Consider the following 60,948-nt stretch of genomic DNA (forward strand, 5'->3'; position numbering starts at 1 on the left):
ATCATACCTGAAACAGATAAACATTGCAAATATATTTAAGAGAGCAGGGAAGAGCTGGCATTGGCTATGGCAATTAAGTGGTATAGTCACTCCTGACACTAGCATCCCATATGAAAGTACCAGATCAAATTCTGCCTGCTCAGTTTCAGATCCAGTTTCCAGCTAAAACACCCATGAAAGCTATGGATTATGGCCCTGCCACACATGTGAGAGACCAGGGTGGAATTCTTACGTCCTAACTTCACTCTTAGCCATACACAGAAGTTCATGCTTACTATTGCTTTTTTCCTCTTTCTATTGTTCTCCCTTTTAAATACATGAATATTTTTTAAGAGAGAGAGAAAAAGGAAGGAGGGAAGCTTTCCCTCTTCCAAAGTTTTCAGATCTTGAGATTAGATAAATTCTTCAATAATCTTTTCAGTAAATACATGTTGAGTGTTGACTAAACCCTACACTGTGCTAGCAACAGCAGTATTAGAAATTAACACAATACATGGAATAGGTTGTAGAAAATCAGATCAAATAAGGTGTCATGGATTTGTCAAGACTGTCAAGATAATCAATAGATCTTGGAGCTTATAGATAAGGATATGATTGTACTACTTCCTTCAGGCCAATTAGTTGTCAGGTTGCTCTCTTGAAATTAAAAAATTAAGCTCAATATTTGTTAAGAGATATTATTATGTCATGTATCAACAAGGTAATCGCCTTCAAAAATCACTTTTAAATTTAAAATTTTAATGGCCTCTCCATTCCCCCATTCCTTATCCTCAATTTATATAATGAATATTAATTGCTATTATTTACCATCAGACTAAATGCTCAGAATACAACCATAAAGAAAACCTTCCATCTGTTGCTACAGTATGACTTTTTTCCCCTCAATGCTCTCCAAATGAGACCCCTGTCATTCCTGTATCAATTCCACTGACCCAGCCACCTGCTTCAACAGTTTCTAACAGTCATCAAGGTGCCAGGTTGTTCCAGCATTATGTGAAACTCAAGATCCCCAAGAGGGCATCACCCTCCCTGAAGAGAAAGCACAAATTCTTTCCTTGATTTGGAGCTTCTTAACCCAAAAGACATTTTGTGGGAGAGAAAAAAAAAAAACATGACAGGAAAGTAAAGAAAGTTCCCCCTCACAATTGGCTCTCTCGGTGTCCTCTCCCATTGATGAGTCTCACGTGCCTAAACCAAAGAGTGTGTCTGTCTTTTCCCTGGATACCATGACCTGCACCCTCAATACTCTAGCACATATAATAAATGTTTACCCTAGTTCTGCAAGCTTTTGAAATTTGGGAAACTCTTTTTTGGGGGAATGACTAGCTCTTGCAACTGAAAAACTGGATTTCAATACTTCTGTCTCAATAAGATTTAACAAATTCAAAACTAATCAGTGACAGCATAATTCTATCCAGTTTTCTCCTTCCTCAACAATAAATGAATTTAAAAGAACTCAAGAGACAAGAATAATTTTAGTAAAGGAAAAGGGAAAGGTTTAAAATCACAAAACAAAATTTTGCTTATACTAGTTGTGTGATTACTTTTAAAATGCCAGTTTCTGTCACCATGGTGCAAGTGTGTTTATGAGAAGGACTATATCTGTATCCCTTCGCAGTGTGCCCATTAATGAAGTCATTGTCATTGCCCTCACAGTACACAACACCCAGATAATTAAACAAATAATCATAATGCAATGTTATTTGTTCTATAACAAGAAACCACAAATAGCCTTAGGAGCAGTTTTGAGGGTGACTGAATGCAGAATTGGGTGCCAGAGAAGAATCCCGAGGGGAAGTGCCAGATGAGAAAGAATTTAAGGGGCAAAGAGGAGTTAGCCAAAGAAGACACTTGAACAGGACTGCATAAGCTGGATTCCAGAGTTTGTATGTATTACCAAAGGCAAGAGAAGCCATGAAAGGGTGTTGTTAGTGGACTGAGGCTATTTTCAAAAGTCATACAATTGGTTAGATTGAGCAAAAAAAAAAAAAAAATGTCTGGCTGTGTGGGGAGTTGTTGGGAAATGGTGGCTTGCAGCATTGTAGATGTCCTGGAGCAGCAGACAACAGCATCCTTTTTCAAGATGAAGGAAAGAGCAAGATGAGCTTAGGACATAAATTGGGTTTCTGACTTAAGTGGCTTGGTACCACTGACAGATACAAAAAACAGGAACAAAGATGGTTTTGTGAACAATTTACAAATTTCCTGTAGAACTTTTGTCTACTTAATGTCTCACGCTTATTATTCCTCAGACTTATTATTTCTCAACAAATATTTTGGTTACAGAGTACATTTTCATTGATTTCTGCTCACTAGCAATAATCACTAACTTTCTGAGATATTTATGGAAGGCTGAAAACATTTCTCTTTGTCCCTAATCCTTTATCTCATTTAAGGAGCAGCTGTACAAACCAGCAATTATGGCATAGCAGGTTAAACTACTCCCAGCAACACCAGCATCCCATATGGTCCATTTCCCAATGAACTCTCTACAAAAATCCCTGGAAAAGGAAAGAAAGATGCCCCAAGTACTTGGACCCCTGCGTCCATGTGGGAAGACATGGAATATGTTCTTCGTTTCTGATTTTTATGCTGGTCAACTTAGCTTTTGCGGTCATTTGGGAAAGTGAGCAAAGTACATTTGAAATGGCTTTCAAATAAAATAAGTGAATTGGAAGGAAGGAAGGAAGAAAAAGGAAGGAGGGAAGAAAAAGGAAGGGAGGAGCCTGGGCAACTTCTCTGGTAGGACATAGTGCCTGCAGGTAAGCACAAGAAGCACAATAGAGAACAACCCAGGACAGGCTATGGAAATTATCCCACTGTCATTCACTTGGCATGGGTTGGGGGCAGACCAGGCTGAACCTGTTCACATCACCCACTGGCGAATCTGAGCACCAGAACAGAGTGTGGGTTGGGCCAGGTTTGGTTGTGACACATACCAGTATGCATTAAGGAATGCCAAGGACAGATGAGCCATACCAGATGTGGTTGCAGCAGCCAAACAGCACACGTAAATCTTGGGGGAGGAAGCAAAGCTGGTAGGGAGAATGTGGGCTCCCCTGCTGGTCAACTACTTCCATTGGAAAGCGTGAGTCAGATGGGGGCAGAACAGACTAGGCAGGGCTATTCTGGGGCCTCATGTGAGCTAGATAAAGGAAGGGCCACGGTGGGCTGACTGTTCCGACTGGTGCAAGCAAAAAGTAGAGTGGGTGAGGGTTGGTTGGGCTTTACCACAGCATCAGCTGGCAGAGGCTGGCACTGGGAGCTAATTCTGTCAAGTCAAATGCCAGAACCACCTGGAAAGTACATAATCTGGGAGTGGGAGTGGCCTAGTAGGGAGAAGAGTGGGCACCTCCCTTGGGGTTACCACTCTCACTGGTCAGCACAAAAACTAGGATAGGGGCAGAGACAGAAAGGCACAGGCCAGTAAGTGTGTGGGCTGGATAGTAGCTTGGTTGGGTTGAACTAGGCATCAATGCCCACTGATATGTATGAGAGTTAATTGGGATGTGAGACAGACTGGACAAGCCTGTGGTACATACTGGCATGCATGAAACCAGGTTAGGGAGCAGGCCTGGTGGGGGTTATGGGGAGTCGCCCAACTAGGCTGCAGTTCCCACTGGTTTGCATGAGGAACGAGTATGAAGTGGGTAGGATCGAGCTGGACTACAACACCCATTGGCTCACAAGGAAGACAGGGCTGGAAACAGAACTGACCCAACAATAGCAACGACCAGCATATGCATAAGTTGATTGACGCAACGGACAGTATTGGACCCAGTACTAGCAAACTCATGCAAGAATCAAATCTGCCATCATCTCAGATGAAGTTTCTTTGGAAATCCCTCCAACTGAACTGCTGATCTCAGAACCCCAACCATGAAGAGACTATGTCAGCCAGTGGACTCTGAATAGGTTTCATTGCGATTAGAATGGCAAGACTGGCAGCAATCCAGAACTGTTGAACTATCAAAACTGCTTGACCAGGACCTTCGGAGCTCGCCTCACGTTGGAGATCTGGGATGGGTGGGAGGCTGGGTGGGGCTTTTCCCTTTGTTTCTCCCCTGACCCCAGATACAAGGAAAAATGATAATATTCGTGTGGAAACAATGGTATTACCTACTTTCACCCTGTAGCCCTTGACCCTAATCAACTAAGTAAGATTATTTAAAAAAAAAGAAAGAAAGAGAAAGAAAGAAAGAAAGAAAGAAAGAAAGAAAGAAAGAAAGAAAGAAAGAAAGAAAGAAAGAAAAGAAAACAAAGGCACAATAAACCTTCTTATTAAAGGACCAGATAGTAAATGTGGATTTGGGAGCATACAATCTCTGCTAATGTTACTGAACTCCACCACTATGGGAAAAAAGTAGTCAGAGAAAATACGAAAAAAGTTATTACTGGCATGTTCTAATTAATTAACTTCTGGTTATAAAATAAAATGGTGAGAAGAATTTTGCCCATGTGTCTAAGTTTTTCAAATCCTAATCTTGAGTTGTGTTTGCTAACTCATTTCAACATTGTTTAATCTTTCAAAGGGGGACATATATTTTTAGGTTATACTATTTTTTATTATTGCTTTATGATATAGTTCCATAGGCTCTGGGATTCCTCTTCCCCTTCTCTAAGTCCCCTCCCCCACCCTGATTGATTTCCCCTCTAGTATTAAAATGGGTGGGGTTTCATGAACAGTCATAAGTCCATCATTCCATTATTAGTGTTTCCCAACATGTAGGCATGGACAATGCAAGAGTCCAGCATCCCACCATCAGTATATATTCAACTGTTTCACTAGGAGTCCATCTTTGGCCTGGATGCCAAGAGACATACTGTACTAGGCTGGACATAATTTTTACTTGGGAATTTTAAAAATATTTTTTTCATTGGGAGTAATATGGTTAAGAGCCAATTTCAGGTATTATTTAAAAATTGTATGCTGACTTTTAAATGTGGCATTATTATTTAAAATACTGATGGATAAAGAAAATGTGGTATATATGCCAAAAGAGGCACCACTCAACCATAAAAAGAATCATACCTTGTCACTTCTAACGGAATTAAAGTCAAAATTTTAACAGAGTATCTACATTCTCTTGTTCACTGAAACATTAGTCACAGTATCCAAGATGTGGAAACATGTTAATTAACATATAAGTGGGTAAAGAATATTATGGGTCAAGGTAAGTCTGAGCAGTGGCAGGGCATGGGTGTCTGGGTTCACATGGTACCCCGACATGGTTGGGTGTACTGCTGGCCCATTTTTCCTGCTGGGGATTCTAGGTGGGGGAGGGTCCTGGGCTTTGGATGGTCAGTGTGCCAACTGGTGCCAGCTTCTGCCCATTCACCACTTGGCAACGAGCTCTGGAATCTTGAGAGTATGGAGCTACTGCCTGGGGACATGCATGGACAAGGCCATAGTACATGTAGATGAGGAATGAATCCTAAGGGACACTCAATGACAGGACCACAGTACTTGCAGGTAAGCAAGGGGACTGAGACCAGGTGCTTTTGAGGGGAGAAACCCAAAGATACTTTTGGGTCAGACTGATGCACCAGCCCACATGGAAGTCCCAGGTTGGGCTTGTTAGCATGGAACATGGCTGACCACCACATGCCAGTGCACACATAAGCTATGGCTGGGGGCCTGTCTGGAAGGGCTAGATCCCAGTATCTGACAGTGAGTTGTCAGATCATGGAATGGGCCACATTAGACTGGGACATGACACCAATGAGCGCACACAACAGAACCAGGTCTAGGGGGTGGATTCTGTGGGGCATATGTGGGCTCAACCCTCTGGAACTACAAGTTCCAGTGGTTAGCTTGAGAGTTGGGATGGTAATGGCCTGAGCTAGGTATGACCATGGAACTCACCAATGCTCACCAGTACTGGGGCTGGGAACAAGCACACAGGTACAGGCTGCAGCACCCATATGAGCACCCTAAAACAGGGTGTGGGGTGGGCTGGGCCACGTCAGCTTATACAAAGGCTGAGATGGATGGGGCAGGCCATGTTGGGTAAGGGCCAAGCACCCACTGGCATGCGTGAAATCTGGATCTGGGAGTGGCCTGAGCAGGGAACCTGGGAAACTCTCCTAGCGGGTCATAGCTCCTGCTGATGAGTGAGTGTTGGGCAAGCCTGGGTGTTGAGCAGGCTACAGAGGGCAGCTCCATCTGTTGGTAAGTGTGTGAATTGGTTTTGGAATAGGACAGACTGGGCAGGGATGAGCAAACAATAGCTCACTGGTAAGTGCAGAAAACAGGATGGAGTGCAAGTCATGCTGGGCTAGGCTACCATGCCTACTGGTTTTCATGAGTCAGGGATGAGAGCAAACTGAGGAGCGCCAGGTTCCAGCACCCACGAGTGAGAGTTGGGCCTGAGGGCTGGCTGGACCAGGCCAGGCTGCAGCATCCGAAGGCAAAGGCCAAGACAGGAGAGGAGCTATGCCAAGGTGGGTCAGAGCAACCACTGGCATGTGTGAGGTCAGTACCTAAGATCAGCTCTGGTTGGGGAGCTGAGGAGATGCCTTCGCTGGGTTGTGGTTCCCACTGGTGAGCGCGGGGCCAGAGTGGGGGATGCAGTCTGGTCAGGATATAATGCAGTCTCCCTCAGCATGGGTGTGGACTGGGTCTGGAGCATGCAAGACTGGGATAGATTCCAGCAACCACACAGGATGGGTCTAGGATGGGCTGGTCTAGGTCTCTGTCCCTGATGAACCATCTGTGAGCTGTGTCTGGGTTTGGACCAGGCTAGGTTGGGCTGTAGCATCCAACAATAAAAACTGGAATGGGTGAGGGTCAGACAGGAAAAGTCACTGTTCCTGCTAAGACAGGAGGTGGACTAAGTAGGGCCTGCCCATGGACCCACTGATGTGTGCGAGATGTGGTATGGGAAAAGGTTCTGATGAATGAGCTTGGCAACTCCTCCATCAGGACACAGTCCCTACAGGTGAGTGCGAGAACCACAACAGGCAGCAACCCAGACCAGGCCAGGTTATGGCACCCATGGACTTACCTTTGGCTCAGGTCTGGGGTGAGCTAGGCTGGGCCAGTTCATATCACCTGCTGGCAAATCCGAGAACCAGAATGGTATGTAGTTTATGCCGGATTGGGCCACTTCACACCAGCCAATTCACACTTGGGTCAGGCTTGGGGCTAGCTGGGCTGCCTAGGCTGTAGTTCCCATTAGTGTGAGTTGGAACTGGTGGCCAGCTGGGCTGGGCCCAGTACAGCACCCACTGGCAAATGCAGAGGTGAAGTGGGCCATACATACCAGATTCGGCCACAGCACCAAATCAGCACACCTAAGAGATAGGGGAGAGTGGGCAAACCCAGTAGAGGGGCTGCAGGAATTTCCCATACTGGGTCACTATTCCCACTGGGGAGCATGAGAGCTGGGAACAGGGGCAGACCAGGTCTGGCAGGGCTACAACACCTATTGGCCTGCATGTAAGCTGGATCGGAGACAAGCCAGACTAGGCATAGGCAGACTGTACCTACTGGAACATGCATAAGCAGAGGGGGTGAAGGCTGATTGGGCTTTGCTGCCACATCAGCTAGCAGATGCTGGCGGGGGGGAGGGAGGTAGGCGGACAGGAGAGGGGAAGGAAACCCTGTCAAGATAAACTGCAGTACCAACTGGAGAGTGCAAGATCCTGGAGTGGGAATGGGCCCATTAGGGAAACAGTAGGCACCTCCCTTTTGGGTAGCCTCTCCAACTGATGAAAATGAGAACCAAGACTGGGACAGGCATGGCTAGACAGAGTGGCACCCGCCAGGACATGTGTGAACTGGATAGTAGAGCTAGTTGGGTTGAACCAGGCTTCAAAGCACATTGATATATATGAGAACTGAATGTGATGTGGGACAGACAGGACGAGTATGCTGTACATACTGACAAGCACAGGAACCAGGGCAGGAGGTAGGCCTGATGGGGGTTATTGTGGGTTGTCTCAACTAGGCTACAACTCCCATTGGTTTATTTGGGGGCTAAGTGTGTGGTAAGCAGGATCAGGCTGGACTGCAACACCTAATAGTTTGCATAGAAGACAGAGAGCTAGAGACAATAGACCCAGCAATGTGCTCGTAGGTCAATTTGGGAAATGGACTGTGCCGGACCCTGTATTGGTATGCACACACAAGAATCAGGTTTGGGATCGCCTCAGATGAAGTTTCTTTGAGAATCTCCCAACTGAACCGCTGGACTCAAAATTCCAACCATGGAGGAAATTGCAGGTTCCATGTTCTGACCATAGAATTCATGTGTCAGAGCTGGGCCTCCTCAGTGGCAAAGACAGAGCAGTGGACAGCATATTCAGATGCAAATAGAGGATTTGGCAGTGCGGTGAAGCCTGCAGAGGACACCTGGTACCATAACAGAGGACAGAGGACATAACAAATCAACCAACTACCCCAGCCAAGAGTTGGCACTGAATAATACCTGGGCAAATGGAGACTTTAAGGTGGACTATGTCAGCTGGTGGATTCTGGAGAGAATCCATTGTGATTGGAGTGACAAGTTTGGTAGCAATACAGAACTGTTGAACTATCAAAACCACTTGAGTGGGTCCTTGGAGCATGCCCCCCAGTGGAGACCATCGGATGGTTGGGAGGCTGGGTGTAGCTTCTCCCCTTATCTCTCTCCTTCCCCCAGATACAGGAAGGGAAAAAGCAATGTCAAAACAATGGTCACACCCACTTTCCTCTAGTCCTTGACCCTTTATGTCCTAATCAAATACGTAAAAAGTATCAAAAATAAAATTTAGACAATTTAAAAAAGAATGTTATGGTCACATATACAATAGAATTCTATTCCATCTTTCTTTTCATATGAATCAATCTAGAGGATGTTATGCTGAGTTAAATAATCCAGCCAATGAAAGACAAATACTACTTAGTCTCATTAATATCTCGGAGATGAAGAAAAAGGAAATGTAGAGTTGTTGATCAAAGGGTACAAGATGTTAAAGAGGATGAACAGGTTTTTGAACCTACTACATAACAGGATGATTCTAGTCAATTACAACATATTAAATTACTTTAAAATAACTAGCAGTAAGTTTCAAATGTCTTACCATAAAAAATGATAAGTAAGAAAGATACAGGATATGTCATTTAGCTTGATTTAGTAACTCCACATTGTATACATATATCAAAACATCACACAAATGTATATAATTATGCTTTTTCAATTAAACTATTAATATTTAAAAATAAAACATAATCAAGTTACAACAATTAGGTACACATATTAATATGACTTCAAATAGGAAAACCCTAAGTTACAGAATTTAAAATGCTACCAAACCCACAAACTTCACAAAGCTGGAAAAATATACTTATTAATCAGCTAACTCACATTGCTTTATAATTTTTCTCTAAAGTTTTTAACTACATTTCTTTTGATTATCTCTTCACATGATAAAAATTGGTAATATTTTCAATAGTGAGAATTTAAAGATCCATCCTTTCTCCTAGCATGATTAATAGGAATTTTTCCTTAACTCTTTAGCTTAGAAAAGTATCTGTCTTTCAACTGATTTCAAATGCCTTGTAAAGTTTCATAATTGTCACATTTAGAAATCTATCAAGTTTCTTTCTGTGAAATATTTATAAATTTTTCACACTAACATACTTCCTGATTGATATTTTAATATTTTCTTTTCTACCTACTTTTAGTCATTATTTCTTCTATTCCTGGGCCCATAGGACACATCCACAATACAAAAACAAATTATTCACGTGGCCTAAAGTATTGTGGGAGTAAGTATAGCAGGAAAGTTGGGCAGTAGCCTTCCTGCTCTCCCTTTCTAAGCTCCAAGATAGAAAACTAAAGGAAAAGGCATTTATAGGGACTGAAACGAAAGCAATTAAGTTAGGGAGTGTCACTGGATCCTGACCAAGCTAAATAAGGAATCACATTTATACTGCCACTTGACTGCCACCAAAATAGGGTGTACCCTGGTAGGTTGGGCATAAAGCTTGGTGACATGACAAGGCCAAAATGGGCACACTTGAACATGCCAGTACATAACACTTCCTCACGTTGATAGGATGTTTTAACCCCCATCCTCCTTCTCTAGTCTTTCTGTAGATGCTGATTCATTCTTCTGCATATGGATATCCATTATCCCCAACACCTTCTATTGAGGAGACTATCTTTACCTCATTATGTGTCCCTTGCTCTTTTTTGGCAAGTACTTTGAGATACACTATATATTTGTGGGGGAGGGCCCAAAGACTTTGATTGCCATTGCCTATGAAAAGTGCTTCTCCTACCTTATGGTTCTCACCAGGAGGGCAATAAAGTGATCCAAATGACTCCAGGGAAGCAGCGGCATCCAGCTCATGAGTGACTCTTGGGAATGACACTATCATGCCTGGTAATCAAATATGTACTTTGCACCTTTAATTGACTACCTATATAGACAACATCTGTGATAAACTAACTCTTTTGTGCTAACTTAAGCACCACCTGATAGGGTAATAAACACATACTTACGATAATATAATGAAGCAACCAAAGAGATTAATGTTGGGTTAAAAAAAAAAGTAAAAACTCACAATATAGGTCCTTGGGGAGTCATGAGCAAAAAGGTAGGCAGATTACTTTAAAATCTGCTGCAAGATTTAGCTTTATGGCACAGAGAATTTCAAGTGTGAATAAATCAAATATTTTAGATGAGGGGCTAATGGAATTACTGGGTTTAAGTGGAAAAAAAATATTTTGCTTCCATAGCAAGCTATGTGTATGTTTATCAAATGGGAAGATGCTTAGTAAAGATAGTAGCAGACAAAAATAATATTTAATATTTAATAAATATTTAAATATAAAAAATATATTTAAAAATATAAAAAATATTTACTATTTTGATTCTATACATAGGAGAACCAAAAGATTCAATAAACAAATTATTTAAACTCCTGAGAGAGGTTGGTAAAGTAGCAAGGTCCAAAATCAATGAACATAAATCAATAGCCCTCATATACCCAAATAACTCCATGGCAAAGAAAGTACTTGTAAGAAGAGCACCTTTGAAAAGAGCAGAGAAGAATCTTGAATACCTTGGAATAAACCAAACCAAAAAATCAACAAATTCTGTGACAAAAATTAGAAAAAAATATATTTTAAAAAGAAATAGAAGAAAGCATCTAAAGATGAAAAAGTTACTATGTTCTTGCATTAGCAGAAAAAATCATCAAAGATGTCCATACTGCTGAAAGTGATATACTAATTCAATACAAGCCCAATCAAAACCCCAACAACATTCTTCCCAGAAATAGCAACATGATACAAAAAATCTCTGGAAACAATGAGACATGAATAGCCAAAGCTATCCTAAAGAATAAAAATCAAGCTGTAGGAATAACAATTCCAGACCTCAAGACATTCTACAGGGCAGTGGTCATCAAAACAGTCTGGTACTGGTACAGAAACAGAGATCATTGGAACAATGAAACAACATGGAAACCCCAAAAGTGAGCCCACACATGTACGGCTAATTTTTGACAAGGAACTGAAAATAATCCAGGGAAAAGGTTTGGTATCTTCAACAAATGCTGTGGGGATAACTGGATATACACTTGCAGAATCAAGAAGTAAGACCTTCACCTTATACAAAAGTCAGCTCTAAATGGGACAAGGGCTTAAATCTGCACCCAGAAACCATCAGATTATTAGAGAAAAACACAGGCAGCACTCTACAAGATACAAGCAGGCAAGACTTCTTAGAAAATTCACCAAAAGCATAGGCAGTCAAAGCCAAAGTAAACAATGAGCCTCGTCCAACTAAGCAAAGGAAACAATCAACAAAGCAAACAGACAAGCAATAAAATGGGAGAAAAAAAATTTTACATACTACACAACAGAAATGGGGCTAATACTCAGGATATACAAAGAATTTCTGAAACTGAACAACAGCATAAAAAATACTGTGAAAATGGGCAAAGGAAATGAGCAGGAAGTTTTCAAATAAAAAAAATTTCAAATTACAAAATAATAATATTTTAAATGGTTAGAAGACATATTAAAAAATTCTCAAGTTCCCCAGCTATTAGAAAAATGCAAATAAAAACCACACTGAGGTTCCACATAACTCTAGGCCTACATTCTGAAATCTACCAGCAGCATCTGCTGTCATGGATGTGGAGAAAAAGTACCATACTAAACTGCTCATGGGAGTGTAAGGCTACTATGGAAATCAGTATGGAGGGTACTCAGAAACGGAAAACTGATCTACCATATGACCCAGCTATCCCACTCCTGGAAATATATGCAAAGGAAGTAAAATCACCATACAAGAAAGTGATTTGCAACCCTATATTAATAGCTGCACAATCCACAATAGCAGTGAAATGAAAAAAAAAAACAAAACAAAACAAAGCAAACAAAAAAATCCAGATGCCCATCAAAAGAGGAATATGTAAAGAAACTGTGGTACATCTACTAGTTGGAATATTACACAGCCATTAAAAAGAATGAAACTCTACCATTTGCAACAAAATGATCCTGCTGGAAACCATTGTGCTCAGTGAAATAAGCCAATCACTAAGGGACAAATAACATATGCTCTCTTTGATATAAGGCAAACTTCACATAAAGTGCAAGACAAAGATACATGGGTGAACAAGTATATGTACACATTCTCATAGACGGAGTGGGAAGTAAAAATACATCGCAGATGGCATCTCTACTACCAAATAAAAGGAAGACTCCCCTGAAATTGTTAAATATATCTTAACAATATGAGACTAGATGACTAGTTTACCACTACCTATACCTGCAATACCATAATTTACCTAAATGACAGAACACTAAACTTGAAACTATTGCTGAAAGACTGACTATACTACTATAACAATATTGAGGGAAATGGTGGGAGACGAAAACAGGCAGGGAGGAAAGGGAAGGGACAAACTATACCTTCAAAACTGTGTCACTGAAAATAATAACAAAAAATACAAAAAGGTAAATGTTTCTTCAACAATTCCTGGTCATCATTACTTACCAATAGAACTTTTCTTCCAGTCCTATTTCTGCACAATATGGAAAACAAATTATATCTCTTAACAATCTTACTTATGTACTGGCCAATGTGATCTTTTAATTAGAAAGTACTTACACTTCATCATACACCCCACCTGCCCCTCAGGAATTCTAGTTCTAACAGGTCCCTTATAATATCCTTTTGTGTCCTCAGCATTTACTCAGCACAGTAAGTCCAACTGGTACCTAGTAATCAGTACTAATGATATACCAGGTTTCTTTTACCTAAAGATATGTGACTCAAGTTGAGGCAATATTATTACAAATTCTTAATACCAGTGCTAACTTGGTTGAAATATATTGTCCATGCTATAAGATTTTAAGGATAAGTTAATGATGCATGGAATGATCCAAAAAGTTTCAGATGAGGACTCAGTTAAGCCTGATAGGATTGGTGGTATTTAGCAAAGCTGAAGAGGACTCCGGGGAAATTCTGAACAAGGATGGTATCTTGAGCGAGCACAGGTAAAGAGGTTGAATGGACTTAGGTTGTTGAAAATCTCAAATGAGATGGGCCTATGTAGAGGAGAGGGTTCTCCTGATTTGGATACAGAAATATGAAAATATAAAGTCATATGACAGTATGTAAGTAAGACAGACATTTTTTATTGAGTTTTCTCACTCTGAATGGGTGTTATTTCAGAATTCTTTGGTTGTAGAGACATGGAGAAGCAGTAACATTCTCTATGTAAGGATGTATAAAAATGTTTATCAGCTTCATAGCTACTTCAGCAAATCTTGTGTGCATATTCTGAAAAGCACACTGGGGCAAGGGATGGAACTCTCAATACATTTATTTAACAATGACTAACTAATAAATTTGATTTCTTGTTTAGGTTTGGTTGGTTGGCTTGTTTTGATTTTGGTCCTTGCTTTTATTTTTGTAAGCACCAAAACAAGCCAGATTGTACAAGACCGAGAAATTTCAGTTATTCAAAAGCATAAAACATAATTAAGTTCCAATAGAATATCAATAAAATATCTTCAAAGCAGATTAAATTATCTCAAAATAATTTCAAGGCATTAAGATTCTATCTAATCATTCCAGAAATGTAGAAGCACATTTGGATGTAAAATGAGTTATCTACAAACATCACTAGGGTTGCAGCCTTCTCCGTTTCCAAATAATCAGGGAATGTAATAAGGCTATAGCTTTAGCCCAAGAATAGCAATTTGTGAAATCAAATCCATCTAAAGTATGTGGGTATAGAGCGCCTTATTTTCATACTTTATGACATACATGTTGTTGAGGAACAAATACCTATGCATGAACTGATGGTGTCACCTCAGTTTAAGATAACAAAACTGTCCCTTTTATGGGGAGTATCTTTTAAAGCCAGAAAGGTTATTAAAAAGAGAAATGATTAAATAAATCAAACTGTAGTATTCATACTTTTAGATAATGAATATACTTCTTGTAAAAATGTTTTAAGGACTAGACATATTAACAACCACTTATACATTTTCCATCAGAACCTCAAAGCCATTCGCTTTGTGTAATTGGTTTTAGATTTGTGAGTTTTTAGCTGAAGGGTTTAAGACTTTAACTTAGGTTAAAGCATTTTATTACTAATTAAGCAATTATATTTCTGAAGGGTATCAATAGATTAAAATAGAAAGTCTTTTAAAGGATTTTGTTTCAATTTATAAAAATAGGTATGCATATAAACCAATTATGAAAGAATAACTAAATTGAATTTGTATTACTTTACATACAAGACTTTTTAAAACAAATTATTTATTATTGGAAAGCTAGATATACAGAGAGGAGGAGAGACAGAGAGGAAGCTCTTCCATCCAAAGATTCACTCCCCAAGCAGCCACAATGGCTGGAGCTGAGCCAATCAGAAGCCTGCTTTCCCAAGCCACAAACGGAGTTGAATGGGAAGCAGGGTTGACAAGATTAGAAACAGCATCCATACCGGATCTTGGCACATTCAAGGTGAGGACTTTAGCCGCTATGCTATTGCACTGGGCCCACAAGACTGTCTTTTTTTTTTTTTAAAACAAAATAACATCCCATGCAAGTATTGTTACATCTCTGATTAATTAGAGGAATGTGGTCAATGGAAAAAGTTACAGCCATCTTTACCAAAAGAGGGTGGTTTCAAATTCTCATGGAAAAGGATGTGAATAGGAACTTCAACCTACTGACAATTCAGTGAACATACTCTTTCAGCAGCTGTTTCTAAATTGATTCAGCTTAGCCGATTATCAACAGACTGTAACAGGATTCTAGGACTTTTATCACGTCTTCATAAAAGTGGATTTGTAACCAAAGATTTGATTTTGTTATAGTTGTCTTTACAATATTGTTTTCTTATAATCTTCAATTTCCAGTATATATGAGGTATCACTCTAGATTTGCAAAGCAAATTCAAGAAGCGTATATTTTGTTAACACTTAGGCTGCACCTAAGTAATTAATTAGTTAAATCAAATCAAAACCATTCTAATTTTATATGCATGACTACGGATAAACCTAACTAAAGATGAATATCAGATGGCAAGACTGTACAGCAAAACAGCACATACTTTGAAGTGCGAAAAAGATCAACAACCTAATTGCCATTTGTTCTATCACTGTTTCCGTATTAGTGAAATCAAATGCCAGATCCATGGTCATTTTATATTTGATAAAGAGCACTGGTTTTGACTCTTTCAAATATTACTCCGTGAGAGTCCAGCAATGTGGTATGGCAGGTAAAGCCACTGCAGTGACACCCGTATCCCATATGAATGCTGGTTCCCATTCCAGTTGATATTGCTAATGCACTGGGGAAAGCATCAGGAGATAGTCCAAGCTCTTGGGCCCCTAACACACATGGAAGGCCCGGATGAAATTCCCAGTTGCCAGCCTTCCCCTGGCCCAGTCCTGGCTGTTGTGGTTTTCTAGAGAATGAACTAGCAGATGAAAGATCTGTTACTCTGGTGTTCAAATAAATAAATAGTCAAAATTATTTTAATAACTATTTTTTTAAGAATTATCATTGGGAGCAGGCACTGTGGTACAGCAATTTTAACCATTATCTAGGATACCCACATCATATTTTGGTGTGCTAGTTCAACTTTATACTCTACTTCTGAAACAGTAGTCAGCTAAAGTGCCTGGCAAGCAGCAGATGATGGCTGACAAACGTCAGTTACTAGAATCCATGTGAACAAACCAGATAGTTTCAGGTTCCTGACTATAGCTCAGCCCAGCCTAGTCCTGGGTGTTGAGGACATCTGGGAATTAAACAGCAAATAAAAGATATTTGTTCTCTCTCTCTCTCCATTAATTCATTCATTCTCTCTCTGTGTGTGTCCCCTTCTGTCCTCTTTTTTTCCCTCTCCCTCTACTTCCCTCTAATAAAAACTCAGAAAAAAATAACATGTTACAAATCTTCTATTTCAAACTATATAGAAAAATCTTGAAAAGAGCTAGTCAAAATTGTTTTCCCACTGGAGATATTTTATAGGTAGAAAAAAATGGTTAAATATTCATTTCAGACATGAGACATAAGACAAAGAATCACTGACTGAAAATTATTTAAACCCCCTTATAAAATTAGTTAAACATTGAGAGTTCCCTACATGATAAATGACCAAAGTAGGTTTCTCCAAAGAGGTTCCTAAATCTACCAGGGTAAATTTGTCAAGAATGTCATCAAAAGTAATAACTACTCTGCAGACTGGTAAGTAGAATAATTATAAGAGTTGGGTGTTATTTTTCACAAAAGAAACGTTTAGAAGAAACTAGGATACTCTAGGATGTACATATGTTTAAATGTAACTTATTAGATGTACAAGAGTTAAGTATATAAAAGAATTTTACTTGCTAAAGTGATAGCATGCCTAGTCAGGCATCTCAATGACTTAACAGGCAAATCAAATCTATTAACTTTTTCAATCTGTTAAATTTTTAAAATGCAACTAAAATGCTTCAGAAAATAAAATTAAGTCCATAAATTAAATTTATTATTCAGGGAGTTTAGACTTCTTAGCTGGATTAAATCAGCATAAATCAAAAGCTCCCTAAAAATGGCTATTATTGTTTTACATTTTAAAAATTATGTTTAGAACACTTAAAACTTTAAAAAACAAGAAAACATTCAGAAATGCTTAAATTATTTTAAAATATATAATCCTTTTAATGGTCAAAGATAAGTTTTATGCAATCAAAACTCAAAATAACAGGCACAAAGCTTATAAGCACTATGTAAAAGAAGTTATTTAGAAATAATTGTTTAGAAATGTAGGGAAAATATCAGTGCTTCCCTTGTTGTAAGTTGTATTGTTTTATATGTTTTTGCATAATCATGTGTATGTGTGTTGACCACAACATAAAATTTATTTACAAGTACTACTGAAGACCACAGAGAGTACTGAAGGTCATTGACAAAGATATATGCCATGGTACCCTCGCACAGCTCAAAAGCCAGGCATCAGTCAGTAGACTACATTGCTTTTTGTTTCCCAGTGAACATGGTATAGTGTTCATGCAGTTTTTACTGCTCTCATCAACAATGGGAGTGCCTGGTGGATGTCTCAGGGATCCAGACTGCAAAATTTGCAGTATTCCTCCACCGAGATACAGCACAGGTGGAAAGGGGTTTGCTGAAAGCCATGGGAACAGCACACATAGCTATGGGTTCAAAGCATCCATCAGTTTCTATGAACACCATGATCACTACAGCAGGTCCAGGAAAGCAAGGTACAGCTTTTACAGTGGAGAAGGTAAGCCGTTTAGGTTTCTAGGGTTGCACGCGAGCTGAGCTAAGCTCATAAAGGTTACAGTGCAGCAAGCCTAGTAGTGTGGCTGCGTGCACTGGTGACCCCAGGAAGGGTGCTCACTGGTTTCTGAATTTTGTCTTGAGAGGGGCCTATGGAGCCACCCTGCATGATACAGAATGCTCAGTTGCTTCCCAGGGTAGCATGAGGGTAAATGAGCCTACTGGGCAACTTTCCAGAGGCATGGTAGAGCCATCTGGCTGATCCACAGGACCAGCTGAGCTAAGCTATTTGGAACAACTAACTGGCTGCTCTATTGAACTCCCATGTGACTAGAACCTCAAGGTAACACTGGACAACAGAATCCTGGACAAAGGAGGACACCGTGCGGGACAGGGTTTCTTTAGAGCTAGTGAGGAGCATGGGTTTCTGGCAAACTGAGGTTTCTTCAGCACCAGATATTTCACATATACTGAGTATAGCAGGTACTATTGAGGGTCTCCTCCTTACTCTTTCCACTCTGCATTAAGTCCATCTTTATTCTGGATAGATGTTGACTGCGAGGAGTGAACAGTACATGCCATGTGCTTAATTCCTTTCTTGGTAAGGTCATTTTTCAGCATTTGGTAACATTGCTGTTACATCCTTACTGCAATGATTCTCTGCCTCAATCCAGTGGAATGGCAGTTGCCTTTTTCTTTTATTCTTCTTTGTGGGCAGAAGTATGCTAGTGGCCTCTAGTCATGACATCACCTGGACATTTTGAAAGATCTTACCTGAAATAAGATTCCCAATTTCTTAAAGTGTTGGAGACAAGATGCTTCTGTACTTTGCTGAAGAATTTGTGGACCAGGCTGTAGAGTTGGAAGCTCACAGCTTACTCCCCTTTACCATCATTACATTTTTAGCACTCTGAACAAGCCTGCTTCAGGTACTGCCCTGAACATTCCGAGATTGATTTACATTCCTAACATTCCTAAATTACCACCTAGTCCTTTCACTTATCACTCCCCCTTTAAAAAGCTTTTTTTCTAGGCAATAACTGCAGGCTCAGTGACTATAAGAGCAACTGACACTGAGACAAGGCTAAAGCTTTTTAAATAGTAGCCTTTCTAACTGTATGATTCAGCATCTCATTGTGGTTTCGTCTGCCTCACAGGTAGTGATGCTGAGCATCGTTTCATGTTTTTCTATTTCCTCTTTGGAAAAATGTCTGTACAAGGCCTTTGTCCGTTGAACTTGACTTTATTGTTGCTGTGGGTTGTAGAAATTCTTTGTATATTCTGTATAATCCTCTACAAGATAAAGGCATTGTAATTTTTTTTTCCATACAGAAGGTTGTCTTTTTGTACTCTTGGCACAGAAGTTCTTTACTGTTGCATTTTGAGACGCAATTCCATATACTTGTCTTTTGTTAGATGTCTGGTTTAAAAATAATTTCTCCCCATGTGTAATTTGTCTTTTCACTTTCTTCTTAGAATATTTCACTAAGGAAATGTTTTGAAGATTGATTCAGTCCAATTTATCATTTTGTTCAACTTGTGTCAAAGAATTCTTACCTCTGAGTTTTCTCTTATGTTTTCTTCTAGAAGTTATGGGTTTATGTATTATAGTTAAATCTAAAGTCTGTTCAGTTTTTGTACATTAGGTTTGAAGTTCACATCAAAATTTGGTTTTTGCTTATGGAATATTCAATTGTTCTGACACCATTGGTTGACAAAGCTATCCTTTCTCAAATGACTTAGCCCCTTTGTCAAAATCAGGTATATATGTAAATGTCTACTTCTGGATATTTTAGTTTATTTACTGACACATGTATCTATTTTTCTGCCAATATCACCTTATCTTGATTAGTGTGGAACACAAAAGCTAAATTTTGGTAGATTTATTCCTCCCATATTTAATTCTTCCTTTTGTACTTTAGCTATTTTTATTTTCCCTTCCCCCAAAATATTTCAGACTAATTGTCTTTGTGTGTGAGAAAGTAAAATTTTAAAATGTGTTTGGATTTAACAGAAATATATAAATTTGTAGATAATTAAGATCTACACTTTATAACATCTAAATGAACTCTGTCATTTAGATTTTCTTTGCATTCTTTCATTTCTTTACATTCTTTCATTTTGCTGGTGTTAGTATGCATCATCTACCAATTCTGTTAGATTTATACCTCAATGGTTTCGACTGGGCAATCATTAACAATACTATATGTTTAGTGTTTGTTTTCTTTGCTAGTACATAAAAGCAAAATTTGTATTTGTCATCCTTGTTAAACCCACTGATCAGTTTCAGAATTATTCTGAAGATTTTTTGAATTTTTAAAATATGTTTTTTATTTCATTTTCAAAGAGGTTATTCATTCAAACAATTTATAGACTGCCTTGTTACAGGTAGTGTATAGTTAGGCATGCAGATTAAAAGAAAATTAAGTTTTCTAATGTCATAAAGCTTCAATCACAGAGGACAAAGACTAGTTAAATGACAAATTAGTACATACTATAAAGGAATGAACAGTATCATAATACAGTGGTAATCTGTAAATGACTCCTCAAGGAAAGGACTACTGGGTAGAACACTTAGATTTCAGACGCCTGAAAACAAAGTTCAAGTACCAAAGCCCTGGCACTTGAAAGAGTCCAGCTTGAAGACCCAGTGTGGCTCACATAGTAAAGAGAAGAGAAACTGGAGAAGGCACAAGAATACTTTTGTGTAGGACCTTAGTCAAGAAAGCCATCTTTATTCTAAGATAATTACTGGAAGTTTTAAAATAGTGTGGTGAGATTAACTCCATGAGCCTTATAAGTCATTCTAAAAAAAAACACTGTAGCAAAGGAGCTGGTATGCTTCTTGACTTTTTTCTTTTAAAAGTTATATAGGAATATAGACCGCATAAAGTCAGGGATAATTTGTAACTGCTTTGCAGATGGTTTATTGATTACAGCTGTCTCTATTATGTACTGCACTTGCTTTTGATTCTGTAAGGGTATATAAACTTCCTATGGGAAAGAATCTGATAATAAAACTGTTCCTCTTGGCCAGCTTTAACCACATGCTTTTACTCTTCACTCATCGCCACCACCGCTTTCTCTTGCTTTCTCTCTCTTCCCCCCTCCCTCCCTCCTTCTCCCTTTCTACCTAATAGCATGATAAAATTAAGTCTGGAGTCACACTGCTGGCAGGATGAGAGAGATCACACCAGACAAACCTAAAGTATATTACGGAGTCTTTATTAATCAAGCTTGGTGATAACAGGACCTAATAGAAATTAGCAAATGACAAGTCTATGTGACAATCCAGTCTGAATCAAAATCCTGAGAAGAACAAATGGTCATTTCCCTGAAGTCCATCCATAAAACTGATGGACTTATGTCAGCCTCCCCAGCAATATAAGTTATCCTAAGAGATATGCAGCAAACTGGACACACTTACAAAGCTGCAACCATTCACCTTTCCCTGGCTTCTCTGTTTATATTCCATTACTACTAGGCCTCACCTCTCATGGAATGGTTGAAAGTACTCAAATCAGAAATACAAAGCATCTTAGCACTAACATCTTCACTGACTCACCCAAGCAGTGAACAGATGGTGAGGAATAGACACACATGGGCCAGATTCAGGAGCTACCTGTCCTCGGAGTCTGTCTGCAGGAAACCAGAGAGCAAGCAACTACTGGGAAGGCTAAGAGTTACAATGCCAGACCCATGGAAGCACATGACCAAGTGAGCGAGCCCCTCCCACCATGGGCCTTTTATGGGGGCTTGCAGGAGTGCCTACATAACCATGCAATACTGCCTTCTCTCGGGTTCCAGGTGATGACAGATGAGTGTCACAGGTGAACAGAAGGGACCGCATAGGTGGGGATGTGGAGGAGCGGCTTCCAAACTCACAACCCTGAACTAGCTGCATATTCCACAATAAGATGTCTATTTACATAATTTCTCATGGCTCTACTACCTTATCTATAAAACACAGTTGTAACCACTTGCAAAAATTTGCTTTGACAAGTGAAGATAATGTACAAGAGGACTTTAAGCAGCTCACAGAAATGTATATTAAAAAAAAAATCTTGGGCCCAGTGCGACAGCCTAGTGTTTAAAGTCCTCACCTTGCATGCACCAGGATCCCATATGGTCGCTGTTTCTAATCCTAGCATCCCTGCTTCTCACCCATCTCCCTGCTTGTGGCATGGGAAAGCAGTCAAGGACAGCCCAAAGCCTTGGGACCCTGCACCCGCGAGGGAGACCTGGAAGAAGCTCCTGGCTCCTGGCTTTGGATTGTCTCAGCTCCACCCATTGCAGCCGCTTGGGGAGTGACCCATCGAACAGATCTTCCTCTCTGTCTCTCCTCCTCTCTGTATATCTGGCTTTCAAATAAAAATAAATAAATCTTTTAAAAAAATCTCATGCATAAAATTCAAATTTTCTCTGTACCAAAATAAACTCAAGGTAGGTTGTATTATCTTTGAACAGAACTCAGTTTGAGACACTAAGAAGGATAAAACATCAATTCAAAAAGAACTCTTATCTGAGTAACAGATTTTGCCAAATCTGAAGCTAGGACAAACATGAAATTTATGGTGAAGCTTGGAGGGAACAATGATGAAATTACTGATGCGTTAATAAAACTGTATAGTGACAATGACCTGCGGAAATCAGCAGTTTGTAAATGGGTAACTAACGCTTACTGAAATGAGCCAGTCCCCAAAGAGAAACATCATGTTTTCCCTGACCAGTGTTAACAGGGCACAAAAATTTGTAATCTCAACGGACAAGACTGATATTTTGAAATTTGAATATCATTTACTCCCTTGTATACATCCTTAAGGAACAGCTGGGGATTTTTTCCATTTGCTATTTGTTTAAGCAAATATTATAGTGTTGAGCCTGTGATACCTAACTGAAATGAAACTTGGGCCATTGTAAAAATTTAAAAAAAAAGAAGAAGAAGAAGAAGGGGTGGATATAGACGATGGGCGAGATAAATAATAAGTCTGTATGGTAAAATTTGTGACATTTGTTCACTTTATATAAATAATTTAAAACAATTTTTTAATGAATAAGATGAATCTGAAGAGTAAGGTCACAGTGGCAGACCATCCACATCAATTTTTGAGGAAATTTTTAATCTTATTCACAGCCTAATTGAACAGGATTTCTAGTAGAAGCAAAGCCAAAACCAAATATATCACTTTAGTTCAAATCACACAATTCTGACTTTCTGCTTGACTGGGGTAAAACCATTTTATAATAATCAGCTGCAGACACAGCTTTCAATGAAAATCCTGTTTTCTCAAGAAGACATAAATACAGAAAGAAAAAAAAAAGGCAAAGTTCCAGACATTCCTTTACTCTAACAAAATATTCCCTACAGCAGGGACTGGACCATGACAAACCCAACCCCAATGTCCCAGACAGACAGCAGAAACCCAGCCAGTTGAGCCATCAGCAATGCCTCTTGGGAACTGCACCAGAAGCTTAAACTGGAATCAGGAATGAAAGCCAAAGACCCAGCCCAAGGCACTCCGACAGGGAACCCTGGCATCCTGGCCCCCAGGCCAAACGTTCACCCTTCAGTGAAAATGGTAAAGGTCGGTCAAGATCTTAAAGAATAAAGAATCATAGTGGGACATATCAGTGCAATCCTGAAAACAAAACAAAATCACATCCAATGGCTACCAACAGGTGGAAATGGCCAAAAGCAGACCAAGATCAAAGATTTTGGCAACTGTTGTTTTTTTGGAGGGGAAGGGTTTGGGAACTGGAAAGGGAGGAAGCTAAAGCATTTGCTTGTTGACTCTGATAACCAAGGAACAACAAATGCTTGTTTTCAGAGTGTCTTAACAAAGTTAGCCAAAGCTGCAGCAGAAAAACACCTGGGAAAGTTCCACTAGCGAGTCCTCCACCAAAACATTCCTACTCAATTATCTCATCAAATAAGGACCATTTTGCAAGTTTCCATAGGAGACTATTAGGCATCCACCTTACAATCCAGACTTGGTTCTCTGGGCCCTATACTTTACATTATTTAAAGTTGGGTACTTCAAATTGAAATTATACAGCCATTGGAGAGCATGTTACACAACATTCTATTGCCATTTGCCAATGGCAAAACACAAAACATATCTAAATTTTATTCCATGCATTTACCATTTAGGAAGTTCTTTAAAAATGCAGGCATGGGGCCTGGCGCGGTGGCCCAGTGGTTAAGGTTCTCGCCTTGCACACCCCGGGATCCCATATGGGCGCCGGTTCTAACCCGGCAGCCCCTCTTCCCTTCCAGCTCCCTGCCTGTGGCCCGGGAAAGCAGTGGAGGACTGCCCAAAGCTTTGGGACCCTGCACCCGCGTGGGAGACCCGGAAGAGGCTCCTGGCTTCGGATCGGCATAGTATTGGCCTTGTGCTCACTTGGGGAGTGAATCATTGGATGGAAGATCTTCCTCTCTGTCTCTCCTCTCTGTATATCCGCCTTTCCAACAGAAAGAATAATAAAAATAAATCGTTAAAAAAATGCAGGCATGCTGGCACAATCGCCAGTTGGCTAAATCCTCACCTTGCAAGCAGCAGAATTCCATAAAGGTGCCAGTTCATGCCACTTCCCACCAAGATTCCTGCTTGTGGCCTGGGAAGACAGCAGAGGACCACCCAAAGCCTTAGGACCCTGCACCACATGGGAGAGCAGGAGGAAGCTCCTGGCTTTGGATTGACTCAGCTCTGGCTATTGTGGCCACCTGGGGAGTGAACCAATTGGAAGATCTCTGTCTTTTCTCTCTATAAAATCTGATTTTCCAATAAAAAATTAAAAATAAATCTTTTTTAAAAATGTAGGCATGCTGCTTTTAGAAGCATGATTGAAAAAAATTTTAATGTTACATATTGTAAAGACGGACAACCACATCACATTTAGAAATATTAATTTCTTGATATAATAGCAAAAAAGCAGAAATATTATGGATAACACAAAGTAATTTGTCACACAGCAATTTTGCCTAACCGATTTTTTTCCCTCTGCCTTCACTACTACTGTTCAATAGTTTTCATCTTCAAATGGTTTCCCAGCACAAAATCCAATTCCCAATCTTTTCCATTCCAGTTCAAACTTGATTTTCCACCTTATTTTTGTTTCCAATTTGGCTCTTATTCCCAGGAAAGGAAAACTCTTCTGTGAAAATATGCTTTCTACCCATTTGGAAAACAACTTCTCCAAAACCATTCCTGTCCATTATCATGGCCATTTCTTAAATCCTCAATTACTTCACTTTTTTATCTTTCATTTCTTATCAGCTGGATCTCCTTTATCCATGCAGTATCTCCTTTAAAACACTATTTCTAAAATCAATCTAATCTTTGTCTTAAATATAATTTGTTGATGTAATTTTAAGTTTGTTTTTAAAAAGTTTAACAAACTCTTTATTAGATATTTTAAATAAACTAGTTCTTCAGAGTTCTGTTTGTGGTACAGGATATTCATTTTTTATTTCAAAACTATGTTAATCAGGCCTGAATTAGGCAGGATTTTCCAACGTAAAAATCTCTGATTAAAGTTCAAACTTTTACTGTGACTCTTTGGGATTTAACCCGAAAGAGCACAAGCATGGGTACATCTTTGTCTTACTGTAAACCAAGACACACGTTAAATGTTATTTTCACCAGATTTTCCCACTTTCGCATTATTCTTACGGCCCAGGGACTTTCACTCATTCTCACCTGTTTGCTTTTTTTTTAAATTCTTCTCCCACTTTTCAGAAAGCTTTCTAAATTAGATAGGAGAGCTCCCTTGGAGATTCTTCTTGAAGCCTACTGAAGCAAACCTCTAGCTCAGTCCTCACTTGAACCACCAGAACAGGCGGTCGCGTTCAAGCACTGGAGCCCAACACTGGAGGGCGCCTCTCAGTGACTTCTCACGGAGCCTTCTGGGGCTTCCCCACCGCCCTACACGCTCTTCTCAGGAAACTTCAGCCTAAGTGGCATTTTCTCGGGGTGTCAGGGAAACTGGGCCCTCACAGAACCTAGCAGGCTCAGCCCGCGGTCATCTCACCTGGCCGCGCCGGGCAGCCCGCCTGTGACTGGACACAGGATCCCCAGTGACGCGGGCCGGCCGGCACCGCGCGCCTGCGCCTGCGCGTGAGCAAAGGGGCGGGGCGGAGGTCCGAGTGTTGACGCGGGCGGGGCAAGGGGCGGAAGGGCGTGGCGAGTGGGCGCGGCGGAGGGGGCGGGCCTTGCAGGCTCTGCCTGTGTCCTGCACTTCCTGCTGGTTGCGCCTTTTGAATCCGGGTCGCCGGGACTCGCCTGGGTGTCTGCAGCCGGACTGCTGCCGGCATCGTCCGTGACAGCCCGTCCTGACTCAGCCGAGGGCCCGGCTCTGCGCTCGGCCTGCGGGAGCCCGGCCGCCCGCAGCCGGCGCGCCTCCTCCACCTGCGGGCTCGCAGCCCCGAACCACCTGCTGGACTCGGCCCCTGGACGCCGATGCTAGGGGACTCCGCGGGCCCGGGGCGGTGGCGGCCGAGTGCGGGCCTCGGGCGCCCCAGCCTCGCCGCTCCTGCCCGGGCGTAGATGGATCCTCCTGCCCGATAGATGTGGCTGCTGAGGCGGTGGTGGCGGTGGCCAGTCCAGCTCTCTTCGGGCCTGTCTCGGGGCTTCCGCCGCTCGCGGCTTCTCCTCACCTCGACTCTGGCCTTGCCCCGTGGCCACCATGGACAAGATCCTGGAGGGCCTGGTGAGCTCCTCGCACCCGCTGCCCCTCAAGAGGGTGATTGTGCGCAAGGTGGTGGAGTCGGCCGAGCACTGGCTCGACCAGGCGCAGTGCGAGGCCATGTTTGACCTGACCACTAGGCTCATCCTGGAGGGCCAGGATCCCTTCCAGCGGCAGGTGGGACACCAGGTGCTCGAGGCCTATGCGCGCTACCACCGGCCGGAGTTCGAGGCCTTCTTCAACAAGACCTTCGTGCTGAGCCTGCTTCAGCAGGGCTACCACTCGCTGGACAGGAAGGACGTGGCCATCCTGGACTACATTCACAACGGCCTGAAGCTGATCATGAGCTGCCCGTCGGTGCTAGACCTCTTCAGCCTGCTGCAGGTGGAGGTGTTGCGGATGGTCTGCGAGAGGCCCGAGCCGCCGCTCTGCGCCCGGCTGAGTGACCTTCTGACCGACTTTGTGCAGTGCATCCCCAAAGGGAAGCTGTCCATCACGTTCTGTCAGCAGCTGGTTCGCACCATAGGCCACTTCCAGTGCGCGTCTAGCCAGGAAAAGGAGCTACGGGAGTATGTCTCCCAGGTGACCAAAGTTAGCAACTTGCTGCAGAACATCTGGAAGGCTGAGCCCTCCACACTGCTGCCTTCCCTGCAAGAAATTTTTGCAAGCATTTCTTCCACAGGTAAGGGCCACACTCCATGTCCTGGGCGTTCAGTGTGTGCCTCTAGTTCACACACACCCCGTGTTGTGTTTCCTGCACACAATCTGAAATGGAGATGGGCGACTGAAGCCCTCCTTCAACATTGTATTCCCATCATAAGAATGCCACCTTGAACTCTAAAAGCAAGGTGGGGTTCTGATTTTAAACATGTAGAGCATCCAGGTCCGAGGCTTCTGGCAGTGCAGGTTGCTCGAGTCGCCAGCCTGTCCTTAAGTTCTGGAATGCTTTGAGGATGACGGTGACTGCGTAAGGCTTGTAGTCATTAGTGAGTAATGGTAGCGTATTAATGTTTACTACGCGTTTTGTACCTGACTCTTTCATCTTGCAATCGTTTGTTTTCCTGTGTTTTTAACTTCTCTCATCTTAAAAAATCCTGGATTGTGCACTTTGTTTAATTACTGTGTTATCCCAGACAGCTTTTAAATATTGACAGTTTCCTGTCTGCTGCATGACAGAAGGAATACAGATACGGTGAAAGAAGGTGCAGAATGAGGTAGATGTTTTTGTGCCAGTGAGTTGCATTCTCAGAAATGAGAGAAAAGTGAGGTTTGGCTAGAAAATGGTTGGTTGCTCACCAAGGAGTTTCACCTTTTCATTTGCATTCTTCATTCTGCCTTGGAGCTTTTAGGCCCGTGGGTTGTGAAATAGTGGGTCCCGACCCATGTTTATTTCCACTGTGCTTGGCACAACCATTCACCCTGGTTGTGCCACCGTTGGCAACTTCCTGGATGTTTGAACTTTGTCCTCCTTTTGACTTATGAACCAGAAATAAGGATGAAGTTCTAACAAGCATCAGAAATTCTGATGAATTTAATACAATTATCAAAGAAGTACTGACTTTGCATTGGCAATATCTGAGTTGGGTTTTTTCCTTTTTTAAGAATTTGTAAATTGACTTGTTTGTGGCAGCCAAATTGTTAGATCTTCCTTCAGCTATTCAGCTGTAGCTGAACAGTACATATGCTCATCTTGGATTTGTTTAATTTCTAGTTTAAGCAAAATTTTCCCAAAATTCATCTTTATCTCTACTTTAAGAGACTATTTTTTAAAAACCTGCTTAGAGCAGTGTAGTGACTACTCTGATAGTTTTAACTTATTTTGGCTGAAAATTGAAATTGTCCCTTACGTATCTTTTCGGACTAACACTCTGCAAGTGAATGTTTTAGCACAGTGATAACATTAAAGAATGCAGAAAGAGAGAACTTTCTTTCTAAATGTGGCAGTAGTGTAGAACAATTTGTAACTCAGTGTCCTCTCTATAGAGTGAGTGAGTGTTGCTGTTGATTCTTAAATGTTTGTCTCCTGTTCCTGATTAACACCTTAGCTACAGTTATCTTACTCTATCTAGTAAAGTGTTGTTCTTTTATTTTGCTCAACTCTTCTTTCCATGTTCCTTTTTCTTCAAAATTAAAACCCCACCAGAGGCATCATTTGAGCCGTCTGTGGCGCTGGCAAGTCTCGTGCAGCACATTCCTCTGCAGATGATCACGGTTCTCATCAGGAGTCTGACTGCAGATCCAAACGTGAAGGACGCCAGCATGACCCGAGCTCTTTGCAGGTACCTGTGGAGCCACTACGGGCAGTGTTACAGATTTGAGAGGAGGCTACATTTTTTTTTCTCAGTAATGAGAAACTTAGAAAAATGGTTAAAGTTGAAATCAGTAATCAACTATATCAAGACTGTCTAAATTAATGGGAATTGTCTTTGTGTATCCATGCAGCTCAGTCACTGAAACATCCCTTTCCATTTAACTTTTCTTTAAAGGCAACAACAAACGTGTCATTTGTTAGAAAAACCAACAGCAAACATGTATCATTTCTTGTTAGAAGTTGGTTGGATTTCAATGCATCTCACCAACTTATTTTTTTGCTTATTTTTGTTTCTTCTAACCTGTATCTCACCTTTTGATCTGTTTGTTTTTGGGTTTTTTTATCTAGCTAAACACATATCTTATTTTTTCTTTAAGCTGTTCTCACTGAATGGTATTCTCTTTGCACTTGTCAGTTTGATATTTGTTTTCTCCCCCTTGTCATAAATAGATAATTTGGCATGATAGAAAATTCTAACTTGTTAACCATTTTCTCTTAGCACTTTGAGAAGCAATTGTTGTTGATGCAAAGTTGGCTGTTAAATCTGATGATCATTCCTTTATGAATAATCGGGCTTTTCTGGTAACTTTTGTGTGATTCTCATTCTCCTTAATGTTTTGCAATTTTTTTTTTATTGGAAAGGCGGATATACAGAGAGGAGAGACAGAGAGGAAGATCTTCCATCCAATGATTCACTCCCCAAGTGAGCACAAGGCCAGTGCTATGCCGATCTGAAGCCAGGAGCCTCTTCCGGGTCTCCCACGCGGGTGCAGTGTCCCAAAGCTTTGGGCCATCCTCGACTGTTTTCCCAGGCCACAGGCAGGGAGCTGGAAGGGAAGAGGGGCTGCCGGGATAGAACCGGCGCCCATATGGGATCCCGGGCATGCAAGGCAAGGACCTTAACCACTGTGCCACCGCGCCGGGCCCAGCAATGGTATTTTTTTATCTCTGTTGCTGAAATAGCACTAAAATTTTTTGTCTTGGATGAATATATCATAAATTTTAATTTCCCGTTAGTAAACAGAGTTATTGATTCAGGGACTGGCATGGTTTCTCAACAGGCTAGTCCTCCACCTTCAAACACCAACATCCCATGTGGGTACCAGTTCATATCCCAATTGCTCCACTTCCAATCCAGCTTTGTGCTTGTGGCCTGGGAAAGCAGTGGAGGACAGCCTTGGGACCCTGTACCCATGTTGGACACCCTAAAGAAGCTCCTGGCTACTGCCTTTGGATTAGCTCAGCTTTGGCCGTTGTGACCAGTAGGGGTGTGAACCAGTGGGTGCACAGTCTTTTCTGTCTCTACTCTCTGTAGATCTGCCTTTCCAAAATAATAATAATAATTAAATAAATAAATCTTTAAAAATATATAAATTCTTTTGTCCTTTGTCTTCATTGCATAGGTGATGAAGTTATATATCCCGTATCCAAAAGTCTTATGACCTGAAGTGTTTCAGATTTCAGAGTTTTTTAGATTTTTGTAACATTTTCATATACTTTTTTGTTGAGCATCTCTAATAGCAAAATCTTAAATACTCCAACATCTAAAACTTTTTTTGAGTATCATGCCAATATTCAGAAGTGTTGAAATTTCACATTTTGGGAAAATCACCTATAATAACTATCATTTTTTTCACCTGAGATGAGTTTTTGAATATTTAGTACAGCCTTTTGAGGAAGATATTATTATTGACCTCATCTTATAGTTGAGAGAACCATAATAGGTTAGAAGTTACCTAATAGGTTACCTAATCTCAGGCTGATTAGTAAGTGTGGGCTTATTATTTGAATTTTAAGTCTAATTTGCATCCTACTTATAGTCACTAACAAGAAAACGAACTAAGAGTAATCAGATTTCTGAGGGTCACTGTGAGAATCAGAAGTTGCCTCATGTCCTAACATTGGTTTTTATTTTTATTTGCTTTTTGTTTTTACTGCTGGTAACAATCTAGTTCCTGGATATCTGACCATAATTCTGATCATAAATAAAAAATTTCCAACTCTTTTGATTAAAGCACCAAATTAGTCCTTTGGAGTCATTTCCTAGAACGGTATTTTTCTTTCCCTGCTATTTTTGCAATAGTCTTTAAGTTGGTAGTTGGTCTTTTACCAGTAGTGGCCTTCTATTTTTTTGTTTGGATGAAGAAACTAAAAAGTTTTACTGTTTACTAAATCAAGTGCAGATTATACTTTTTGGCATTAAGCATTCTCAGTCTTCATTTTTTCCACTCTTTTTCCAAAATCATCATACTTTTCAACGTATATTTTGTTTTCAAACATAACAGGAAAATAACTTTTATTACCTTTTTTGTTTCTATGGAAAATTGTGAACAGTTTTTATATTGTGTTTCATTTTCAGTATACTTAACTAATAATCTAGCAGGAGGGATGCTTACTAGAAAATTTAAGCATAAAAGATAACAATATTTGTGTTTACCAAGTTCCCACTAAACACTTCTCCATGCTCTGCAGTTCTCTATACACAGCACTTGTGCTTCCCAGTCATAGTTTGTAATCCAAAAAAAAAAAAAAAATACAAATGTATATGCCAAACAGGTAACCTCAGAGTGTGAAATTGGCCAGGTGTTAAGGAAATGGGTTATATGAGCTCTTTCTAAAAGGGAAAGTTGATCCTCAACTCTAGTTGTTTGCTGCGATTAGGAAATTTGAACCCATGCTGCTTGCCTGACCCAATTTTTCAAAAGAAGCACAATATCAGTTTTCTATGTAAAAGTTGCCAAGTTTAAAACATTGAACCAAAACTGAGGCCCACAAGTTGCCATGTAATAGTAAAAGTTGGTTTTGTGTTTCATAAATTACAATTAAATCTATTTTGGTGCCTTTTATAATGGAACTGGTTTTAATGTTATGATCTTAAAGTTACATGGTGTTTTTAGCTATAGAAAGAAACATTTTTATTTAGTCAACAAATTTCAGTTTATACAAAATGCTCTTTGAAGTGCATGGATGACGACTACAATTAAATGCTCCTTAAATGCTAAGAAATGAAATCAGCATATCAGAGTTAGTAACCAATATATACTAGATGAGTTTTTATGGTAGTTGGGCCCGGCAAGATAGCCTAGTAGCTAAACTCACACTTTTTGCGCTGAGAATCCCATATGGGTACCAGTTTGTATTCCAGCTCCCTGTTTGTAGCCTGGGAGAGCAGACAAGAATAACCCCAAACTTTGGTAATACCCTGTGCCCCACATGGGACAACACCTGGAGGAAGTTCCTGACTCCTGGCTTCTGATCCACTCAGCTCCAGCCATTGCAGCCACTTGGAAAGTGAACCAGTGGACAGAAAATCTTTCTCTGTATCTCCTTCTCTCTGTATATTTACCTTTCCAATAAAAATGAAGTTTTAAAAAATTTTATGATAGTTGACCATAAAAATAATTCCTTTTACATTACCTGTACCTAAGAAGAGTTGAGCACTTTTAAGTTCAATCAAATTGAAGCAGAACTGGAACATTCCATTAAAGCCAAAAGATGACTTAAGTACCCGTGTTACAATTTGATAATTGGATTACTGTTAGTAAATTTCTTAACTTTTCATTTGGAGGGTTAAAAAATTGCAGAATATTTTATATTCGTAGCGCAAAGCAGTATACTTATTATATGATATCATACATGCTGTATTACCCAGGTAAATGATAAACATCTAACTTTGGACTGCTATTAAAAATACCTTTGGGTAATTTATAAATAATAGAGGTAACAGTTAATAAAAGCTGAGAAGTTTTAAGATCGGAGTACAAACCAGCTCTGTTTGGTGAAAGCCTGTCCCTAGTAGATAGTGCCCTTTGCGTCTCCACGTGCCTCAGTCTCTGAATAAGAGCACTGGACCACGCAGGACCACTCTGTGCTGATTGACAGGGTCATCTCCCAAAGGTCCCACCTCTTAATAGCACATCGGAGATTAGAATTCAACATGAGTTTTAAAGGAATACATTCATACCCTAACAGCTTCTAATTTATGTAATAATAACTTATGATTTGAAGCTTATTTAAGGTTAGTGAGGAGATTGCTATGTAAGGAAATCAGAAATGGATATAGTGTAGAGGGAAGGGACCAACTGAGTATTAAGGATAATGAAGAGCCATGGCCAAAGGAGTTTTCTGCTTCCTACCCACTCTTACACTTTCCCAGTATTAGACGGAGCCAACAGAACTCGAGGCCTTGAACCCTGTTTCTGTTATGGCAGTGCTACAAGGCAGCACATCCAGGTGGCTATGGTACTCACTCATATACCTCCTTAGACTACATCATTTTGTGTGGGTGTACCTGTTTATACTCCATGATTTTTGTATAAACAAAAAGTATTCTTATTACAGCTCTCTTTAATTTAGCAGTACCATTTTTTCCATTTTATATTCTCATGGATAGATTAATATGGATTTATCCTTTTCTTAAAGATGTATTTGAAAAGGAAATTGACATAGAGGGAGACACAGAGATCTTCCATCCACTTTTAACTCCATATGGTCACAATGACCAGGGCTCAGTCAGGCCAAAGCCTCTAGGGCTCTGCTTGGATCTCCCAAGTGAGTGGCAGGAGCCCAAGCGCTCCCGAGATGATAGGGCCGTCTTCCACTGCCTTCCCGTGCATATTATCAGAGAGCCACAACAGAAGCAGAACAGCTGGACTCCAGCCAGGATTTTGACAAGGGGCAGTACCACAAGCACTCACACAACTTTTTGTTCCATGATGCTGGCCCTTATTTTTTAAAACTCTCCATAAGTATTCTATAGTATCAGTACCACAGTATATCTAACTATTTCTTTATTAATCCTCACTTAAGTTTGTTTGCAAGTTTTTAAAAGTAATGAACAGTGAATATTCTTTATATGCAAATACAGGTATGTCTCTGTCTTCTTATGCCCTATATGGAGAATGACCACACAATTTTATACGGATCAGCCTAAAGGTAGTTGGGTGCTGTGGAACAATAGTTGGGGACTAGATCAACTTATATGAGCAGTTGACCTTGATTTCCAGAATTGGTGTACAAGTCTTCATTGCAGTAAATGTTTAATTTTAAGGACAACCACCAGAAAACCTCATATTATTTTTGGTTTATTCCTTGAACTAATCAAGGAATTGATTAATTATTATTCATGAATAAAATTATACACTGCAAAATGTGGCCATCAGCATATATATTCACTCAGTACTTTTTTGAAAGTAGGGAATTTCTTTTTGTTGAATTTGAAAGTAGCATCTACTTGTTTTATAATTCAAAATATAAGCTTTGTAAAAGTAAATAAAATATAGTAACCAGGAAGCAGAAATCTTGGTTCATAACCATATCTCTTACTGTAGATACCTGTATTTTAATTGCTCTTCTTAAAGCATATTTGCCTAATACAGTCTTTTTAAAAAAAAACTTTATTTATAAATAGTTAATAAAATAAACTGTGTATTAGTAACTTTATTTATAAATTAATTTTATTATTACTGACCTGTGTGAAAGGCAGAATAACTGCCAGCTCTACCTTCAGACCAGAGATGGTCTCCCCAACAAACCGTTGAATTTATCTGGACAATAAGATGCTGGACTCTATGCTTGATATAGGTATGCAAAGAAAGAATCTTGACTGAATTTGAAATGTAATACTGCAACAAGGTGGAGGAATCCACCATGGGGGGAGGGCATGGGGAGGGGCTGGGGGAATCCCAGAGCCTATGAAACTGTCACATAATGCAATGTGATTAAAAAAAAAAAGGCAGAATAAGAAGAGAGGTAGAGATGTCTTCTACTGGTTCACTCCCCAAGTGGCCACAATAGCCAGGGCTGGGCCAGGCCAAAGCCAGGAGCCAGGAACTCTATCTGTTCTTTTTAGACTAAATTTGTATGGCAAGTCCTTCATACTGTTGTGTGGCATAAATTCAGAATTTCACATCTGAGAAATGATCATTTGTCAGAAATTAAGAAACTGTCAACTTATGTGAAGGAAAGCTCCTTGTAGACACTCATATCTGTATCTTGGTCAGTGCATGTTATTAGCAGGTTCACTAAACTCTCAGTCACAAAGTAAGTGGATTATCTAGCTCATCTCCCACCTAAGTGATGAAAATGTATTCAATACTGTTTGGTTTTCCTTCAATTTTCAGAATGATTGACTGGCTCTCCTGGCCATTGGCTCAACATGTGGATACGTGGGTAATAGCACTCCTGAAAGGACTGGCAGCAGTTCAGAAGTTTACTATTTTGATAGATGTCACTTTGCTGAAAATAGAACTGGTAAGTGGGAGTTTATAAAGGTACTTGAATGCATGGAATCCTATATCAATATATTCATCTTTGTGTTATCTCCTTTAAAACATCTAATTTGATATGTTTTTATTTGGGGGGCTTTACTTTTAAAAGGATTTAGAAATTTTAAAATGTCATCTAAGCCTTAAGCAATTAAGATAATTTGGTTCCTTTCAGATATCTGATACAGAAGCGTGTTCCTCATATATCTTGAATTCAAGTAATCAAGGACTTTGAGATTTTTGTTTTTGTTTGTTTGTTTGTTTAAGGCTTATTTATGTATTGCAAAGATGAAGTTACAGACAGGGATAGACAGAGAAAGAGATCTTCCATCTACTAACTAGTTCACTCCCCAGATGGCCACAGTTCAGGCTGAGCTCGGCTGGAGCCAGTAGCATCATCTGGGTCTCCCAGATACGCAGGCCATCTTCCACTGCCTTAGACTGTTAACAGGAGCCAGATTAATGTGGAACAGCCAGGAAATGAACCTTCTGCAAAGGGGATGCATGCAGGTAGTGGCTTGATGTGCTACACCACATCACTGGCCCCTACAAACAAGTTTATTGAATTACTCTAATGCAAGATTTATATCTCTAGCTCTTTATTCTCCTTTGAACTTCATCTTCATATGTTCCAATTGTCTATTCTGGGTCTCCAATTCACCTTACACTCTAACTCCTGATTTTTCCTTTCCAAATCTGGTGGTTTTCATCTTAATAAACCATTCCACTTGATTAGGTCAAAAACTTTGAAGCCATCTTTGTCATTTTTATTGTCTTTCAATCTATATCATAAAATCCTGCTGACTCCACCCTTAAAATGTTTACAGAATCCAGTCACCAGCACTCTGATCCAACGTCATCATTTCTTCCTGTGTGGACTGCAGCACCCTCCCTGAACCTGCCCCTGGTCTGCTTTGGCATTACATACATCCTGGAGGCGAAGGACTACTTCTGTTTATCTGATTTCATTCTATTCTGCCTCTCGCTTTCACTTAGGCTGTTCTTGGTATAAATTTGAAAGGCAGAGTTACAAAGCGAAAGGGAGAGGGCCCGGCAGCGTGTCCTAACAGTTGAAGTCCTTGCCTTGAACACACCGGGATCCCATATGGAGGCCGGTTCTAATCCCGGCAGCTCCACTTTCCATCCAGCTCCCTGCTTGTGGCCTGGGAAAGCAGTTGAGGACGGCCCAAAGCCTTGGGACCCTGCACCCACGTGGGAGACCCAGAAGAAGTTCCTGGATCCTGGCTTTGGATCAGCACAGCACCGGCCGTTGCGCTCACTTGGGGAGTGAATCATGGGACAGGAGATCTTCCTCTCTGTCTCTCCTCCTCTCTGTATATCTGACTTTCCAATAATAAATAAATCTTTAAAAAAAAAAAAAAAGTGAAAGGGAAAGGCAGAGAGAGTTCCTCTGTCTGCAGGTTCTCTCTCTAGATGGCCACAGTTGCTGGGGAGCTAGGGCTGGGGCTGTGCCAGGCCAAAGCCAGGAAGTAGGAACTCCAGCAATTTCTTCTACAGGGATGGCAGAAGCCCAAGTACTTGGGCCATCTTCCACTAATTTCCCAAGGGCGTTAGCAGGATACTGGATTGGAAAAGGAGCCACGCAGACGCAAAACTTGCAGGATGACAGCATTACAGAAGGCAGCTTAATCCACTGTACCACGACACTGAACCTACGTGATGCATTTTTTTAAATACCCAATGTATATAAAACAGCAAACCCGTTTTCTAACCAGTATTTTCTACTCATCACACCCTGCTTTACATTTTTATAACGCTTATACCTTATGTTTGCTTTTGTCATCTCTGCCAGCCTCTAAATGGTAGGTTCAGTAAGAAGGAGATAATTTTTTTAGATCCACTGTTGTTTCCCCAGTGTCTAGAATATTGCTGAATAGGAAGAGCTGAAAAAGTATTTGTTGGGTGAATTCAATCACTAGTGAACCAAAAAGCTAACCCATTGTAAACACAGTTTGCCAGGTTTTAATTTAGCCAAGGCATTTTAAGACTTGGTTAGACCCCTACTCTCCCTTGTCTTCATCATGTTATTTCCTAACTTTCTCCTTCCCCCAAGTTTTAATACTGTTTGTTATGATAGAACTTTCTGGGATCAAGGGCATTCACACAAATAACTTATAATTCTAGGAGAATAACCATTGGGATTGAGGTCATGATTTTCCTATGTACTGTTTGAAATGAGTGTTTTCTCTTATCTTGAAGGTTTTTAATCGACTTTGGTTTCCGCTTGTGAGACCTGGTGCTCTTGCAGTTCTTTCTCACATGCTGCTTAGTTTTCAGCATTCTCCGGAGGCATTTCACTTGGTAAGTTATGCTGCTAGCTTTCTACATTGAAACAACTTGCTCTTCAAAGCTTAGTTTCCTACCGATCTCATTTATTCATAATGAAGAGATTACACGCTATTACTAAATCTTAGTATAATAGTAGTTTTATAATTTTTAGAAAATTAAGATTGTAAGAATTTCCTTAAAGGAACATGTTTTCAGAATAGCTTGCATTTCATCACAAGAGCCCCACTGAAAACTAGCAGATAAAGGTACTGCTATTTATGAGAAAGTGCCATTAATGGGATAGATAGCACATATATAAATAATGGGAAGAATTTAAATGGTTTGAAGCCACTGACTGCTTTAAATTTTTTTTATGTCTGATAAGTTTGTGTGTGTGTGTTTTTTTTTAAGGAATTTATTAATACATTGGCTTCTCAGGGTTGCAGAAAATGAATGGTAATTATAACAGAGTTCACATCAATTCTCACGTTAAAATGATATTAATCTAAAAAGAACAGACTCAGTGTTTATACATATACTTCTAAGAATATTTTTACACTTCTTTCTCTCCCACCTACTCTGTCCATTTCTTTATTTTTTAGTTTTTGAGATAACATTTCAAATTTAAGCTATAGCCAAAGGCTTAATGCACACTAATTAAATCAACAGGTAAAAAGTATAAAAGTATAAAGACCCCTAGATCATAGGGGAGTATAGACAAGGGCTATAAACAGTAATCAAATAAAAAGATGGCCATTTTGTGACAATATTGGTCTTTGCTTTACAGTGACAGATCTTTATACTTCTTCATTATGAGCCCATATCCTACATTTTATTGACTCTACCTTTAGCTATGTGTCACTAATACTACCACTTTAAACCAAGCATGCTAGTTTTGAAATGATTTTATTTCAGTTATTTGACTATTGTTATTTCAGCTGAGAAACAGCAAAATGTTTCAGAAACCTGTCCAGCTACGTATCAGAGCGTGACAGGAAGGTACTGCTCTTCCTGTCTAGTTCTTAAGTCTATTAATCACAAAATTGAGGGAACACTAATGAACAAATGCATAATTTCAATGGTTAATTTTTACCTAAAAATATGATTGACCTCAGAACCACAGAGGCTGCTTTAATGCTTCATTTCCACCAGAAGAGAATTGACAAGCTTTGTAGTAAGTACACCTTCCTAACAAGTGATTACATTGCACATGATCACTTAGGATGAGTGATTTCTCTACCTCATTGTCCTGATTTAGGTGAGTTTGGTCATCAGGCTGATAACCTTTTAAATCTATACATTGAACAAAACTCAAATTTGGGTTAATGTAACAAATGTACTGGTAAACTCTTCCAAAGAGAAAAAACATCAATTATTTCTTCTTGTCATTAATCATAACCATAAAACATTTGAGAAATGGCTTACTTTCAAATTTGCTAGGAAGAAGATGATCTAATATAACTTAGTTGTCGGTTCTGATGTTACTTGGTCATCACACTGAGGATATTCCTTAATCTCTTTGTTAATTATGTCACATGGCTGTATTCCAAACCTATCTTTTTGCATACAGGTGTTTTTTTTTTTTTTTTGGAAAAAAAAAGATTGAAGATAGGTCCTTTGAAATGCTTGACTTTAAAATATTTGAAATATTTAGTTTATTGAACTATATATTAAACCACTACTAGATATTAAACCATTGAACAGTCAAGTTCTAAAATTGAGGATTATGATCTGGCATATTGAAGACTAAAAACAAAGTTGTAGTCATTGCCTAAAAACGGGCTGCCCTGAGCTCATTTAAGTGTGTCTTGTGCTTTTAAATGAATTAAGACACTCACTTACAAGTGTCTTGTGCTATAATTCAATCACCCATGCTGCAAGCAACCGAGTCTCAGGTCGAGGGGTTGCCAGGCATGAGCACCAGTTTGGAATTAACAGTGCATTCTATGCTTAGAATATCTTAGTGCAAACCATAACTGCTGTATAATGTATGTTATGGATCAAATTGCTTTTCGTACGTACACTTTTTGTCAGTAGAAAATGTCTTTCTACTTATTTTAAATATGCTATGGCAAATAGCAGTAGTAGAAAAAGAAAAATCAAAGCTATTTATCAAATAAAGTTTATATCATTGATCAAATAATACCTTAGTAAATATTACAACATTTTCAAAAACTTACCCTCCAGGATTTAACCAGCTTGGAAGTGCATCTATATAACTGTTATTTCAGTGTCAGTGATAGTGACCATTTAAGATGTAAGCAGCTCTGTAACCTGATTACACAAACCAAAGATATACTAGAAACATTTTTGGAAGATTTAGAACAACACATCAATAGTCATTTTTAAAGTTCTTTTCTCTGTCTCCCTCCTTCCCTTTTACAGGGAGGACATAAAATAATTTTGGATTTCTGACTTTTAGGAAAAGAATATGTTATACATGTGTCTCTATGGAACAAAATTACAATTTGTATTTGCTTAAAAATATATATATATGGGGGCCTGGCGCGATGGCACAGTGGTTAAGGTCCTCACCTTGCATGCCTGGGATCCCATATGGGCGCCGGTTCTAATCCTAGTGGCCCCGCTTCCCATCCAGCTCCCTGCCTGTGGCCCGGGAAAGCAGTCGAGGCCGGCCCAAAGCTTTGGGACCCTGCACCCGCATGGGAGACCTGGAAGAGGCTCCTGGCTTTGGATCGGCATAACACCGGCCGTTGCGCTCACTTGAGGAGTGAATCATCAGACGGAAGATCTTCCTCTTTGTCTCTCCTCTCTGTATATCCGCCTTTCCAATAAAAATTAAAATAAATCTTTAAAATATATATATATATATGATAGCTACAGAGTGAACTCACAAACTGGTAATTTAATGGTCACATTCATAGCTTTGATGGAGGTTAGACTAAAAGAAGGTCCTATAAAAACCAAAATGTGATTTAAGAACTGAAGCACATAAGTAAAGATAGACCGTAGAATGGAAAAAAGCATCAATATTGCCTTTTACCATAACTAATATAAATTTATAATATCAGATTAGAATTAATGATCACTTAGGAAAGTTATAGCACTGAGCTAATGGCGTGAACTGTTTCTGTAAAGTTTATTTCAGATTGGTAATTAACCCCTTAAATATTTAATTAACCCTATGTCAGTTAACGTTTTAGTCTATAATTTTGTTGTGAAAGAGGATTGTCATACTGGTCATCAATATCAACAGTTTTCTGTGTATTCATAGATAGTGACTATTTTTTATTTCCATTTTATTTTTAGGTCTCATTCCTTAAAAATAATAAAAATTTCTGATTTCTTTTATTTAGAACCATATTCTTTTTTTCAAGACTGGGAGATGGGATTTGCTCTAAAACCTCTTCCATGTGCTTATTTAAAAGAAAAATAACTGTTACTTTAGTTTGTTTTAGTTATAGTTTTGTTATGTTATATTTCAGTCATATTTATAAGGTATTTCATTTCTTTTTTAATAATTCATTTTATTTTGTATGATGTTAACATAGTTGAGAAGAATTCATTCCCATGTGGACCATTGATTAGGGTATAGAGGGTAGAGGAATGGGGGAAAGTGGATGAGATAACTGTTTTCCAATCTCCTCTTTTTTTTTCTGTATCTGGGAAAATTGGGGAGAGAAGAGATGGCCATTTCCATCAGCCCATCCACGTCAGTACCCAGGAAGTGGGGACAGCCATCCGATGTCATCCCAGGGTCCCTAATGTGGAGTATGTTCTGAGGATATTGCTTCAGTGGTTTGAATAGTTCTGAGATTCTTTTGATTTCCTTGCTCCATGGTTGGAGAAATCCTTCCAAGATCAATGTGCCCAGGTACTCGTCAAAGCTTTACTGGGAGCACTGTCCAATTGTTATGCCCTCCATGGTACTAGACATCCTCTGCAGGCCACAGTGACTGGTTGTCATGTCCCCCATGAGTATCTGGGCCTGCTGTCCACTGCAGATTTCAACAACTGATAACATCCAGTTCTGACACATGTACTCCTTGATCCTGTGATTTTCACCATGGTTGAGGTTCTGAGCCCAGTGATCCAGTTGGGGGTTCCCCAAAGAAACCTCACCAGAGGTAACCCAACCTGACTTGCGTGTGCCAACTGCTACAGGGTTCCGCCCAGTCTGTAACCCACATCAGCCTACACACACAGTGGTGGCTGTAGTCACTTGTTCTGTTCTATTCCCAGTCACTTCTCTTATGCAAACCAGTAATGGTGCAGCACAGGCTAACTGTACCCACCCCACATGCTCAGCCCTTATGCATACAGTGGAAACTGCAGCCTAGTTGGAACAATCCCCAATAATTCCACCAGGTCCACCCCAAGCCCCAGTTCCATATGTGCAGCAGACTGGTCTGTTTGTGAAACAGAATAGATTTTAACCTGTCAGATATTGAGTTCAAACACAAGTAAATCTAATTATACAGTGTTTAGTTCTTGTAAGTGAAAAGTTTAAATTTGCACTAGGTGGAGCTCTTTAGCTAATTATATCATTGTGCTGTTTTGTTTAATCTATTCCTATTCAGAGATATAATCAATATTCTGACCCTAGTGTCTTTCAGCTCGAGCCATTTCTTATTTTCAACTTAATATTTTATTTACTACTTTTTCACATAGCATTTTTTGTTTACATTTTGGTAAAAGTCTTAAATGTTCCACAAAATAAATACTGGGACAAATAAAATGTTAAAAGACCATACTTGAACAGGGAAAAAGTTGCTGAGGAATAATCAGTGAAAATATGTTCAGCTTCTCACAGTGACAGCAGTGACTACAATGCCTGTATTGTCCCTTTGTTTGTGTTTTTAGATGCAGCACCAGGTTCAGGAAAGGATTCTTACATGGCATTATAATCAAATGGGACTTTGAAAATTATGTTTACCCTGATATCCTAAGAGATGCTTGTCTTTTCTTTTTTTCTTCAGGTTGTTCCTCATGTGGTTAATTTAGTTCACTCTTTCAAAAGTAATGGCCTGCCTTCTAGTACAGCCTTCTTATTACAGTTAACTGAATTAATACACTGTATGATGTATCATTATTCTGGATTTCCAGATCTCTATGAACCTATTCTGGAGGCCATAAAGGTATGATGGTGTTTGTACTAATATTTACAGAATTGCAGAATATGATGTAATGGATAAATGTGGTGAGACGTTCCTGTAATTATCTGGGCAGTTTGCTATTTTATAGTTCTGTGCTTTTTGTTTGAAAATGTAGTTAGAATCAGATTTTATTTATAACAGCTTTTGGAGAATTTTTTAAAGAAAAATTACAGTAATATATACTCATAATATATTAATATACTTATATATCCATATGTGTATAATGTATAATAATTTTATGATGCTTGTTTTATATAATATGTGTAATGTGTGTAATGAATATGAGGGTATATATTTTACATGAATATATTATGTGTAGATACATTGTTTATATATAAAATACATTATATGAACAATGTATCTACACATTATATATTCACATAATATACAGATATGTACGTATTTATATATGCAAAATACACATATAAATATATAAAATGTATCTATGCATAATATATACACATAGAATATATGTGTATGTATTTTTATATGATATATATTATATCTATGGCATATATCCAAAATCAGAAATATTTTGGTTGTTTTTCTTGTGTTTGTGTGTATTTTTTAAGGTTTATTTATTTTTATTGGAAAGGCAGATATGCATAGAGAAAGAAAGGCAGAAATATTTTCCATCTGCTGGTTCATTCCCCAAGTGACCACACAGCCAGAGCTTCTTCCAGGAGTCAGGAGCTTCTTCCAGGTCTCCCAAGGCTTTGGACCATCCTCCACTGCTTTCCCAGGCCACAGTCAGGGAGCTGGAAGGGAAGTGGAGCTGCCAGGACTTGAACCAGTGCCTGTGTGGGGTCCCAGGTGTGCAGGACGAGGATTTTAGCCACTAGGCTACCATGCCACACCTGTCAGAAGTGTTTAAATGCACAAAGTACAACTTTGAGTCCAGCAAGTATAATTTAATAAGTTAACTTTAATTCCCTCCCCTTTTAAAATATGTTTTGCCATTGGACCATTCGTGAATGTCCATATTTCATAAAATCTTTAGTTAAATAATCTGGAGTTACGCTTGTTTTCAACAGTGGATCCAAAAAAGCATTGATTCCAATTTTTTTATAAATGGTTCTCTATAGTTTCTCTCAATAAACTTACCACATGATCAGGATATAGCAGAAGAAATAGAGAATTTAACCAAGACAGGCTTAATCATAAATTATTAAAAATTAGTTGTATTGGTAATGCTAAACATACACATACACACACGTAATTTTTGCTTATTTGAAACTCAGAGAGCTCCTTCCTCCAGTTCAGTCCTCAATGGCCAGGGTTAGGCGAGGTGGAAGCCAGGAGCCAGGAGCTCAATCCAGGTTTTTCACTTGGGCAGTGGAGACCCAAATGCTTAAGCCATGACCCACTGCTTCCCAAAGTGCGCATTCATAGGAAGGTGGATGCAGAACCAGCATTCAAAACCAGGCACCGTTACATGGGGTGTAGGCATGCCAGACAGAATTACAACAAGCCTTCCACCAATAATGTGAAGTAGGTTTGAGATCTGAAATATGATCTGAATCCTCATTTCACTTACCTCTGCATCTGAAATGGATTTCAGATATGTATAGAATGGATTTCAGAATGTATAGTTGGATGATGACAGCTGATTTTGATTAAGCCTCAAATGCCAAGACTGTTACATGTTCAGTCTGTCATAGCAGTATGTTGCTTTGGCACTTCAGAGTAAACTATGTACAGGAGCATTCTATCATGAACTTTGATCATAGTTTTGTGTGTTGTCCCTTTGTCCATAGATGTAAGCTATTACATTTGTTCCCTAATTGTCCTTCTTCAGTTCTTCAGTGATTTTCAAGTTGAAAATTCTAGCCATTCTTAATTCAAAGAAAGCGCTTCCTACTGTCAACCAACAACAACCAGATTAAAATTCCTTCATAAAATGTCTGTTTTCTAAGGTCCAAGCACCAGATAGTATTAGCAGTCTGGAAAAGCCTTAATTATTTTATTAGTTCTTCCTTATTCTGAAGTGCTCTATTTATGCTTGAAATCATTTGCATATAAAATAGTATCTCGTTCTTCACAAAGTTGATCAGTAGAATGTTTAGTGCTGTAATAATTTTCTGTGTGATTAAGCATGAAATTGAGTTTTATTTTTTAGAAGCATAAGTCATTATATTTAGGTGCTTTTATTTGTAACCTCTTAATTACTTTGAGCTTTTATTTCTAAACATTAATTCTGAATAAATATTTGTACTTGGTGAAAATAGAACATTCTTTATTTTTATTCTAAAATTTGAAAATGATTTTTTGCTAATTCAGTTTTGTGTTAATTTCAGATTTAATTGCACTACAGTATATCCTCAGATCTTGAAAGTTTTACTTTGCAGACATTTTTTCTGGCAGATAGACAGATACTTCTGGAAGATAAACAAATACTTCAAATGTGATTTGAATCCCTGAGTCTTGAGTATTTGAATTTGATAAAGCTATTCTTTTGGGAAATAATAATTTTTGCCATGTGCAATTTACTTTGATTTTTTATTTTGTCATTATTAAAGCTAAGTCTGAGGAAATAAGGAAATCTGAGGAGAAACATGTTTATGTTGTTAATTTAATAACAAAATAGGTTTTACTTAAGAGCTATTTCTCTTCTTTATGATACAGGACTTTCCTAAGCCCAGTGAAGAGAAGATTAAGTTGATTCTCAATCAAAGTGCTTGGACTTCTCAATCTAATTCTCTGGCATCTTGCTTGTCTAGACTTTCTGGAAAATCTGAAACTGGAAAGACTGGTCTTATTAACTTAGGAAACACGTGTTATATGAATAGTGTTATACAAGCATTGTTTATGGCCACAGAGTAAGTTTGCATTTCAGCCTTCATTTTAATCAGTGTTGATGAACTATAAAATGGTGCATTGTTTACACTTTTTAAATTTATGTTTTAATTTTTTTTTTTTAATTGGCAAGGCAGATACACAAAGACAGGAGATAGAAAGGTCTTTCAATAACTGGTTCACTCCCCAAGTGGCTGCAATGGCCGGAGCTGAACTAATCCTAAGCCAGGAGCCAGGAACTTCTTCTGGGTCTTACATGCAGGTGCAGGGTCCCAAGGCCTTTGGCCATCCTCCACTGCTTTCTCAGGATACATGCAAGGAGCTGGATGGGAAATGGAGCAGCTGGGGTATAAATCAACACTCATGCAGGTGAGGATTTAGCTACTATGCCGTAGCACCAGACCATTTATGCATTTTTTTATGCATTACATAAATACTACTGTTTCTGTATATTTGCCTTATTCAGAAATGAAATTTCTTGTATCATGCTCCATATTTAGATGCCGTTTGTTTACAATTTTTTAAGTATACTTTAAATGCAGAGAGACAGACACAGAGAGAGATCTTCCATGAACTGGTTCATTCCCACAAAAGACTACAACAGCCTGGGTGGGCCAAGCTAAAGCAGGAAGTGGGAACTCCATCTGGGTCTTTCAGTATCAGTGGCAGGAACTTAAGTTCTTGAGCCATCATTCCCAGCAGGTACACTAACAAAGAGCTGTGTTAGAAGCAGGATAGCTAGGATTCAAACCGGCTTTCCTGGTAAGAATTTGGGTATCCCAAGTAGCAGCATAACTTGTGAGCTCCTTTGTAATAGTGTAACAATGGGATTGATTAGTTTCCAAAGAAATGCAAGGCCTGTGGAGTCCTTTTCTGTTATTCCATAGAACAGTGTATTTTTTTTAAACCTGTATATATTTTGAGAGTACCGTAGTTTGGTTTTATCTGCTTAAAGATATTTTTGCTCTTTAGAAGATCTAGCTTTTTGTTTTTGCTATTGTTTCGCTGTTTAAAGAAGTTAAAGTTCAACTTCAAATGCAAAATGGTAGTTATTGAACAAATATATAAAGCAGTCATTCTTTTGCCCCTTTATGGATTTACACGCATTCCATTTTCCCCCAGCAAGTAGGAACCAGGAGATGGTATAGAATGCTGAACGTGAAACTACTAAGCTTTCCAGAAAGAAAAAAAATGTGGCTGAATTTTTTCTTTAATGCTATTAAAGTATTCATGAAATTTGCCCAAAGATGTTTATAAATTGAATTTCAAGCTTTTAATTTTTTATATTATTTTTTGAATTTCAAGCTTTTATAAATTGTTTTGCCTGCCTAGAGGAAACAAGCCATTAGATGTAGAGTTAGTTATATTGTGTTTTTTTGTTCCAGATTATACCAACAGCACTAAGGTGTTTTGTGTTTGGTTTAGTGTTTTGTTTTTAAGTTTGCTTATTTTTTTGCTAGATTGTTTGTTTTGTTTTTAACAAAAATATGCCATTAGGCCTAGTATTGTGTTTCTAAATTTAAGACTGAAAGAATCTATGTCTCACCACTAGAGGTCTTTCATTTCAAACATCTCATTTTACAAATAATAGAAAAGCTCACATCCAAAACAGTTTTAACTGGCAAGAACAATTTGAAGGGTGTGTCTTATTACATAGTAATCAGTAGTACTATCTCAGAGTAGAATGATGGTGTATTTTATTTCTTGGGCAATAAATGAATTCTTTTTCGTGGCTTAAAAGAAAATTTAATCGAAATAAGCAAAAAATAAGATAATTCCGTTCCCAAAGAGAATTTGTTAACAAATTTGTTTATGTTGTTCTAATCTTTTCTTGTGTGTGTGAAAGTTACTTGTTCCTATCTAATAAACAAATGCAAAAATATCTTTAAGCAGATAAAACCAAACTATGGTACTCTCAAAATATATACAGGTTTAAAAAAAATACACTGCTCTATGGAATAACAGAAAAGGACTCCACAGGCCTTGCATTTCTTTGGAAACTAATCAATCCCATTGTTACACTATTACAAAGGAGCTCACAGGTTACCTAATGATACTTGCATTCTGCACATTTTAAAAATATATTTGCAGGGAATCTTATTTGTATATTTTTTTTGCAACCACTTCTTTTTATCATTTAATAATTTATGTTGAAAATATTCCAATGTCAGGAGAGTCCACATCTAATTCTGAGAATATGTATTTACATGCTTTATGTAACTATATTCCTGTTGAATGTTAGATAGTGTAGCTCATTATTGACATAGCTCTCTGTATATATACTGATGAGAGAGGATTTTCTTTGAATAGAGTATGCCAGCTCACTTTGCAGAGAAATTGTAGTATGCCCCTCATAGTTATATCAAGAGCAGCATTTGATAGAATCAATCTTCAGTTGTTTTCTATCTGATATGAAATTTTCTTTAAATTGTATACTGCTATACTCTTTTCATTTATATTTCTCTTCTAAATATGCTGTTCTTTTCTGTGTTCATCTATTTATCCTTTCATTTTTCATTATTTTACTTACAGTAGGTATGATAATCATGTTAAATTCTTTTCCTACAATCATATGATTCAAAATTGTGTAGCATTGTATTTATAAAGTTTTTTATGTAGACAATTCTGTCATTGTTCAGAAATAGTGTTTGGATTTTAGAAAGCCTTTTCCCTGTAAATTTCCCCTTACTTTTCTTTGAATAACTTCAATATTTTATTTTACATTTTGTTCATTGTTCCTGTGTGACATTTGTGAAGATATAAAAACTTATCTAACATCATTTTTAAAATAGATACCTAATTGTGCTCTTTTTTTCATGCTGTGATAGGAGCATGCTCTTTAAATCACTAAAACTTTATACTTTAGCAGCATATTTAAATTTGAAAGAATCTAGAAGTTGTCTACCTATAAATTAGTAATCTATTTCTATTGTTAATCAAGAAAATAAGATGAGAACACATAGGCCATTGCCAGGTTTGTAATGTGTATTTATCATCAATCTCTACTTCCTTCCTTCCATACCATAGGATCGATAAGTACCTTGTTAGATTAAGGACCTTCACATAAATGAAGTTTTACTTTTAAATTAATAGGTTTACAAGCCAAACTTCCTGTATCTTTTTTAATGCATGTCTTTATATACATGTTGTTCTCTTTCAGTTTCAGGAGACAAGTATTATCTTTAAATCTAAATGGGTGTAATTCACTAATGAAAAAATTACAGCATCTTTTTGCTTTTTTGGCTCATACACAGGTAAGTGTGTATATGCAGTGTGTGTGTGTGTGTGTGTGTGTGTGTGTGTGTATGTGATCATTGATAGTAGTCCATAAACTTCACATTCTCCCCAACCCTTTTAACTAGTGTAAGTCATGTATCTCATACCAAGAAAACTTAAGTAAAGTGTTGTCACGTTTGAGAATATCTGGTATCAGAACTATAAGGATAATTTTGAGTGAAGTCCCTATATAATTAAGAAAACTTTTTTTAATAATTAGTATGGTAACATTTATTGACAATTTTTCTCTAGTTCTTATGCTAAATCCGGAATCTCATAATCCTCAAGACAGTTTATCAAATAGAATGGTCTGTCCATTTTATTGAAGGGTTGGCCTGAGTAACCTGCTCAGGATCAGAATATGATCAACTCCAGCCCATGCTCAACCAGCAGTCTAACCTTCCTTCCCTCTAAAGGATACAGAAAACTTGAGTTAAAAGGTTTTGCTTTTGTGTGTGTGGGGGGGGGGGGGGTTGGTTTTGGTTTGGGGGGGTTATTGTTTGGTTTTGGTTTTTGTTTTCTTTTTTAACTGAGGATTCAGTTGTTTTATGCAAAAGATACTCACAATATTGGAAAAATTCCAAAGTTTCAGATTATAATTATCTTTTCATTTATTGTGACATAATCTGATAGTTGCTCCTGAATCTATGATCAACCAATAGACTAAATTTCCTCTCCACTTAAAAACATAAGTCAATAAGTTACCTAATGATACTTACATTCTGCACATTTATTGCATACACTTAGTCAAGGAAATTTTCACCTGAAGGACATATACATGACTGTATTTGTCACATTTAGTGTTTTTAAAAAATTATGAACCTCATATATGACTGTCATAGAGAAATAATACAAGGAGCTGTAGCATTAAGAGTTAGATCTGGGTTCTAATATAATGCCTTGTTAAACCTAATAGATTAAGATTTCAATTATTTGGTTCATACTGTAAGAATTACTTCTGTGTTTTTTCTATGGCTGACAAAAGAGGGAAGCATATGCACCTCGGATATTCTTTGAGGCCTCCAGACCTCCGTGGTTTACTCCCAGGTCACAGCAAGACTGTTCTGAATACCTCAGGTTTCTGTTAGACAGGTAAAAACTTAATGTCTTCTAATAAAAGTTGATTTCTGCTAAATCTTGTTTTTATATTTAAAAGACATATTTCAAGTGTTGATTTTTAAAATGCCCTTAAATCTATTGTAAATTTTCCTTTTGTTTTTTGTTTGTTTCTTTTTTTAATTTTCTTTAGGCCAGCACTTCTCAAAGGGCCCCTTAAGGTTTTCAAAACACTTTCAGGAGTCTGTGAGGTCTTCTGTCTTCCAGCCACAAATGTGTGGGAAGCCAGATTTCTTCACATACTTCATCCAGCAAAACATAGCAATGGATGAAATCCAGAGCAGATATAAGGATCCAGCTGTCTTCTGTTAAGCCAGATATTTAAAATATTTGCACTGAAAGAGTGCCATTCTTCTTGTCAGTTCTTTATTTTAGAAAGTATAACTTTCATTTAAGCTGTTATTTATGTTAGCCTGTGCTAGGTTTATTATTATTTAAATGTAATAGTTTTTCACTTTTATTCTATTGTGAGTATACTATAAGTCAAATAGATGTAACCCATATAAATGAAAGTTTTTGGGTTCCTTAGTTGTTTTTATAAAGGAATCTTAGAACCAAAGAACTAAGAGCTACTTCTTTGGATCAATTTATAACTGTGTTAGATTGGCATATTTTACTGTCTCCTTACCTTAATCAATAAAACTTATTATCTTTTTGTGTCTTCCCCTTTTTACTCCTCTAGAATATGAATGATAAAGTTAATTGAGCCCAACATGTGCCACCTTTCTTCCTTCCAGTTAAGGATGACTTCAAACATTCCATTGACTTTTTGTTGAGATGTAAGGTAGACAGAAATATGTGAGATAATTAAGGAAATAGGTTTAATGAACCATAATAAATACTATTAAATGGCACTGTAAGATAATAGAATGAGATTACAGAATAGTCATAGCCCTCTAACTTCTTTTCTATGTTCTCAAACTGTTATTCTTGACTAACAGAGAAGCTTAATTTTTAAATTAAGCATATTTGATAAAAAATAATTGTTTTTATAAGCTACCAATTTTTAAAATAGATATGAAATTTAAGCCTAAATGAAATAGCTATATAATTATATACTTTCCTGCAGGCTCCATGAAGAGGAAAAGTTACTGAAAGTTCAGTCTTTGCACAAGTCTTCTGAAAGCCTCGGGTGCAGTGAAAAGTCTCTACAGGAAGTAGTCAGTAAAGCAGCTGCACTAACAGAAACCCCCTGCACAAGTGATAGTGATAAGACTTTAATAGAAAAAATGTTTGGAGGAAAGCTACAAACTCACATACGTTGTTTGAACTGCAGGAGTACCTCACAAAAAGTAGAAGCCTTTACAGATCTTTCCCTTGCCTTTTGTCCTTCCTCTGCTGTGGAGAACTTGTCTTTCCAAGACCCAGCGTCATCGCCCAACATGCATGATGATGGCCTGCTCCAAACCATTGTGTCTGGTCCTTCAAAGGAATCAGTGGTGTATAATCCAGCAACAGCTGCCTTTGTCCATGATACAGTTGTGGATGAAAGAACAATACACAGTCTTCCTGATGAGTTTCACTGTGCTGACAGCACTTCTGTACCTAATGAATCTAACAGGATTCTTGCTAATAAAGATGTACCTCAAAAATCAGGAGGTGAAATCACACCTTCAGTGACTGACTTACTAAATTATTTTTTGGCTCCAGAGATTCTTACTGATGACAACCAATATTATTGTGAAAACTGTGCCTCTCTGCAGAATGCTGAAAAAACTATGCAAATCACGGAGGAACCTGAATACCTTATTCTTACTCTCCTGAGATTTTCGTATGATCAGAAGTATCACGTGAGAAGAAAAATTTTAGACAATGTGTCACTGCCACTGGTTTTGGAGTTGCCAGTTAAAAGAACTACTACTTTCTCTTCATTGTCAGAAAGTTGGTCTGTAGATGTTGACTTCACTGATATTAGTGAGAACCTAGCTAAGAAATTAAAGCCTTCTGGAACTGAAGAGACTTGCTGCCCCAAATTGGTGCCCTATCTGTTAAGCTCTGTTGTTGTTCACTCTGGTGTGTCCTCTGAAAGTGGGCATTACTATTCTTATGCCAGAAACATCACAGGTACAGAGCCCTCCTACCAGATGTGCCACCAGTCTGAAACTCTGGCTTTAGCCTCCTCCCAGAATCATTTACTAGGGAGAGAGAGTCCCAGTGCAATCTTTGAACAGGATTTGGAAAGTAAAGAAATGTCAAAAGAATGGTTTTTATTTAATGACAGCAGAGTGACATTTACTTCATTTCAGTCAGTCCAGAAAATCACAAGTAGGTTTCCAAAGGACACAGCATATGTACTTTTGTATAAAAAACAGAATAGCACTAATGGTTTAAGTGGTAGTAATCCAGCCAGTGGACTCGGGGTAAATGGAGATCCGCCTCTACAGAAGGAACTTATGGATGCTATAACAAAAGACAATAAACTATATTTGCAGGTAAGTTATACATGCTAGCTTTATTATTTGTGGAAAATATTAAACAGTTGAAAAGTGGTTAAATTAGTACCCTAATTTTAAAATCTAACAACTTTTTACAGGAATTCTGTAAATTTTTTTAAAGATTTCTTCTGCTTATTTGAAATGCAGAGTTACAGAACAAGAGAAGGAGCAACAGAAAAAGATCTTCCATCTGCTGGTTCACTTCCCACATGGCCACAACGACCAGGACAAGGCCAGGCCAAAGCTGGGAGCCAGAAATGTCTTCCCTATCTCCTGTGTGGGTGCAGAGGCCCACCCTTTGGGGCTTTCCCTGCTTTTCCCAAGCTGCTAACAAGGAGCTGGATCAGAAGGGGGACTGCCAGGACATGAACCAGTGCCCATACAGGATGCCAATGTCACATGCAGTTGCTTAACCTCAGTCACAAAGCTGATCCAAAAATCCCAAACTTGAGTAAGGGTTTATATGAAATGGACTCTACCTACTTAAATTGTTTTATTTTGTAACACTGTGAATGAAGTATGAAAACTTAAGAATTAGATGCACTTGAGATAATCTGTTTTTTTTAATTATAAAAGATGTGTTCACTACAAAATCATACAGAACACTTAATAAAAATAAAATACCTACCCCCGTTGTCCTCAATCCCACCCACCCTAAAAAATAGCTGTTAAATTTGAAATTTATTCCTGTAAAACCTTTGCGTAAATTTTTTAAAGATTGTTTAAGGAACATTAAGGAACATTAAGAAACAAAATAAAGAGAAAATTTTTTTTGTTCTTTATGGAGCTTAATAGTATAAATCAAAGAGATGATAAAGGGATTGGTAAATAAAAGCCAATGAAGGAAAATTCTGTATGAGATGAATTTATTCCTAAGTAGGCCTTCTTCAAGGAATTATTGCTGAAAATATTTTTCTTTGAATCCTGTCAACTTGGTGCCAGTATGAAGTTGTTAATGGGATAATGCAAATGATTTCAAGTTTTTAAATGAAAAATTTGTTTGAAAAGTCATAAAATTCCCAGAAGATAAATTAAAATAAGAAAAGTCCCAGCTGGTACACTTCCATCCCTGCTTCCTGCTAATAATTCAGCAGGATGGAAGATCTTTTTCTCTTTCTCTCTCTCTCTCTAACTCTGACTTTGAAATCAATACATCTTTGAAACAAAATCCAATAAAAAACATTCAGTGGACCAATGTAGTCCTGATTTTTTGATGGAAAATTTTGCAGAATTGTTCAGATTTGCTGTTATCAGTACCCAAATTAGAATATATGATAGGTTTTAAGATTTTTAATTTGAAAGGCAGAGTTACAGAAAGAGGAAAAGAGAGAGAGACAGAACGTCCATCTGATGGTTCGCTCTAAAATGACCACAACAACCTAACCTTCAACAGAAACTCCACATGGGTGCAAGGGCAAACATAGGGCCAGAAGTGACTCACCTAGAACTCCAACTGGTGCATGTATGGAATGTCTGCATATCTGCCAGCAGCTTAACATTGCTACACCACAGCTCTAGCACCACATGATAGATTTTTAAAGGAATACATCAGTACTTTATATGACACAAAGGAGTCAATATTTGGCACTGGAGTATGTTTGTCAACTGAAACATTTTGTGGGGTAGACATTACATAGCAGAGACAAAAATTATAAATGCTGTAAATGACATAGTAGAAGAAAAACATTTTTAATAAGTATTTCACAAAATAGATTTTAAAAGTCCCTATCAGTTAGGGACTTTTAAACCAGGGACTGGTTAAATAGGCCATGCTGTTACCAGAAATTCTTATCGAAATTTTCTTTAAACCACAAAACAGATATTTATCATTCTGAGTTTTGAGAGTTACACAGTACTGGCTGGATACACTACTGTGAAATAAGTTGTCTGTAATATGAGGAATAAATACCAACCTGGTTTGTTTTCCTGTATACTGAAAAACTGAGCCTCATTTAAGGGGGAAGAATAGTTACTTTAAACATTTAGCTAGAAAATTTAAGAGTATTACCTTATGAAATGTAGCAAAGTTACGCGACTGAATTGGAAAATTGCAAATAAAGTTTTTTATTTATTTTTTGGGAGGCAAAAACGGAGACAGAGCTTCCAGCTCCCCAAATGCCTGCAGTGTCTGAGGCTGGGCCAGTACCAAAACGAGTAGCCAGGAGCACAACCCAGGTCTCCCACATGGGTGGTAGGAGCCCAGTTACTTGAATCATCACTGAAGCTCTGCACTGGCAGGAAGCTGGAGTTAGGAGTTGGAGCCAGGAATCAAACCCATCTACTCCAGTGTGGTATGTAGGCATCTTAACCACTGAACTACATCCTGGCTCCCCAAGTTTTGTTACTAAGGCTTATTGTATGTTGAAAATTCCTCTGGATGATTACGCTAACAAGGACTATTCAGTTAGCAGTGTCTTTTAGACTTTATTATCAGCAATCACATATGTCTGAAAAATGGGAACGGAATGTTCTGTGTATTCTTTCAGGAGTTTCAAGGAATTTTTATATCCAGTTTAACACCTTGCTAGATGAATATGCCATTATTTATTGTTCTGGTTGAAGCTGAATACCTAATAGTATTCTAACCTGTGATTATTAATGTTGAATACCTAATATTTGCTTGCCATATTGATGAATACACCAGAATAATAAAGCTTGTAAGGGAAATTTAAGTGCTACTATAAAGCAGTAGGCTTTACTTCTCAATGTTTTTTCTTTATACTTATTATTTGTTGAGAAATAAAAACAAGAAAGGGGTAGAAAGAAGTCAGACTTCTTCCCTTTAAACCTTTGATGTAATCACTTTCAAAGTAGGTTCAGTGAATAAAGAGTTGATAGTCCATTTTGCTAATGTTTAAATTCAGCAATCTGTGTAGTGGAAGTGAAATCTATTAATGTACATATTTGTATTTTTGTATATTCATATATGTATGTACATATATATTATAAAATATACGTATGAATGTTACTGTAGCTGTTATATTTTTCTGAGAAATTTTGTAATTTAGGGTCTTCAGGGTCCTGGACCTCTTGAGACATGAGATAGTAAAACAAAGTAACTTAGAATCTGTCATTACAAAGAGTTTATGCCAGGATTTCTTTCTCTTGCTTGCTCTTAAGGTACTCATGCGCTTCACTAGAATTTGGTAAGGTTTAGTGTCAGTATTTTTAATGGTACTGAAATTTGAATCATGCTTATTAAGGATTACGTCAGATTTAAGTGGTGTATGGGTAATATACCCATCCTCTATATTTATATTTTAATTTCATAAAATTGTTTTTCATTTTAGGAACAAGAGTTGAATGCTCGAGCACGGGCCCTACAAGCTGCATCTGCCTCCTGTTCTTTTCGGCCCAATGGATTTGATGACAATGACCCCCCAGGAAGCTGTGGACCCACTGGTGGAGGGGGAGGAGGAGGATTTAATACAGTGGGCCGACTCGTATTTTGATGCTAAGAGAGTCCAAAATGCATTGATCACAAAATATCCAATACTATGACTGTTAAAATGTCATACTGTAACAAATATCATATCTTTATTTTTTCTTTTCATTAGACCCTTATAATTTAAGAAAACACACTCAGTGCTTGTTTTTATTTTCTAATACATTTATCAACAAAGTGCATCATGGGGAAAAAAATCTACCTCTTAAAATTCCACTTGCTTCTATGGTTAGATATGCTTGACCAAAAATTGTTTGGAGTAAAATATGTACCTAGTCTAATTAAGCTGCATTAAATCTGGTAGAAGCATTTTAAATGGTCTACTCTCAGTTTTACTGAACAAAATATGTAATTGATCTAGCATTCTTTATTAAAAAAAATTGATAGTAGAGGTAAGGAAAAATTTTCTAAAAGAAATTTATTTCCAGTGTAGTTATCCCATATTCAAATTTTTGAAAATACTGGAGATGACACATTCTCTAATGAAGGCAATAATTTTAACATAAAATTTATCAAGCAGTAATACTTTCAGGTTTTTGTTTAGTACTATCTTAAGCATCACTGTATCTACATTACAAGTACAAATGCTAAAAAGGATTATTTATACAAATATGTTGAATGAATTGATTTTAAGAAAGGTGCATGATTCTGTAGGAGCAATGTTTTTACGTAAAAATTGCTAACTGTAGTATTTCTAATTGTTCAAAGATTTTAAAATTCTATTTCAGGGAGTATATCTTGTGTGTGTTTTGAAGGAGGTGAGTTCTGTATGTGCCTTGTAGTACTGTAATTTAAAAATAGAAATATTTGGCTGCAGAAACTTTTTTTTTATGAAATGTTAGGAAGTAAAATTTTGTGCTAACATTAAAATTATAACTTTTGAAAGGTATTAGATTTTCCAAAAGTAAAATATGATGGTTCTAAATCAATAAGTGTGATAGTTTGTTTTTAACTCTTAGAACAAATTCAGAGGAAATGAACCTAGTTAAGTAAAAAATCATTTTTGATTTTATTACTTAATGCTCAGAATATTAAGCATTGAGTGAATATGTTCAGAGTTCCATATTTGGGGGTTTTGTTTCTCTGAGTCGTGTATTTTACATAATTGTTTCTCTTTCCTAGATTTAGATAAAGTGTTAAAATGCTAGAGTTTTCTTTTACCAGGAAACTGGGAACACATCAGTTCAGTTCACATGGGTCTTGATTATGTAGCACAAGAGTTATCCCAACTGCCCACTTTCCTAAAGATTTCAACTTATCCATGGATGTTCATTGTTCGGAAGAGTGGTCTCATTTATTTTGAAAACATTTTAAGGAAAGAATGTTCTTTGGTGATTTGGAATTTATTTTTTTCCCAAGCTTTTATGGCAGTGGTTAAAAACAGAACTCCCACCTTCATTCCACTGCCTGCTACTTGTAACCTATGTTCAGTCACCAGGAAGATTAGAAAGTGAATTGAATTGAAAACTGAAAATTCCTTTCAAAATTAACTAAGAATCCTCTTCCCTATAAATGAATGAAGCAGAAGAACTTTTATCATTTGTTCCTATGAGCTTTCTCTTGTCCTAGCAGTATAAGATATGCTTTATAATTAGTTATCCATGGATCAAATAGTGATTTATCAGGTTATATCCATCCTAGCATGTATTAAAATTGGTGCTCTCATTTCATGCTTGGTAGATATTGGGCCAAGATACTTTTAGGAACCTTCATAAAGACAGTTTGATTTACACAGTCTTATATATAAATGTTTTTCATAGTTTGTGTGTGTCATATTGTATGTTAAATTTTCAGAATGACAATGAAATATGAAATTCTGATGCTATTCAAATTATAATGTGATACCTATATTTAAAAACCTTGATGTTCCTTATAAAATTTAAAAATGAGAAGAATTTTATATACTAAGTTATCATATTGGTCTATCAGGCATATTTCTGATAATTAAACTTCAGTACCTCATTTACCAGATTTGAAAAAAAATTACAACCAAAATAATAAGCTTCATTCAAAACCCCATCCAACTGAATTTTTGAATAACTCTTTTGCTCTAATGCTAACAGTCCTGTGACTTAATTTCAACTCTGTTTGTTAGGCCTTTTATTTCTCCTGTATTTCTAACTCTACTGTTTACCTCTGACAAATGTTTTTATGAAATCTGTGAGGGCTAACTAGTACATTGCTGCCATTCCTCTCTAGCTCCATCCAAGATTATCAGTTTAAATGAAGTAGTGTGTTGCTGCTGAAAGCAGTGCATTAGGTTCCACTACTAACAGAAATGAGTAAATGGATATTTGAGTATTTTCCTTTCAAAAATACTTGTTGACACAATGAGAAAAGTAGAATTTTTTTCCAGAGAAATGTGAAGAAGGAAATGTATGTTGTGTGGTCATGTAAACCTGGGCAAAGTGTCTGGTAACAGGTGGCCCTTCAGCTTTGGTTCATGATATTTACATAGCTCAGCAAATGGGAAGAATTATTCACTGCCTTTCTAGCTCAGTAATCAGAGAGGCAGGTAGTGTAGAAAGAGGGATTCCTGACTCCGGACTCCATATTTTCAAATATCAGAACTTTGGCTATAAAGATCCCTAATGAAGCATAGAGGTATTGGGAATTCTTGTGGAAGATGTAAAGAGCCAATAATATTAATTTACAATTCAGAGAACAAAAATATTTCAAAACTATCTCTGTAAAGTTCAACTTTCTAATGTTCTTTGCTCCTTTGGTTTATTTTGATATACCATCTCTTTTAAGCTATCTTCTGATAAGACAAGATTGGCAGCTTATTGTGTGCCCAGCTTAGTTTAAGAAAACAAAATTGGCATACAGTAATTATTGAAAATCACCATTTTGATGTTATGTACTTTGCTTCAGATCTTAATTCTCATATCACTTTGTATTACTGATTAGTTTATGTAACATACTAAACACAATGCTTTTGAGTTAAGTACTTCACATACTATAATTCCTATAGGTTTTATATAATACTTTATTTATAAAATACTATGATTTATATATACTTTCACCAGCTATGTTTTTTTAATGAGTTGAGATTTCTAAAATTAACTAGTAAAGTAGAAAGGAGTAAGTTAGCTCATATTTTACAAAAACAACAACAACAACAAAAAACTTTAGGACATGTTAACTTTTAAGTTTTGTTTTATTTTATGTATTTGAAAAATGGGCAGAGCTCCCATCTGGTGGTTCACTCCCAAAGGCCTACAATGAGAAAATGGGTCAGGGCTGAAACCACGAGCCAGGAATAATGCAAGTTTCTTACATACATGGCCGGAACTCATTACTTGAGCTATCACTGTTGCCAATTAGCATCTGTTTTTACAGGATCCAGGAGTCAGGAGCCAGAGCCAAGAATCAATTCCAGGTACTCCACTATGTAAGACAATGTCTTAACGGCTACACTGAACACCCATTTGTAATTGGCTTGTTTTTATTGGAAAGTCAGATACACAGAGAGGAAGAGAGACAGAGAGGAAGATCATCCACCCACTGATTCATTCCCCAAGTGGCCACAACAACTGAATCTGAGCCTATCACAAGCGGGAGCCTCTTCCAGGTCTCCCGCATGGTTGCAGGATCCCAAGGCTTTAGGCTATCCTCGACAGCTTTCTCAAGCCACAAGCAGGGAACTGAATGGAAAGTGGGGCCGCAGGGATGTGAACTGACGTCCATATAGGATCCCAGTGTGTGCAAGGCAAGGACTTTAGCCACCTGGCTACTGAGCTGAACCTGCGTGTATTATATTCTTAAGTGTTCGTCAAACTGGCAAGTATCTTCATATTCTTAATTTGTTTTACTAGCCATTTTTCATTGAGTTATTTTTTGTATATGAATCTAATTCAGTTGAAGGAGAGATTTTTTTGTGTTTTGTTTTTTGTTTTGTTTGTAAGACTCAAGCTAGACAGTACTTCAATGGAAAAAATAAAATGAATGTGTTTTTTTAAAAAAAGAAAACCTGCTTTCCATATGAAATTTCTAAAGATTTTTTTCCCCAAGAATTAAAAATGAAGATTTTTATAAGATCTATACTCTGGGTTTTATGAATTTGGAAGGATTTGTTATATGAAGCCTTTTGCCCTAATGTTACATAACTAGTGTGGATTTACCATTAAAAATAGAATCTAAGAAGTCAGCCAAGTATATTGCCAGCTCTCGTCAGTGTCTGTCACGGCCTGCAGTTGTTTTTCTCTCAATCTCCAGTTTTGCTGTGTGTGCTAGATAGACTTTCACACACTCCTACCTTGATTTCAGAAAGATGAGGTTAGGCTTGCCTGCCCAAATCAGTGGCTATCAACCTTTCATGTTAGAATTGCTTGGACAGTACTTAAAAAAAAAAAAAAAACAAAGAAAAACCTAAATCCAGGCCTCATCCCAGACCGATTATATTGGAACTGGACATCAGCATTCTTTAAAATTGCTCATGTGAATTTAATATACAGCCTGAGTTGTGAAGTTCTCTGCTAGAAAAAGAGATTTTTTTTCCCCTAGGGTTTTCATCCAAGAGAGCTAACGTATGTTGAGTTTCTAACAGATTCCTGCACACTGGCAGATGTTTATGTCTTTTGAACTTAAGCAGTCCTGTAAGTAGGCTTATATCCATGCTCCTCCTCACCCGTTTAATGTTAAAGAAGACAAAGGCTCAGATTAAGCAGCACGCTCAACATAGTTCATAAAACTCAAAGCTCCAAGTCTTAATCCAATACTACAGAAATCCAAAGTCAGTGCTTCGATGGGGAAACAGCAACAAGAAGATGTGAGCAAACGGATTCAGCACATTACACATTAAAATCTTACATTTTAGGAAATAAAGCTTCTACGGTCTGTTTCATTCACCCTTTCACATTCCAAGCATGAATCCTTAAAAAAAGAAGAGATCTGCTTTTATTAAAATCTATATGGGGTAAATCTACAAGTTTGAGAAATATAGTTCGCTCCACACGTCTCTCACCTCATTTCTGTCCATCCTTATCAGCATTGGGCCTTACATCATTTTTACTCGAAGATGCATCTTTGCTGTCTCTATGTAGGTCACAGGGTAGCCTGGCAGTCTCCTCATCCCACATTCTCCTTCCTGCTTTCACTTGACTGATTGCTGCTCACTTTCAGTGTACTGTAATCTTAATACTAACCTCCCAAACTGGTCCATCCCCACTCTTATCCTGGCTTGTATTTTCTGTTCTTTTGAAAAGGCTTTGCGTTGCTAATAGAGCTAAATCAGCTTTGGAGCAAAGGCTTATCTTTCACACCCCCACAAAGATGAAAAGAAAACTGAAATGATCCAGTTTTGTTTGAATTCTGATAGGAATTTAACTACATTGGAACAAAATCTTAACACAAGTTAGAGGAATAAACATAGCATTTTAGGAAATAAGGTACACAATATCCAGCATCTGATCAGAAGTTAACCTGTGTTCAAAGAAGGAAAATGTCATTCAGATGCAGG

At 38.1% G+C, this 60,948-nt stretch overlaps 1 protein-coding gene across 1 annotated transcript; it reads left to right on the forward strand.

Annotated features, from left to right (window-relative positions):
• The first annotated feature begins 26,033 nt into the window (after positions 1-26,033).
• On the forward strand, positions 26,034-58,597 carry USP38 (ubiquitin specific peptidase 38). Its single transcript, XM_040966576.1, has 10 exons — positions 26,034-27,118; positions 28,580-28,715; positions 34,870-34,999; positions 37,234-37,335; positions 42,243-42,401; positions 45,045-45,238; positions 48,376-48,469; positions 49,477-49,583; positions 50,677-52,039; positions 55,333-58,597. The coding sequence occupies exons 1-10, from the start codon at positions 26,437-26,439 to the stop codon at positions 55,492-55,494; spliced, it is 3,129 nt and encodes a 1,042-aa protein (XP_040822510.1). The 5' UTR covers positions 26,034-26,436; the 3' UTR covers positions 55,495-58,597.
• Positions 58,598-60,948: the final 2,351 nt, after the last annotated feature.

This window comes from Ochotona curzoniae, unplaced genomic scaffold (genome assembly GCF_017591425.1).
Source record: "Ochotona curzoniae isolate NIBS_2020 unplaced genomic scaffold, NIBS_Ocur_1.0 scaffold_4506, whole genome shotgun sequence".
Classification (NCBI taxonomy): domain Eukaryota; kingdom Metazoa; phylum Chordata; class Mammalia; order Lagomorpha; family Ochotonidae; genus Ochotona; species Ochotona curzoniae.

Excerpts from the sequence above, each read along its gene's own strand:
- USP38 (XM_040966576.1), top strand. The coding sequence starts at position 26,437 with ATGGACAAGATCCTGGAGGGCCTGGTGAGCTCCTCGCACCCGCTGCCC. Across the intron at positions 27,119-28,579 it reads TGCAAGCATTTCTTCCACAG|AGGCATCATTTGAGCCGTCT; the intron begins GTAAGGGCCACA and ends AAACCCCACCAG. Across the intron at positions 35,000-37,233 it reads CTTTGCTGAAAATAGAACTG|GTTTTTAATCGACTTTGGTT; the intron begins GTAAGTGGGAGT and ends CTTATCTTGAAG.